The 72089-nt window shown below is 43.6% G+C and overlaps 1 protein-coding gene across 2 annotated transcripts; it reads left to right on the plus strand.

Annotated features, from left to right (window-relative positions):
- The first annotated feature begins 637 nt into the window (after positions 1–637).
- On the plus strand, positions 638–21049 carry SPARC (secreted protein acidic and cysteine rich). Of its 2 annotated transcripts, XM_075856138.1 has the most exons (11): positions 638–749; positions 10869–10938; positions 12129–12182; positions 12258–12357; positions 12636–12757; positions 13694–13814; positions 17935–18068; positions 19470–19618; positions 19839–19987; positions 20307–20373; positions 20483–21049. In XM_075856138.1, the coding sequence occupies exons 2-10, from the start codon at positions 10882–10884 to the stop codon at positions 20333–20335; spliced, it is 915 nt and encodes a 304-aa protein (XP_075712253.1). In that variant the 5' UTR covers positions 638–749; positions 10869–10881; the 3' UTR covers positions 20336–20373; positions 20483–21049. The 2 variants fall into 2 exon arrangements, with proteins under 2 accessions (XP_075712253.1, XP_075712252.1); XM_075856137.1 differs by having other exon boundaries at positions 640–749; positions 20307–21049.
- The last annotated feature ends 51040 nt before the right edge of the window (positions 21050–72089 follow it).

Raw genomic sequence — 72089 nt, forward strand, 5'->3', positions numbered from 1 at the left:
GGTTTCCTTTCATCGGTTCCGTTCAATCTTTCCGTCAGAGGAACCGATGACCGGAAAGCCGAACGGAAACTATATCTTCCGTCTGCATTACCATTGATTTCAATAGTAATGCTTCCCTTTCAGAATGTTTCCGTTACGTAAAGTTTCAGGTCTTTTTTCACGGAAAAAAAAGTGCTGTCGACTACTCTTCGTTTTCGTGAAAAAAACCGCAAACTTTATAGAACAGAAACAAACGGACAAATACTGAAACGGAAGCAATCCCCTTTGAAATCAATGGTAATGCAAACGGAGACAATAGTTTCCGTTCGGCTTTTCGTTCATCTGTTCCTCTGACGGAAAGGTTGAGCATAACAGATGCAACCAAACACTGATGTGAACAGGCCCTTATGTATTATTGATAGCAGCTCATATTTTGATGGTTGGGGTAACCATTACTATTGGTTTTTTTGCATTCTTTAGTCACATCAATGTCACTACTGACGATTTTGGAGCAGATTCTGTAATTAGCCTCCGTTTCCTGGCATTAAGTTTGGAAGTCTCAGTGGATTGCTCTGGTCTGAAGTTTTTTTTTTTGTTTTTTTTAATAGGACTGGAAGGGGGGCAGGATGGGGCTAGCACAGCCTCCCATGAAAGAATGAGACACAGCATAGTCCCTGCCCCCCCTCTCTGTTCTCTGCTAACTTATCCTGCACCCTTCAGATTTCTTCAGACTATCCCAGCGGCTGAAGCTCTCTCCTCTCTTGTCCAAGGTATGGAATCACTGCGCACAACTTCATTTTTAACCTGCATCCTCCAATTTTATACTACTGGACTATCTAATGGTCTATGAAATGGCAAGATTAACTTGTATCTCTTGTAACGTAAGGAAGAGAAGAGAAACTTCTCTATAAGTAATAGCTATAATATGCAATTTGGCACAAGTAGGTGTGACGCAGATGTAGCAGAGCTGAGTTTTTCATTTTCACAACTTTTTGTAACATCATTGCATATTAGCTGTAGTTTTACATAGGACTGCTGTTAAAACTACTGCGTTATTTTAAAATGCAAACTAGGCAACCCCCAAAGATTTAAATTCAGCTCTGCTACTTCTGTACCTATATACAAGGTAGTAAGGTTGTAATCTTCCGCTATTGTTTGCAGGATACTTATAGTTATATTATAACCTATTATTTATATAGCACCAGTATATTCTGCAGCGCTGTACATGCAATGAAATATAATGTATAGCAAATTTATGCTGCAATCAAAACAATTCAGAATCTTATTATAATGCCGTAATATAGTGATATATTTTGCTACAAGCACAGCTTAAAGGGTTAAAGATAGCAAATTTTTTTAGATCTCAGTTTGCCTCTTCAAATTCCATAGTGATAAGAAATGAAGTTTGCCGTGGAGATGAAGGAGGAATCTGAACAATCCACTCAAGGGAACATTTGATCTGTAAATCAAAGGGGCAGCAAAGGATGTGTTAGGAATGTAGATGTCTAGTAAGGCAAATAAATATAAATATATATATACATACATACATACATACATACATACATACAGATATACTTACAGATAGAGACAGACAGACATACATACATAAAGTCAGACATACACACAGATACATACAGACATACATACAGTCAGAAATACATGCAGACACGCAGACACACACACCGATACATACATACAGTCAGACATACATATATACATACATACAGTCAGACATACATACAGACACACACAGATACATACATACAGTCAGACATACAGACACACATACATACAGATAGATACATATATACATACAGGGTATCACAATGTGTTTGCATAGGACTGCAGGTGAACCTTCTCCATTATCTCAATGCAAAGAGTGCAAAACTAAAAGACAAATTTAACTATTCTACATGGCTACAGTGATGTCTAAATTATAGTACACATTATATCTATACTGAAAGGCTTCTTCTGTGTTTGATTGTAGTCAAGGTCAATATTTTATGTAAATATATTGTGAAAACTACAGACTAAAATAATATACGATAGATAGATAGATTTATATTCTGAATACTTAATCTGAGTATCTGGTGTCAGTCATTAATAAGTTAAATATTAAGACATACATTTTATTATTTTGTCATTTAAATGGAAAACAATAGAGATAAAATACATTGTATAAAAACATAATAAATAGATGCTGCAGAGTGGAGTTTGTCATTTGCCACAACTCAATCTGACATGGATGTGATATCTGGTAAAGCTACTCTATTGTCTATGTATGAACTATCACAGCACACACACACAATGCAGCCGTAAAAAAATCAGCTCTGCTACATTTAGTTTGCTGTAGTTGAGAAAACAACATCTGTAAAAGCAAAGAGTTTCAGCTGTTGACATAAATTGTGGTTGTCACTGCGTGGCAGGTTTCTCTATAGTGCAGGGTGGGAAATAAGGGTTAACACAAGCATTGTCTGCCACATAAGCAAAAAAGGGGGGATGGGAGAAAAGAAAGGAGGGGGGTGCTGTTATGTGGGAGAGAGAATCAACTTTACAAAGTTTCTGGAAGCCCAGCTCCACCCTGCCTGGCTCTCCTCTCACATTACTCAGGCTCTGAGGAATGCTTGGTGCTATAGTAACGTGGTCAGGTCCTCCTTTACCGGCTGAACATCATCATTATAGGCTGGATGTTGAGAGCAGTTGTCTCTTAAGGGTACGCCTATGACAAGTCATCATTTATGGCCCATTCCGACCTTATCAGACAGGATCCAATAAAGTGGAGAATCCTCTGTTGATTCCCAGAATTGTTTTATGTTTTATTTTATTTTTTCCTTTTCTTATTTATTAATTTTTTAGGGGGTTGTAATTTATTTATTTTTTTACGCTTTTATTTGATTGAGTTGACACTTATGTTTACAGATTGTTTCCATTACAAATACCCTTTTCAGTCATGTCTTATTGGGAGCCACCTCTGCTAGATAAAGGCGGGAGCCATGTTCACTGTCAGCACTGGAGGAATACAGGATAACACATAGTAAATAATGAATATATACTGATTACACAAGACTTCCAGGGAAGACCACCATAAACACCCCCCTCCCCACAAACATCTGACTATGGTGGCTCATAGTATTGAGACTAAAGAAGACTTTGAAACAGGAAGAGAAGTGTTATGATTTCCTAAATTTATGTCCTTCCTTCTGGTTTTTGGTTAAAAAAAAAGAGTGCACCAAAACTGCACCATGTGAACCTGGTCTAAAGGAAGGTCCAGACCAAGATCTTTGAGGACAACCAGAGATGTGACTTCAAACCTTCAGGCCCCAATGCCATATCTGTAACGGGGTCCCCCCAACTATCATGGGTCATTTATAACACAGTTCTTATAGATGCCAGAGGGACCGTTTGGACTCCTTTACTCTCCATGACCCAGGACTGTAACCTCTGCACGCCCCATAGTTATGTTCCCTGAGTGGAACTACATTTGGGTCACAAATACCACGTCATATATCCCCCTTAGGACCCATTACTGCTTTTTCTTGAAAAACCTCTAAGCTCTGCCATTAATATGGACGATTAGATAAATTATCAGTAAAAAAAATGTGTGAAGAAAAACATCCAAATTTTTGGAAAAAGGGCACTTGTTGCCTATTTTTTTCTAACTGTTGTAGAAGTGACAAATTCATACCACTATATCTTTTCAGTTTATACAGAATAGCTTAGGCCCTAGGGTGTAAGTAAAACACTATGTTATATTAAAAAAAGACCCAACTTTCCACAGTCCTTATTAAAATCTCTCCTAAGGCCTCTATTTTTTTTTAGCATTTTAAATTGGTTGTAAAAAAAAATCAGACATTTCAAACGTTTTTGTTAGAATTTTTTACTGTTAAACATTTTGAACATGCTTTTTTAAGTCCTTTAGGGGAGCATATGATAAAAACACTAAAAAAAAATCTCCATACCCAAAGCATTCTGACCCCAAAAACGGCATAAATTAAAATGCTTTATACGTAGCCTTTTTAAAAAATTTACTATAGACTTTAAAGTAACATCTGGCAGCAGCGTATTTAAACCTAAAAAAAAAAGTTGTGAAACACACCACAAAGAAAATGCATCAAAACACTGTTTGAAACCAGCCTTAAAGGGTTGTTTTATGAAGAAAAACCCTTTTCAAATTGAAGATGGCCTCGTGATCAGGGGACCCCACTCAATGACATTCATATGCCCCAATAGGGCATATAGAAAGGGGTTATCTTGATGGGACAACCCTTTTTCTTCCTAGTTACCAGGTGCCCACCATAGTGTAGAACAGAAGTGGTCCCTCTTCACACTTGGTGAACCCTTTCTGATCTACGCAAAGGAAGCTCCTGCTATTTAATCATCCGAGGATGAACTTATAAACACATCCCCCCAACAGAATTTGGAAATGTTTCACGTTATCTTCTATAATAAGGGCTCCAGATGATTTTTGATGAGAAAGATTTAATGGAAGGAAACTACCGGGGTCACACATTCCTCAATATCAGGCCAGCAACCATAATGTCTTCAGTTATTGGCGAGTCTCTTTAGGGGGTCAGTTTCGGTAGATAGTCTTGTAGACTTAGCTAACTGGCGTTTGTCATGATGATTTCATAGCAACATGTGATCGGCTTCTGGTTTTAAGTAGCGAGCAAACCCCATAGAAGATCGAATTAGCATCCTATGTTTTCTTAATATAGTAATAAGGCACAAGCATAAATACCTTTATTTCTGGTAGTGTGATGCCGCGACATTACATTTTACTTCTTTCGATGTGCTTAAAGGGGTTGTCTATTTTGGAAAAACATTTTAATATAGCCTATTATAGAATTCTGAGTAATAGAGAGGGATTTATTGCTCAGGTCCTTATCTCTTTGCCAGAGTTGAGAACGATTACAAAGAGCATCTCCAGCTATGGAGGACCTGTCCTGTCCTGCATTACAGAAAGCCCATTGATTTGAATGGGGACTGTGTAATGCTTAATTTGTCCTGTGATGGCGCTGTAGGAAAATATAACACTTACAAACTGATTTCCCTACAGATTACAGCTGATCACTGGGGATCCCAGCATGGCCCTCTGTGGGATCAGCTTATTGTCAAGGGACCCTTGTCCAAAGTGTTGATTGTCTAAAATGGAGAACTCATTTAAAGAGCTTGTTCCCCCAAAAAACTGCCATAAGTGTTAGTCCACTATAATAGTATATTTAAGTTTATGCCTGTCAACATTAACTCAGAGATTTAGGGATCTCTGGGTAGGCATCTTAATTCTAAGAATTAATCGGTGCCAGCTCATGGACTCCACCGATCCAAACTATCTGGCACAATAGATAAAATATAATGTCATTTAGTAATATGACATAGCTATAAAAATAATATAGAATTAGTATTAAAATCAGTACATGAGGTGAAGACACTTGCACATAAGGCGCTCCTGTGATAGTAGCCAGAGGATTACTATGTTATTTTGCTGGTGTTACTCCTCGAGCCTCAATTTACACAGATGCCACATGCTTCAGGTTCAGTGGCTGATGACGTTGGTGTGATGATCCATATGTACACAGTCCTATTTCACAGGTGGATTTTATTCGGGCTTTAGACCAAGATAAATTTCCTGCTTCTTCGTTCCCCAGCTGAAGAAGGCTACACCTGGAAGAACTTGAGTAATAATTCACTTTATGTCCATAAAATGTAGGTTTTTACATAAACAAACATTTTCCATTTGTACAATGTGCAAAACAGCCTCAAAGATCAGGTTGAGATGCAAAGATGTGGAGAACCTACATACTTTACTGTTTTCTTCTCTTAAAGGGTCATTGCCATCAAAGAAAGTGATGGCATATTGCTAGGATAAGCCATTACTTTCTGATCGGTGGGGTCCCATTCAAAGTTTTTCCCTGCACGGTTGGGAATAAGTTGGGAATACCCCTTTAAGGTACCGAATGAAATAACATAGGTGTTGGGCAACAGTTACGGTTCCAATCCTGATTTCGAATTCTTATAAAAGAAATCCCTCTATTAGCAACAAAATAAATCTGCAGACATAGTATCAAGACACAGAAATCTTCTGTGTTTCAGGCATTACAGTGCCCTTAACAGGGTTTTCCAGACACTAAAAATTGATGGCCTATCCTCAGGATAGGCCATCAATAGCTGATGGGTCGGGGTCCGACTCCCGGGACCCCACGCCGACCATCTGTTTTGAAGGGACCGCAGCACTCGTACGATCGCTGCTTCCCCTTCATTTCTTCTTGCCCCCTCAAAACAGCTGATCGGCAGGGGGTCCAGGAGTCGGACCCCAACCCATCAGCTATCCTGAAGATAGGCCATCATTTTTTATTGCCTGGAAAACCCCTTTAAGCTGGCCCAGCGTTCATGTTTATTTCACTGGGAAGAAGGGGAATAAAGCGCTGCCAGACACCTCTTTAAGTGGCTTATCTCCCATGGCAATAAAAGATTGGACATGTGGAAATCCAATGTTTCACAAACATTTGCCATTTAGGGACAGTTGACAGAACCCCACACATTAGATTTTGACTGATCCCAACTAGATCGATGGGTTTGGCCAACTTTGATCTAATGTGTGACCCACTTTAGTCATAGCATGGTTAGGCACATATACAGATGAGTTTACAAGAATCAAAACAACCAAACAATAAAGTACAAAAATGTAAGTACATATACAAATGTTATGCTAAAAACATGAACCTGAATAAGGAAAAATCCTGGATTTTAAAGTATCCCCACCTTACTATGAATGTTCAGCTTTATAATTATGGTGGAAGAAGGAAGAGGCTTTCAAGGGAGAAACAAAACGATCCATCACATCCAATTCATCACAGGAGTTGACATGTGTGGTGGTCTAGAGGCCCCCATACACATTAGATCTTCTATCCATCCTCTGATCTAATGTGCATGGGGCCTCCCGGGTCTCCCCCAATGGCAGAAGTCGAAAGGAAAGAGGTATCAGGCATATTGTATATTAATATATCCAATCCTTTGTTTCTAAGATAAGATGGTGCCATAGGGAGTTGGCAGTGACTTATACCCCTCTTCCCAATTAAAAAAAGGTGTAGGATTATAGCATTGGCCAAACTCAAACCACCCTTAAGTTCATAGTCCAGGTATGGAGCCATGGGTCCATAGCACCCAAAAAATTCTGGAAAAGTGGATTTTTCTTTTTCGCCTTCTAAAGTTGTGAAGATTCCTGGATGAAAGTATAAACTAGCTAAGATGTTCAATATTAGCTTACAAAATCATATCTAAGAAAAAAAGAAAACCTTCCTCTCCACTATTTCGGAGGGACAGATGCAAAACCGATTGACCAAATGGGTTAATGGCTACATTTGCTTCATCTTCCATGATGAATCCGGCCAATGTGTATTTCTCTGTCCATGAAGTGTACAAAGTGAAATATTTCCAGACATCAACGAGGCTCAAGAAGAAGTCTCTTTTCATAAACTTAGTTTACTCTTCTGAAATAAACTTGTTTTTTCCTTGCTCTGAGATCATGACGAGCTGAGGTTTGTTTGCTACAGGACACATTTCCCTCTTCGGGGCCTTCCAACCAAAATACATAATGTTCTGTACTTCTGTGTCAATGAGTTTAACATATGAAAACTATTTATTGACTAATTGGGGGCCAACCAAAATAAGTAGGGTTCACTACCCCCTGGTTCCTATTTCCATTATACATCAGCAAATTATTTGCCAAACGAACAAAAAGGCTAAACTGGTTGCATTCCCATCATTGCACACAGTTTATGAGATACGTATCTTTAGGAAGTTTGTTTTTTTTAATACATTTTTACAGGTGTGAAAAGTTATTTTTCTTTCTTTTTCACATATCCATGTTTTTGGTTAGCTTATATCCTGAAAAATCCAGACGATCTTGAAATGGTAGTGAAAAGGAAGAGTTTTGTCACTATAACTTGCCATTTACTGATTAGTCCTTGCCAATTTCCCCCTCGCCCCAGCTGTGTCCAATACAAAACTCTAAAAAGAGAATGAATTATGAGAAAAAGTTATAAACCAGGTCTTGGTGCTCCCAATACTGTTATGCAGCCAGTGGTGTATCTATAGGGGGTGCAGCAGTAACAGTTGCATTAGGGACCCTGTGCATTAGTCCTTGTTGCCACATAAAAAGACACCAGTAGAGTAAACGACACATTGTAAGTAGGGGACCCTGTTACAAATTTTGCATTCTGGCCCACTTGCTTTAATTTATGCCTCTGTGCACACCCGGCATGAATCAAGTCTACTGAAAATCCCAAAAATATTTAGGGTTTCAAAGCTTATTTTAAGTAAAACTATAAAATTATGAAAACGGAAAACTTTGGATATGCATGTTTGTGTTCTCCTAAACATTTTGCCATGACATGAACATGCCACATTTGTGCTTGGTGCCCCACTAGGGTAGAAGAAGCTCCCATACATCTATACAGCCGAAATTCCCGACATCTCATCTCGGGTGAGAACTTGAGAAACACTTGTCAACTAAATAAAAATGACAAAATTGTCAGCCATGTCTAGATCCCAAAGAATCTTTTTATAATGTGCAAAGTGTCATAGCGGCGGTGTTTCAGTGATTTACAGATGCTGCGATTTTGTTGAGTAAAGCAATATATCGTGTCTTGGTAAACCACTATGTTCCAGCTTGTGAATAGTGATCATTTCTACATATAGCTATATACAGAGCCAGATCAAGATCTGTGGAGGTTTCTGGGCAAAATATTGTATAGGCCCCTCACGAATCCTATGGAAGCTGTGCACTGTAATGTAAGATGTCCCTGTGGTTTAACCAAGACATGAGAACTTCTGAGGGTGGGTGAAGATGTGGGGACTCAATATTACGGACTTGGGAATAAGAGAATATAATTTACTGTTCCCACAAAGTGTCGTGTGGGGTCCTCCATGTTAAAGGCCATGGGGCAAGTGCCCCTTTTGCCTTTCTTATAACCCAACACTGTCTACACAAAAGAGTAATAGACCTTATATACACCAATCTATAATATTAGGATATAGAGTAGACCACCATGCTAACCAAATGTTAATATTCCCCTTAGAATTGAATAGATTATAGTATTAGTAAGGAGTCTTTCAGCAAACTACCTGAATATATAGGGGAACACCAGTCATCTTATCCCTGATGTGGCTTTCGGTTAGCAAAAGTGTTTTTGCTCTCTGATCTGAAATGTGATGAAATAATCCTGTTTATATTCGAGCTGTGGACATAAAGAATGTGCTCCCAGCGTGCATGTAACAAGTGCCAGGAAATGTCCAGATAAACAGGGTGCCCCGGCCAGTGCACAACCTAGCAGGGCATCGGGAGTTTAGAAACTGCCAAAACTGGCAGTAATTTTCCACCCAGACACTTATGAAAGCCAAAAAAGCTGAACCGACCCCAACCTGAAACAGTGCACAGAGGGGGGATCCATGGCCAGAGAAAATAGAATGAAAGGAAGTTTTTTGGCCGACTCCATCTGACCACTTTACAGAATGTACTGGGAATGAAAATGACATACATTTATAGGTTGATCTTGAAAGTTCTATGCTTAAAAACTCCTTATTTAAGCAGATGTGATGTAATATATAGTGTTCAATGAAATGCATTGTAAAAATAATAATAAAATCATATAATTATTTTGAATGTCCAGTGCTCAGGACTGGTAGCCTGATTCCACGACTTTGCACAGAGCAAAGTCGTATTGTGCCCAGATAGTGGGGAGTATATTAAGACATTAAAGCTAATCTACTACACTGTTATTTTAGCCATATTAAGCCTCTTTTCGGGTACTATTTTTACATCGACTGGTAGTGGTGTAGAAAAAAAAAAAACTATCATTACCATTACTACAAAAAAAATAAAAAAAGTCGTCAATAAACCTATACTATTTTGCTGTAATTGCAATTGTGGCTTTTTGAAGGAAACAGTTCTGTCCTAGAACTGCCTCTATGGAAGACCGCATTGTGGTACTGCATATAAAAACAATGATTTTTACATGGGTTTTTCGTATTACGTCAGTTTTCCATATAGAAATCAATGTGTTAATCTAGCATGCCCTGAAATGCATTGTGTGAATGGAATACTCAAACTACAATAGCACATCGAGCCGGGCTGCAAAATGTACCACAAATAGTAGTATGAAAGTATCCTAAGAGTGTCTACCATCTTACTACTACCAAAGCGAGAAGTTGAGTAGTTGTCTGGCGTTACAGCACCGCTTTGCTCACATCAACCTTTTATTGAACCTGCCTGAGATTTCTTACAGCTCCAGTCCAGCTCCAGTCCAGCTATGTTGTCCTCAACATGACCCTCTTCTTCCCTATCATTATTCTAGTGGTTATCACGCCATGATCCCGAATTCTCCTGCTTACTCTGTTGGGACTTGTTCCATGCCCTGAGCCACATGCCTGTCTTGATTTTTCAGGACATGTTCGGATTTTTCTGAGATATAGTCCTTAAAGCCTAACTCTGGTCAAAACCAGAAAATTCAGATATGACTTCAGTTCCCCCAGGATCCCAATCCCCTAATGTCACACTCACAGGGTCCAGGAAGCTGAGTTGTTCTGCAGGATCCAAATAACTTCTATGTCCTTTCATTTAAAGTGAGAAACAATGGGTTAGGTCCCATTCCAAGATTTGATATGGGGCCCCCTTAATACTAGATAGGCTACCACTGGTTGAATGTTGACAGTCAAACTTTATGACTTTTTAGATCAAGAGTGCTGCAACCACAAGTTATGCATGGATTTCAGTTTTCTGTAGGTTAATTATAATCCGTAATTATAACACACATTTCAATATTTGTTATAATCTTTGGTTAGGTCTTTACTTGCCACATTTGACTTGACTTTTGATTTATTTATTTTTCCAGGTTCGGTTGCACAATGAGAGTCTGGATCTTCTTCGTCTTGTGCCTGGCTGGCAAGGCACTAGCTGCACCTGTAAGTGGTCATTCACATACACATTCCTTCTCCTTAAGGGTCCTTTTACACGACCCAACATGGGTTGTGTAAACGATCGCCAATTAACGAGACAGCTTGCTGATCGGCACTCGTTTGCTCATTTCACAAGGAGATATGTATGGGGACGAGCGCTTATTACTACAACCATTCATCCCGATACATTTCCATCGTGATGGCAGCACATCTCCCGGTTTACACAGGGAAATGTGCTGCCGACAACGATAATATTTCTTGCTGCATAAACGACACAATCAATCGATGAACGAGTGCTTGCTCATTTATTGGCTGATTGTTGCCCTATCAACACAGGGCAATGATCGGGAACGAGCATTCATAACGCTTGTTTGCCCGATAATTGGCCCGTGTAAAAGGGCCTTAAAGCTGGGCAATTTTCACAGCTGTCGGCCGAACGACAGACTCGTCTGCCAGTAGCTTATCTTATAACCAACAAAAGAATCGGGCATGTTGAATTTCAACATGCCCGACCCTTCTCACATTTGCCGTCGGAGAAGAGTTGGAACGCCGCCATACACATTAGATGGTCGGTCAGTCCCGCCGAAACAGTTACAGTACATACAGTAGTTAGAAATGTTAGTATATGAGAAAGACATAAATCCACCTAGTTCTACCTCTCATTCTACGGTGTTGCTTGAGAGGTGGGTAGCTTGCCTTATCTTGGGGGGTGGGGGAATTCCTTCCCAACTCGAATAAATCTCGAGATCAAGCACTCATCTCCAGCAATCTAGAATGTTTAAGCCTGTTTTGTACCACAACACAATCCAAAGCGTGGGGGAAATAAAAAGTCTATATGTGTCCCTGGGGGCATCCTGTATGTTTTCCACTCCGTCTCACACATCTTAGGTCAGACCAATCCCTGGCTAGCTGTCAGGAACCATATTCCATTTCTCAACTTGTAATGGCAGACTTGGAATGATAAACCTGATCCATTAAGCAAAGCTCTCCACCTTCTCGGTTGGTCCTCCTCTGAACATGGAAAGGAAAATATCCTGTTTTTGGGAAAGGTTATCTTGCATTCCTATAGTGGGATACTATCCAATTTTCACTACTAAATATGTGGTATTCATTTGACCATTTTCTATTTAGTCCTTCATTTTAGTGTCCAATTGATGGTAATATTTGTGATACTAAGTTCTCCTCTCTTTAAATAGCAACAGGATGCTTTGCCAGAAGAGGAAGAGGTGATAGAAGATGTCGTGACTGAGGTAAGACGTCTCACATCTTACGTTCATTGACCAAGAACTTCTCTGGAACTTTATTTATTTTCTTTATGTTTCCAGGAGACAGTAGTTGGAACAAACCCCGTGCAGGTTGAGGTTGGAGAGTTTGATGAAGCAATAAATGAGGAAGAGGAGGAAGAGGAACCCACCGCACCTGAAAGTAAGGATTGCTCCCAGCTAATACTAAGACCACTATGGTATTATACTATAACTATAGAGTCCATTTTAAAGAATCAGGGACTGGTTGTTACCCAACTTTTCCAGAAACTCTGATTATACAATGTAACTATGACAAAGCCAAGTAGAACTTTTAACAATTTGACGAAGAGGACAACTGAACGACTTTGCTTAGGATTGTGCTTAGCATTGTTATCCTTGCCTTGAAGAACAAAACTTTATCTATTCTTTATAGATTTATATAAACATTATTTCCCATAGATCCTTGTCTGAACCACCACTGCAAGCATGGCAAGGTGTGTGAAGTAGATGAGAGCAATACTCCAATGTGCGTGTGCCAAGACCCATCAACCTGTCCTGCAAGTGTAGGCGAGTTTGAGAAGGTAAGTACTGAAATGGATCAAGTCGGTCCACTCCATAAACTGAACACCGGATTTAGGTCCAACCAACTTATTTACCAGTTTAGGTCTCATTCAGCAGGTACCAGGTCTGTACTAGTTTCGTATTTCGAAGGTCTTGAGTATGGGGCGAATGCTTGTCTATGCAACGCCTAACAAAGTTCTCCAGTTGTCACATACCAGTTTGGGCCTGAAGCGAAACGTTGAGAATATTTGCACATTCTAGAAGTAGTTTGAATGTGAATGAGCGGGACCTGCAGGGGAAAATATTGCGCATCTATACTAACTGGCAAGACTTAAAAATATGTAATATTTAACATATCGGTCAGAAGAACCAAATTATATAAAGATTCATATAAGGAAGAGGAAAATACTAATACGGAAAGGGGCCCTTTATATACATTTTCAAGTTAACATCACTATTTTTAAAACCTTTTGGACCTGTCACCTCTCCTGACATGTCTGTTTTAGTAAAAACTTGTATTCCCCATGAAATAATAATTCTGGAACATAATTTCTTAGGACTCTGCATTAGGTAATTCCTCTGTTATTCCTCCTAGAAATTTGGAAATAAATTGACAACTGGGTCTTACCATCCCCCTTGTCAAAGGGGCGTGCCCCTACATAGTCTCACTTTGTCAGCACTGATTTGACATTGTCAGTCTGTGAAGGGACACACCCCAAACTGGTAACACCCAGTTGCCAATTTATTCATACATTTCTAGGAGGAATAACTGAGGAACGGCACAACATAGGTTTTTTAAAATATGCTCCATAATGGATATTTCATGGGGAATACAAGCATTTACTAAAACAGACATGTCAGGAGAGGTGACAGGTCCTTTTTGAACTCTAGGAAATGAAAGATACCCACATATCCTTCTTATGACACCTATACATTTTTCCATTTTTTTCGCGTAGGTCTGTGGTACAGACAACAAGACCTATGACTCTTCTTGCCACTTCTTTGCCACCAAATGTACCCTGGAAGGGACAAAGAAAGGACACAAGCTGCACTTGGATTACATTGGACCATGCAAACGTGAGCAACAATGATTTATCTTCTTTACGTCAGTGATGTCATCGATTTCTAATGGAACAACTTTTTAAATAATTGACTAATACAAAAGGTTTTGACAGAAAATATAAGATGGATAATTTCCCCATTAATAGCCAATGGTGTATGTTAAAGGGGTTGTCTCAGTAAGGACATTGATGGCATATTGATCTGTGCTCAATGTCTGATTGGTGGGGGCCCGACAGCTGTGATCCCTGCCGATCATGAGAAAGAAGTCTCATGCCACTTGATCTCCTGCCAGCCAACTCGCCTTTTTTTTCCGAGACCAAATGGTGGGCCAGTTATAGTCAGTGGACGGCCATGAGGCCACGTGGAGCTGAAAGGAGATGAAGTGGCAAATGTCTATGACAACCTAAGCAATGACATGCCGGCAATGGTGCCACATTTTGTAATTCTACCAGAACGATGGGGAAACCTATCAATATTTTAGGTAACGTGAACACAATGGTCAGAATAATACTATGTTCCATCCGACAATGGGCTTTGACTTTGCAGACAGAGCCAGTATCGAAAATAACCACTGGTTTGTGCGAATGGCTGAGAATTATTGTAACTAATTTGACATGAATGATAAGAACTTTAGAATACTTCTTGACTATAAACTCAGGATTCCCATTTTCCACTGCTGAGCCTCTGGGTCATTTCATGTTGAGTTGCTGGTTAGAGCATGTGCAGTTCCCATGAGGAACAATGGCCTCACACCTGCGGGGAGTCAAATGTCTGTTTCCTGCTAAGTCAGCGCTCTGTGAAGCTCAGTGATTGCATTCATTTAGTCTCCCCTAGGGACTAATTCCTAAGGTGCACAGATGTGTTATAGCCTGCAATGCAATGCTATGTTCTGCCCATTCTGTAATAGTAAAACTATTGTTAGTCTCATACATGAACTTACCTCAATTCTAAGCATAATTCTCAGCATGTTTGCTTTATTAATATGCATCAGAGTTGTAGTCCGCTACATTGATACAAGTTAATTCATTAAAGCAGGGCCATCTAGTGGCATAGATCTCATGAAAATAAAGTATTATTGCATAGAATGGGATTTTATTTTCCACAATACCTACTTCATAGGAAACGGTAACCTCTAACTTTCGTTAATTACAAACCAAATGGTTTAAAAGGGTTGTCTGAGATTTAAAAGTGGTCTGCTTTTTTTGCCCTGAAACAGCGCCACTGGTATTGCAGCTCAGCCCCATTCACTTAAATATGATATTAAAAGGTTGCATTCCAAGTACAGAACAGTCATTAAGGGATTTATCCCATTTAGAAAACTACTACTGAGTTATAGAGGGGGTTCCTCATCTCTTGGCCAGATAGGGAGAGTGGTTACAAAAAAAGTCTCTTGCTCTGGAGGACCTGTCCTGTCCTGCATTACCCAGACAACCCATTGATTTGAATTGGCACTGTGTAATGCTTAAAGGGGTTTTCCACTTTCTGAAAAGTATGATCGTTATGTGTCCGACACCTTGACCCCACACCGATCCGGCACTCCGGCTGCCTCTGGGCGCCGGACGATGTTGCCGGAAGCAGATGGCTCCGGTAAAAGAATAGCGGCCGAGCTGCAGTATTGCAGCTCTGATCCTATTCAAGTGAATAGGAGCAGAGCTGCAGTTCCACCGAATAGCTGCTATGCAGTGGTCCAAGCCATCTGCTTCCGGCTCTAACTACTGCATCCCGTTCCAAACATCCGGTGCACTGAGGCAGCCGGAGTTACGGATCGGTGCGGGGTCCGGATGTCGGACACGCACCGATCATATACTGATGACCTATCCGGTGGATAGGTCATCAGTTTTCAGAAAGTGGACAACCCCTTTAATTTCCCCTGTGGTGACGCTGCAGGGAAATTAAACTGTTTTCCCCACAGATTACAGCTGATTGCTGGGGGTCCCAGCATGGAGACTTTTTGTCATCTGCTTATTATCAAAGGCTTCTTCCAACAAGTAGGGATTGTCGAAAGCAGAGAACCCCTTTAAGAGTTACTGTCCAGATACTATATACTATTTTCCAGGGTGTAACTAGGAAACACTGGGCCCCATAGCTAACTTTTGACTCGGCCCCCCTTGCCTGGGTGCCACACACAACCTGCCCTTGTAGATAGTGCCCTGTAGACAGTGCTATACAGCCCCCCTGTAGACAGTGCTATACAGCGCCTCCTGTAGACAGTGCTATACAGTCTCCCCATACAGTGCCATACAGCCCTCCCTGTAGACAGCGCTATACTTTTAAGTATCACAAAGGGGGACAACCGATGCAGCGTGCAGCGGCAACTTTTTCTTTTAAGCCACGCCCCTAATCCCACCCAATCCCTGCCATACACACCTGGTTCAGCCCACACAATATCATGCTCCCATAGTGGCTCCCACACAGAATAATACCAAATAGCTGCCACCATACAGTATAATGCCCCCATAGCTGCCACCACACAGTATAATGCCCCCATAGCTGCCACCATACAGTATAATGCCCCCATAGCTGCCACCATACAGTATACTGACCCATAGATGCCCCGATACAGTATAAAGCCAACACAGATGCCCCCCATACAGTATAATGCCCTAACAAATTCCCTCATGCAGCATAATGCCCCATAGCTGCCCCATGTAGTATAATGCAACCATAGCTGCCCCATAAGGTGTCATGCCCCATACAGCTTAATGCCCCCAAAGCTGCCCCCATACATTATAATGCTCCCATAGCTGCCCTCATACAGCATAATGCTCCCATAGCTGCCCTTATACAGTATAATGCCACCTTAGCTGCCCCTAGTGCCAGTGCCCCAGTAGATAGTGACACAGTGCCCATGTAAATAGTGCCCCTATATAGTAGCCACACCCCCTTGAAGATAGCGCCACCCCCCCTGTAGATAGCGCCATTGGGACTCCCTTTAGGAGTGGAATCCCCAGCCAGAGCATAGGTCAGGGATTCCGCCCCAAGAGCGAAGCCATGATGTCATTGTCCATATATGGACAGTGACGTCAGTGGCTACTCTTTGAGCGGAATCCACATTGTCGACTCTGGCCAGGGATTCCGATCCAGGAGGAGCCCCTGACGTCCATGTCCATATATGGACAGTTACCTCAGAGGTTTCCTCTCGGAGTGGAATCCCCGGCCAGATCATCGCAACGGAGATTCCACTCAAGGAATAGCGACTGATGTCACTGTCCAAATATGGACAGTAACATCAGGGCTTCCCTGAGCACAGCACTTAAAGTAGTGCTGTGCTCAGGGAGTCCTCGGCGAGCCGAGGAGCTCCCTCTGCTCTTCCGTTCTGACAGCTGGATATACCCCTGGCCGGCCGAGACAGCGGGACACCGCCCGGAATCCGGGACTGTCCCGCTAAATCCGTGGTGGTTGGGAGGTATGTGTAGTCTATGGCAGAGCAGGGAGATACCTCCCTGCTCTGTTATAGCGTTCAATAGTATCTGCGTCCTAAGGATGCAGATACTATTGAATGTGGCGTCTCTACCGCTGTAGCAGTCATAGCGGCTGCTAGTGGAACCTCCGGGCACAGGGAGGCGGCATGTGCCCCCTCTTCTCGTGGGCCCTGTAGCAGCCGCTATGGCTGCTACAGCGGTAGCTACGCCACTGCTATTTTCCTTGGGAGCAACATTTAATGTTTGGTCATTTATTTCAAACATAAAAAGGCTACTTCTCTGGAAAAAAACATTAACTTATGTTTTTCAAGAACTCTGTTAAGGACTCACTTTTGAAAAAGATACTTCCCCTATAAGTATGTCATTGACAACAGGAGGGATAATAGACATTCCTATTTGGACAAAGAAACCTCTGTTATGTGTGAGAACCTTGGGCAGCCGACTTTGCTGCAACAAAGACTGCCCTGTAAATTGGTCTTTCAGGCCGATTGTGAGCACATGAACAGTGCCAAAATTATTTGGGCAAAGTAAATGGTGTCACTCACCAAATTGATGCGTTTACTTCATACTGTTGCTCATAAAGTACCGAATTGGGATGAAAATCACCTATGAAGGGCGGAGACCTTTCATTGTCTTGTTGTACTAGAAGTACCCAATGAAGCCTTCTCTTAGTTGGTTCTTTATATCTTTAATTCCATATCCTTCTCTTACAGACATTCCTGCCTGTGTGGACGCCGAGTTGAACGAATTCCCTCTGCGCATGCGTGACTGGCTTAAGAACGTCCTGGTCAGTCTGTACGAGCGTGATGAGAACAACAATTTACTCAATGAGAAACAGAAGATCAGGGTAATGCTATGAACATATTCAATTCAATGACCATAACTTGTATCCCATCCTATCTCCTGCACTCAATGTATTTTTGATCTATAAACAGACTTCCCAACCCAACATTTAAAGTTGTATTCAACAGCACTCTCAATTCCAAGATGCTCCAAGGAAGATAACCTCAGAGGATAGAAGAGTTGGGCTGACCATTGACGTAATGAATATTGTTAATGATTATTATAGTCATCAACAATAATTGTTACATCAATAGTACTTGGTATCGATACAATCTGCTCCATTGGTGAGAACCCTTAGGGTTCAAGCTTCATAAATGTTTTCAGTCGTAAGTGGTAAACCCTACAACCATTGTTTAGTTTACTATCGTCTGACATACCTACAGTACATTTGGGGCAACACAAATGTACAATATTTACCATGATAGAAATAATTTTTCATGGACAAAAATTGTTCGTATAGTGGAAACACCTTTTTGTTTACCGCCGTCTTCCGAGAAGCATTTTCATGAAAAAGAAAATCAGAATGATCGTTGCATCGTGGTCAATTCTTTACGTCAATGACCAAAAGTGGTCAACAGAGGAAATAAGATTAAGACAACATCTTCATCTAACTACTAGCTCCAGGCGGTGGCTACTGGCCCAACCATTGAACTTTTTGGATCCAATTTCTATTTAATGAGTAAAGATGGTCGGTTGTGGTGCTCGGTTAGCTGGGATTTTCTCAGACATATTCCACAGCAATGCTCCAAATCTGTTTCATTCCAAATCCCACAAGATTAATGTCAAGTGCTCTCTTCTTAACCCAGAATATACAATGTATTTTTGACTTCCTGAGTTCCCGATTCGATATTATATACTTTAGTCTAACTTCTACATCTGGGCTCAGCTGCCAGTTTTCCTTTTGTAAGACAAATAGTGAATTAATATCTCAGCCCTCATTTTACTTTATTTAGAATAAGGACGTGTCTTTTTAGGCAGATACACGTATATAGAGACAGACCGCATTGTCATGATGGGGTCCATGGAAAGAATGGACCTGGTGCCAAACTCCTCCCAAAGCCATTACTGCCAAAAGTCAGACTTATGAAGTGTTGGACACTTTAGCTTTCTTCCGAATTTCCTTGTGTTCCAGAATAGGGTTACTGAAGGGGCTAAGAAACCATTTACAGACCTCTCAATGCTACCAGGCTCTGTATAGCAGAGCCCAGTGAAATAATCCAGCAGCAGGAAGGGTGTCGAATTTAAATCTAGGATCACCCACTTATTACTAGTAAAACTTTCTTATATAAAAGGTATCCCATAGCATGTTTGGCTCTGTGCATAGTTGATTGTTCCTAAATAAGAATAAATAATATCGTACAGTTGAACTTTTATGAATCTCACTTTAATATGATATAATATACAGGTGAAGAAGATCCATGAGAACGAGAAGCGTCTGGAAGCTGGCGACCACCCCATGGAGCTGCTGGCACGTGACTTTGAGAAGAACTACAACATGTACGTCTTCCCTGTGCACTGGCAGTTTGGACAGCTGGACCAGCACCCCATTGATGGGTATGTATTATTATTATTTTTTTTTTGTTTACGATTGCTATGAAAATTATTGAAATCGAAATACAATTAATTTTACCATAGCATAAAAAGTCATAATTGGTGTCATATGGAATATATACATTATATCCAACATTTTGTGCAGCTGGACCAACCCTATGCTACTATTTGAGAATCTTATTAAATCCATAAATAACCCATTGTTAATATATTCTTTCCCTAGATACCTTTCCCACACTGAGTTGTCACCTCTTCGCGCCCCTCTTATCCCCATGGAGCACTGCACCACTCGTTTCTTTGATGAATGTGATATCGACAATGATAAATACATTGCTTTGGATGAATGGGCCCAGTGCTTTGGACTCAAGGAGCGTAAGTACAATGATAAGATAATCATGGATATATACATTCACAGACTAGAAAACTACTTGGCACATAGCACTGATGGGCCTCATACACATGGCTGTAATATGGCCAAGATTTTCTCCCCTTAAAGCAAAAGATACAGAGTCTGATCGGGCATATCATGATTTTATTTCTGTTGTATTCGGACAGGTCTTATGTACCTCTAAAGTGGCTCTTTTACAGCTACGTAACAAAAAGAAGCCAAAGTACAGCCATGTGTATGAGCCCTAATAATAAAAAAAATTATAAAAAAAGTAACATGCCCCATTTTCTTTGTCTCTTGCAGAGGACGTGGATCAGAACATGATCGTCTAAGCGACATCAGTGGATGTTTCTCATCTGAAATTATTTGTGTAATATTTTATTTTTTATCTCCTCTTTCACATTCTAGTTTGTAATATTTGTCTCTCTGGGGTTGGGCGACAAAAAAAAATAAAAAATGGTGCTAACTTTTTTTTTTAGAAAAGATTCTATTAACGGTGCTGAGACCAACACAACAAGATGCTTTCGCGAATGGAGGTGATGACGGCATGTCACCACTATCTCGGAAATCCATTGTTTGACCAGATCAAATTTTGTATCTTTTACTCTTTTCTTATGTTTCCATCTGTCCAACTCCTGACTTTCAACTTTTTTCACTCTGCCTAAGAACAAAAATTAATAGAGCGGCTGTCAATGCTAGTTTCAAATCTCTTGTTGCCTATGTTCTCATTCTGTTCCATGACTACCCGAAATAAAAAGTAAGGGAGTGTTAAAGCAGGACTTTAACCCCTTCTTTGCTGGAGTAGTCCCCCAATTATTGCCGAGATACTCTAGCAATGAGGGGGTTAACCCCTGACTGGTACGCAGGGGGAGGGTGGGTGGTGGGATTTGATATGTGATGGGGCATACTTCCATACACTTTGCTGTGGGGAGTTTCCATTTGATTCAAGCACCAGATTGGTTCTCCTGGAATGTCAATGTTGATTTAGAGAGTTTGGCGTAACAATCGAAACTGAGGCTCCTTAAAGAATAAAATATTGAAAAGTATCTCCTTATATTTTGCATTCACTGAAACTGCTTCTTGTCACATGCTTTACTGTGTAGATTGAAATAAAACATCATCATTATGATAGATTCTTCTTACCCAAAACTCCTGTAGTGTGAGGATTCGAGTATATAAAAGACTCAAATGCAACTCATCCAAGTCTATTTCCCCTCAAGATTTCCTGTTTTCTCTGAACAGATTTTCGGGGTTATTTCTTATTTGGCTATACCTCATCATGGGAACTACTCTATCCATATGAACTTACATTTTTTTTAGAAACCGCAGTGTAGGGCCGGACTGAGAATCATTTGAGCCCCTGGGCAAAAATGGTAATGGAACTGCAGGACCGCAATATAACCGGAACGTTTAAAACATAAATAAAGTAACAACTTCACACAAACACAATGGTAAAAATAAATTAGTTTGGCAAATAACAAAGCATGACCATATCATTAATATCAAAGCAAATAAACATTTACTCCATACGGTCCAAGATATGCCAAACGGTAAAACCTTGTCTGCCCAGCATAAACCGGGTGACTAAACTTCTCCAGTAAAGATCCCCGACTAGGGAAGATGGGAAGGGACGCTTTGCTTCTTCTTGAATCCGATAACCGCCGAACCGCTCCTTTTATAAAGGACCTTTTTTCCACTTCAAGCTGCGTCCTCCAATCAGGAACGTCATCTGAACCTGCTGGATGGTTCCAGAAATATTCTGAATGATCTACAGTAAGACCACATGTAACAGAAAAAAGTGGGGGGAGAAGTCCTGGCGGTCCAGCCCAAAGTAACGGAAAAAGGAAGGGGTGCCACAATCCTGTGTGTGTGTACCCCCTCTAAAGGGGGGCCCCTTTCATGGGCCTCTTACTACTTACTAACTAATTCCTCACTCTATCCCATCACCAGTCCCAGGCCACAGTGACACTGCATCCATAGTGACATTATATCACATGGCAGCATCATACAATGACAGCAAAGCATTTTATCCCTATGGACAAAAAGTCATTGCGGTGAATGTCACTGCGGCTAGCAGTCATTGGATTATGCAGCCACATGACATGTCTGCACAGTGTATGCAACACCACTATGGCCTAGTTGTCCTACTTTGAGAACAAGTATTTTACCAGCTTTTTTCCCCCCAATGTTTGTAGGTTAACAAAGTTTGTGTTGTCCCAGAACCTACACACCATATCTCTTTATTGGCTTAGCTTCACACAAACATAGCCTTAGGGCCTGTTCACATCAGCGTTGCCCTTCCGTTGATGGGTTCCGTCTGAGGTTTCCGTCAGGTTAACCCCTCAAAATGCAAATGGAAACCTTAGCTTCCGTTTTCCTCACCATTGATCTCAATGGTGACGGAAACGTTGTTAATGGTTTCCGTTGGTCACCGTTGTGACAGGTTTCCGTTGTTTTGACGGAACCAATAGCGCAGTCGACTGCGCTATTGATTATGAGAATAAGCTATCATATGTGTGTACATGAGGAATAACACTATTTCTGGCCATTATATGACTTGTATGTGGCATTATTTAGCAGTTTCCCCTCTGCAGGCTCTATCATTAATTCTCAATTGTATCAAAGCTAGTGGGCGAAGCCTAACTATTATCATGTATACACTGCACACATAGAGCTAGGAGACCAGGATTCTCCTCTTCTATCACATATATATAGACATTAAACAGCAGTAATGAGCAGTGTAGCTGAGAATCCAGCACTGGGATGGCATAGAAATCTTACCATCGCGTCTGTGTTTTCTCTCTGCTCCTACTTTCTCCCCCTGCTCAGCCTCCTGACTCCACAGACTTACATGCAGCGTGTCTTGCTGAGTCACACTCTCTGCTCCCTCCTCCTGTTCCCCCTCTCCATAGACTTGTATAACAGGCAGTAAATTGCCAGACCCCCACCTTCTGCAGTCCATCTGTAACTAGGGATGGATTTTGCTTGACAGGGGGCGGACAGCAGATTACAGGAAGGGAGACTCCTAGTAGCAGTAACTTCAGACAGAATTTACATTTTAACAGTAAATTGTTTTATATCCGGTAAACGGATTAGATTATAAAATTAGATGAGAATAAATTGGTGGAAAAGTTAGTGTCCATTTAACTAAATGAAGTCTGGGTACCTGAAGCCACCACGATGGGAGCTCACTACATATGGATATATAGACATCAAATTGAACTCTACTAGTTGTAAACTAACTGTATAAATATGTACGCAGTGATCCCCTTCTAGTGGGGACTACAGGTAGCCAGAATTTTATATTTTCACTCTGCGGTCTAACCTCTGTGAAGCCTTTGGCTGTGGTCCCTGCCCTAGTGATATAAGAGCGGTCTTAGAACATGATAACTTTCGTATGGTCCCCACACACCACACCTACATTGCATACCTTTCAACATTATTTTCTATCAAAATACACAATATTGCTCCCCAAAAAATTTTCATGATTCAGCAACAAAAATGCAGATATATATATATATATATATATATATATATATATATATATATATATATATTTCTAGCTCTAAGACCATCAAAGTATTATTCGTTTTAGAGAAAATACAACTCTGGAAAAAAATCTTGCGTATGAAGATTTCTAATAGAAACAGATTACAATTTCTGTCAATTTGCATGGAACATATGGAGTGACTAATGGGTAAACTAAACAATTTGGCCGTCCTTAGATGCACAGCTACCTCCATACCTATTAAAGCAATAAGGATATATATCTCCCATGAATGTACAGGTATAAATGTGCAGGATGCATCCAAGGGATTCATGAGCATCAACATGACTGAAATGACCCCCCCCCCTTCACTGCTCTGCCCATACAATCTAAGCCCAGCCCCTTTAGCTAAGCCCTGCCCCCTCATTTGGTCTCTAGCGGAAGACAGAAGTGTTCTGGAGGAGATGGGTGTTCTTTTCTGTCAGATTTCTTTAGAATTTGTTTTTAGAAGTGTGCGGAAAGTTTTGTAGACTATCTAATAGATGTGCCTTCTTTCTGTTTGCTTTTATATCCATCCCTTTAAGGGAGCCTGTCAGTAAGTTTGGAACCACTAAACCACGAGCATCCTATTATGCATCTGGGGTGTAGTGTAACAAGCATGCCTATCTCTATAACTGACATTTAGGGAATAATTAGTATGGTAAGAAGGGTAAGGCCACACAGAGCGATCCTCACATGGTCACGACGTGGCCAACAACGCCAAATACCCTGTTAATGGCCGCGTGTTATTGCAGGTAAAACGGCCCTTTACCTGCAAAATCGTGTGGCCATAAAGGGTGTATTAATTAATTGCCACACGATTTTGCAGAAAAAGGGACCTTTTACCCGTATTAACACGCGGCCATTAACAGGGTGTTTGACAGCTGCGCCGAACATGGTGCCAGAGTGGTTGTTTGGCCGTGTTGCGACTGTGTCATGGCCGTTCCATGTGGCCTGACCCTTAGAACTAAAAAGGGGTCCAGGTAAGAAGTCTGGAGATATCAGGCACATGTGGACGCATATTGTTGCTGGCTTTATGTGCGCAACGCCCATGCGCCCGATGCCGCTCCCAGTATCGATAAAACTGTAACTTACTTTACTAATTATTCCCTAAACGGCTGTTTTTGACGTGGGCAGGTTTGGAACATTATACGCCAGCTGCATAATGACATGCTGGTGGTTAGGTGAACTCCAAACCGACTGACAGGCTTCCTCTAAGCCAGCTATATGTCAGTTATTTAATATCCAGTTAAGCCATAATATGTAGGAGGGTCTGGGGAAGCAATCCCAAATTAACTCCCATAGACCGCAACGGCGCATGGACTCCCCCTAGGTACCGGCCACCTTGAACCGACCTCTGTGTATATGCCATAAATGTCTAATGTGGTAAAATCCCTGTACAACCCATTGTGAAAGAAGTTCTCTTGAATATATAAATGGCATGACATCAGGACATGTAATTGCTAAGTAATTAAATAACTCTGCACATTCACATATGAGATACAGCAGCACATAAAATATAACCACATTAGATGTTATCGTAAGTATAGGACTATATTTCTACAGAGCGACACCATAAAAAAATGAAGATGTACTTTCCTATTTAACATGATCAGTTGTCCCATCCCCTTTGCTACTTGGGGGCTGAGAACTTGTGCAGAACTCTCTTCTATAGAACGTGCGGAATTGGCCCAGAGGTCATGAAAAGGGTGTAGAGGTAAATCAAACCCCAGGCCCTTCTATCCTGTGTGACAAAATCTGACACCATAATGGGGGGGCCCGTTATTTGCTCTGAGTCTCCCTAACTTCTGTGTAGCCCATTTAATAGGGCTGTGACAACCCCTTTCATTGACATCTTACGACAGGAACAATACATTTCCATACAGGCCTTAGCGTTAGGCTTCGTTCACATCTGCGTCAGGGCTCCGTTCATGGGTTCCGTCAGACCTTTCCGTCAGGGGAACCCATGAACGGAATCCGAACTGAAACAAAAAAACCATAGGTTTCCGTTTGCATCACGATTGATTTCAATGGTGACGGATCCGGTGCAAATCGTTTCCGTTTGTCACATTTGTGTAAGGATTCCATTGTTTTGACAGAATGAATAGCGCAGTCGACTACGGTATTGATTCCGTCAAAACAAACGGAACCCTTACACAACGGTGACAAATGGAAACCATTTGCACCGGATACGTCACCATTGAAATCAATGGTGATGCAAACGGAAACCTATGGTTTTTTGTTTCAGTTCGGATTCCGTTCATGTGTTCCCCGGACGGAAAGGAACTCATGAACGGAGCCCTGAGGCAGATGTGAACAAAGCCCTAATTGCTTTGTATAACAATATGGGACGTATTTCCATCTCATCCCGCCCTAGAGATTGAATACGCTACGTTAAGTCACCTACTAAACATTGCCTGAACAATGTTAACCACTTTTTCATAATAGAAAAGTGTAGGTGAATCCCACCAGGTAAATCCTAGTGTTGTCCAGTAGTGTTAGAAGGGTTGGGCGATATCAGAATTTTTTGTAATGATAATAATATTGAAATAGATATCACAATACCAAAATATCTTTGCGAGCCTCGCACGGACCTATGTTACACTATGGGGCCGTGCAGACTGTCAGTGATCTTCACGCAGCGCGTGTCCGCTGCGTAAAACTCACGACATGTCCGATATTTGTGCATTGTTCGCGCATCACGCACCCATTGAAGTCAATGGGTGTGTGATAATCACGCCCAGCACTTCCGCAGCAGTATAAACTATGAATGAAAACAGAAAAGCACCGCGTGCTACAAACATACAAACAGAGTGTCATAATGATGGCGGCTGCGCGAAAATCACACAGCCACGTATCATACGCTGCTGCCACACGGAGCTGTTATGGACCTTTTGCATGCGCAAAACGCCAAGTATTTTGCGCGCGCAAAAAGCCCACGCTTGTGTAAATCTCATCCACACGCTGCAAAAAAAATTGACCTGCAGTGTGGCTTTTTAAGCCGCAGCATGTCAATTTATTCTGTGGAATCGCCGCTCCTCTGTTGCGGAAATGCTGCGGTTCTGCCGCAAAAATCACAAATGAGAAAAAAAAAAAAGGCACTTTTTTAAAATTTATAAAAAAGTTTAGACTTGCCTCGGCCGTAGTCCTGGTGACGCATCTCTCTCTTCTGAACGTAGCCCCACCTCCTGGTATGACGCTGTAGACCATGTGACCGCTGCAGCAATCACATGGGATTGAAACGTCATGACAGGAGGCCGGGCTGCGCTAAGAATAGAGGATCGCGTCGCCAGGACTATGGCCGGGGCAAGTCTAAACTTTTTAATAAATTTTAAAAAAGTGGCTTTTGTTTTTCTCGCGTACGCTCGCGAGTGCGCACGCGTGGGAGTTTGCGGGTGCGCGCGATCGGTCGCGCGCACGGGCGGGCGGTGTTTGACAGCCCCCATGGCGAGAGGGGGGGCCCGCAGCTCACGACATTCTTTTGGTGAAAAAAACGGGCCCCATTGCAGGGGCCTGTTTTTTTCTACCAAAGGCAAGTCGCGGCAGTTGCCGGGCCCCCCTTTCAATTAGGTTTGGCCAGGCCCCTCACATCAGTACCCCTAATACCCCCCTGATGGCGGCCCTGGTCACACTCATTAGATGGTTGTCTGTGACACGTAATGCTTATGTCCACCTGTTGTGGTTCGTGTGTGCGGTAATATCTGCGAGAACTTCCTTCCTGGTGCCACCATCTCGGGCAGACAATTACTTAAAGAAGTTGTCCAGGATTAGAAAAACATGGCTGCTTTCTTCTAGAAATAGCTCCACACCTGTCCATGGGCTGTGTCTGGTATTGCAGCTCAGCTACATTTAAGTGGATGGGGCTGAGCTGCAATACCACACACAACACATGGACAGGTGTCATACTGTTTTTGGAAGAAAGTAGCCATGTTTTTCTAATCCTGAACAACTCCTTTAAAGAGGCTCTGTCCCCACATTGTAAGTGCCCTATCTCCTACATAATGTGATCGGCGCTGTAATGTAGGTGACAGCAGTGTTTTTTTATTTAGAAAAACTATCTATTTTCACCAAGTTATGACCTATTTTAGATTTATGCTAATGACTTTCTTAATGCCCAACTGGGCGTGTTTTTACTTTTGACCAAGTGGGCGTTGTCACTTACACCCACATTAACGTTACTGAAGTGTCTTGAGAGTTAATAGACATCACTTCCAGCCAGGACGCGATGTCTATTAAACACTCCCGACACTTCGGTAACGTTTGTGTGCGATTTAATGACAGCAAGCGTGATCTCGAGTAAGTCCCACACAAATGTTACCGAAGTGTCGGGAGTGTTTAACCAGTTCAGGACCAGGCTATTTTGAGACTTCCTGCTATGGAGACTGTATCCAGAGGGCGCGCGCGCCCGTGCGTGCACGGTCTTAAAGGGCCAGTGCGCGCATAATTGCAGGAAGTCTGCAATCAAGCCCAGAATGCCACTGGACTATAAAAAGGGCTCTGCCCTCCTGTTATTTGCCTGAGTGTTGTTCGTTACCCAAAGTTTGTCTTGCTAATGGTCCTCTAGTGTCTTCCAGTTTCCAAGTGTATCCTGTGTCCTGTATCCTGTATCCCGTGCTGTCCTGGTCTAGTGCCATGCCGTAGCTGTTGTCGTGTTCTGCTGCTCCACGCCTGACGTCTACCTGCTGCCTGGTTCCAGCCGAGCCTGCCTTGCTACTGTCCGAGTTGCCACAGGTACCCTTTTTGGACTATAGACTCTGTACTTTACCTGTTTGGCCTGCTGCCATCCCGCATGGGTCCACATCCCGCATCTTGACAGTACGCTCAGGCCATGGACACCGCTGGTCAATTCAAGGGCATGTCACCCTCCCAAGCAATGCAGGCGGACCTGCAGAATCTCCGAGCAAGACAGGATCAACTTCTTGTGGCAGTGGACTCTATTGCACAACAGCTAGGAATGCTGGCTGCTTCCCTTCCGGCTCCTACGCAAGCTTCCTCGTTTGACCCTCATGCTACACCTCCTGGCAGCTCCGGTTTGGATCCTCGGTTCTCGCTGCCATTACCTTCTCGGTTCCATAGAGATGCAAGTACGTGCAGAGGGTTTCTGAACCAATGCCATATCCATTTTACCCTGCACGCTCAAGCATTTCCGTCGGACAGAGCCAAGAACGCCTTCATCGTGGCTCTGCTTGCCGGCAAGGCCCTGGCATGGGCGAACCCAATGTGGGAATGTCAAGGACCCGAGACCCAAGACTTCCAGGGGTTCATGCGGTTGTTCCATACTGTTTTTGAGGAGCCAGAATGAGTCTCGTTGACAGCCACTGCTATCTTTAACCTTCGCCAGGGGGACACCTCCATGGGCGAATACACCATCGAGTTCCGGACCCTGGCAGGAGAACTGTCCTGGAACAATGAGGCCTTGGTAGCGTCCTTCTGGCATGGCCTATCGTCTGAGACCAAGGACGAACTTGCCGCTCGAGATATACCACCTGCCTTGGACGACCTGATTCTACTTGCCACTCAAGTGGACATAAGGCTCAAAGAAAGATCGCAAGAGGTTCGTCAAGAGAGACGGCTTCCTAGACTGGCGCCCAACTTCCAGCAACCCCTCTTGCCGTCTCCTACTGCTTTGCCCAAGGTTCTGATGCAGGTGGATCGGCTAAAATTGTCCGTTCAAGAGAGACAGCACAGGCGCACCTCTGGACTCTGTTTATATTGCGGCCTCGCTGGCTATGTCGTGCGTCTGTGTCCTCAGAAGCCAAAAAACCCCAACGCCTAGGTTTGGTTGGAGAGACAACCCAGGGTGCATTTAATCGAGAACTCTCCTCCAAACTGTTCATTTCGATGACCATCATTGCTGGCGAGAGGCCCCATCCCATCTCTGCTTATCTGGACTCTGGTTCTGCAGCCAATTTCATCTGCCAAGACCTTGTGGATCTTCTTCAGTTGCCCACTGTCCTGCTGGAAAGGCCGTTGATCGTTGCCTCGGTAGATGGACTGCCTTTGCCTGACCCAGTTTTGTCTGTGACCAAGCCATTGAGACTTCAAGTGGGAGCTCTGCACTCTGAGCTCATCTCCCTGTTTGTCCTGCCCAAGGCCGTCAACCCCATGCTGCTGGGTTTGCCTTGGCTTCGTTTGCACACCCCAGTCCTGGATTGGAACTCCGGAGAGGTTCTCCAGTGGGGTCCCAAGTCTCTCGACCGCTGTCTGGGTCATATCCATCCACCACAGTCTTCTCCGCATCAGTCATTGGCAGGGTTGCCTTCTTGTTACTCTATGTTCTCTGATGTCTTTGATAAGAAGGAAGCAGAGACTTTGCCGCCTCATCAAGCATATGATTGTCCCATCGACTTGGTCTCTGATTCATCTCCTCCTCGCGGTAGAGTGTACCCTCTCTCCTTGCCTGAGACCCAGTCCATGTCTGCCTACATTAAGGAGAATATGGAGAGGGGCTACTTTCGTAAATCCTCGTCCCCGGCCAGAGCTGGGTCTTTCTTTGTCAAGAAGAAGGATGGATCCCTCCGACCATGCATTAACTACCGAGGCCTCAACCAGATCACGGTGAAGAACAGGTATCCATTGCCTTTGATTTCGGAACTGTTTGATCGCATACGGGGGGCAATTTTTTTCTAAACTGGACCTGCGGGGGTCCTACAATCTGATCCGGATTCGTCAAGGTGACGAGTGGAAGACTGCATTTAATACACGTGATGGGCACTATGAATACCTAGTTATGCCCTTCGACCTATGTAACGCTCCCGCGGTGTTTCAGCAATTTGTCAATGACATTTTTCGTGATCTCCTCTTTGTTTGTGTTATGGTGTATCTTGATGACATTTAGATTTTTTCCCCAGATCCAGTAACTCATTAGAATCATTGCCGCCAGGTGTTGCTTCGTCTAAGGGAGAATGATCTTTATGCCAAGCTGGAGAAGTGTGTGTGAAAAAAAGTCTCTTCCCTTCCTGGGCTATATCATCTCCGATCAGGGTCTCAAGATGGACCCTTAGAAGGTAAAGGCTGTCCTGGAATGGCCACGTCCCCAAGGCTTAAGGGCCATACAAAGCTTCCTGGGATTCGCCAACTTCTACTGGCTGTTCATTCCCAACTTCTCGTCTTTGACAGCTCCCAACTCCACCCTCACTAAAAAGGGCATGAATGCCAAGGTGTGGACTCCGGAGGCAGAAGCCGCATTTGAATCCTTAAAAAAAAGCCTTCACGTCAGCCTCTATTCTTCACCACCCTGATGTGTCCCTACAGTTTTCTTTAGAGGTGGACGCTTCCTCTGTTGGTGCTGGTGCACTGTTGTTCCAGAAAGGTTCAAAAGGCAAGACTGTGGTATGTGGCTACTATTCCAAGCTGTTTTCTTCCGCAGAACGCAACTACTCGATTGGGGATCGGGAGTTACTGGCCATCAAGCTAGCTCTGCAGAAGTGGAGACACCTACTGGAAGGCGCAGTCCATCCTATCCTGGTCTTCACGGACCACAAGAACCTGACCTATCTACAGACGTCTCAGCGGTTGAATCCTCGTCAAGCCAGGTGGTTGTTGTTCTTTGCTCGGTTCCGGTTAGAACTCCACTACTGACCTGCCGACAAGAATGTGAGGGCCGATGCCTTGTCTAGGTCATTTGAAACAGAGGACACTGGTGAGTCCCCACAGAATATTATTGATCCTTCCTGCATCTTCTCTGTGTACCCTCTGCAAGTGAGAGACATTCCTCCGGGAAGGACTTTTGTACGTCTGGCAGAGAGAGGAAGAATCCTCCGCTGGGGTCACAGTTCCAAGCTGGCAGGTCTAATCGTCCGTCAGTTCTGGTGGCCCACGCTGCCCAAAGACGTCATGGACTTTGTCTCCTCATGTACGGTATGCGCAGCAAATAAAGTTGCCCGCTCCAGACCGGCTGGTCTGCTCCAGCCACTTCCTGTGCCCATTGCTCCCTGGCAGCATGTCGCAATGGACTTTGTCACGGATCTCCCTCTCTCTGCAGGTTGGAGTGTGATCTGGGTGGTGGTGGATCGATTTTCTAAAATGGCTCATTGCCGACCTCTTCATTCAACACGTCTTCCGACTGCATGGCTTGCCTCTGCATATTGTCTCAGATCGAGGGGTCCAGTTCACCTTGAAGTTTTGGAGAGCACTCTGCGGTCTCCTCGGTGTAAAGTTGGACTTCTCTTCGGCCTATCATCCCCAATCCAATGGGCAAGTCGAGAGGGTTAACCAGATTATGGAGAACTATCTACGTCACTTTGTTTCCAGACGGCATGATGACTGGGTGCAGCTGCTCCCATGGGCAGAGTTCTCCTATAATAACCAGATTAGTGAGTCCACCACCTCCAGTCCATTCTTCATCGTCTACGGCCAACACCTTTGAATACCTCTTCCTGTCTCTACTATGTCCCAGGTGCCTGCTGCTGACTCTACCTTCATGGACTTTCTGCAGATATGGCAACAGAACCGATCTTCTATCCTACTGGCGGTGGACCACATGAAGAGAAAGGCAGATACTGGAAGACGGGATCCTCCTCAGTTTCTTCCAGGTACTAAGGTCTGGTTGTCATCAAAGAATATCCGGCTGAGGGTGCCGTCCTGCAATTTTGCTCCTAGGTTCCTCGGACCCTTTGAGATCCTGCTACAGATTAACCCTGTGTCTTACAAGCTGCGGCTGCCTCCAACTCTCAAGATCCCTAACTCCTTCCATGTCTCCTTGGTCTGGAACCGCTACTCCAGGACTCCTAGTTCCGCAGTGGTCCTTGGCGGATCGTCTGGGACTTTCGAAGTAAGGGAGATTCTGGCCACCAAAAAGGGTGGAGTAAGGACGTTTTATTTGGTGGTTTGGAAGGGATTCGTTCCAGAAGAGAGGTCTTGGGAGCCAGAGGAGAACATTGATGCCCCCGTCCTCATGAGGAAGTTTCTCTCCCGCTCTGGTCCCAAGAAGAGTGGGCGTAAGAGGGGGATACTGTAACGTCTATGGCCGCGGCCCATCGTTCTGACTTACCCCTCGACGACCGCGGCCATGGACATGTGAGTTCCCTGCAGCGTCGTCCTCCTGTGAGGCACCGGCACTCACTTCCTGGTATCGAGAGTGTCTCCAGAGGGCATGCGCGCATAAATGCAGGAAGTCTGCAATCAAGCCCAGAATGCCACTGGTCTATAAAAAGGGCTCTGCCCTCTTGTTCTTTAACTGAGCATTGTTCGTTACCCAATGTTTGTCTTGCTAATGGTCCCCTCGTGTCTTCCAGTTCCAAAGTGTATCCTTTATCCTGTGTCCTGTATCCTGTACCCCGTGCTGTCCTGGTCTAGTGCCATGCCGAAGCTGTTGTCCTGTTCTGCTGCTCCACGCCTGACGTCTACATGCTGCCTGGTCCCAGCCGAGCCTGCCTTGCTACTGTCCGAGTTGCCACAGGTACTCTTTCTGGACCATAGACTCTGTACATTACCTGTTTGGCCAGCTGCCATCCCGCTACGCTCTACGGCCCAGTGGGTCCACATCCCGCATCGTGACACTCGGTATTCATAGTCTCCGTCACGGGAGTTAAATGTCGTCTTCCCGTCTTCCATTCGTCCCGGCGAATCGCACGTCTAGCTTTGAAAAAAATCTTGGCTCCACGTATGCGATCAAACAGTTCATAAATCAAACGAAATGGATACCTATTTTTTACCGTGATCTGGTTGAGACCCTGGTAGACGATGCAAGGACGCAGAGAACCATCCTTTTTCTTGACGAAGAAGAACCCGGCTCCTGCCGGGGAGGAAGACTTCCTTATGAAGCCCCTCTCCAAGTTCTCCTTAACATAGGCAGACATGGTCGGAGTCTCTGGCACGGAGAGAGGATATACCCTACCACGGGGAAGGGATGCACCAGGAACTAGGTCAATAGGACAGTCATGCGCCCGATGTGTGGGCAGCGATTCCACCTCTTTCTTGCTGAAGACATCCGAAAATGCAGAATAATGACCAGGCAATCCTGCCAAGGACTGAGGCAGAGGAGGCTGAGCCGAACTAATCTGTACCAGGCAGCGGTTGAGACACTCGGGACCCCACTGGAGAACCTCTCCAGAATTCCAGTCCAGGACTGGGGCATGTAGTCCGAGCCAGGGCAGACCCAGCAGCACAGGATTGACAGCTTTAGCCAGGACAAAGAACGAAAGGAGCTCGGAATAGAGGGCTCCCACTTGGAGCCTCAGCGGCTTGGTCACAGCTACAATTGGGTCTGGCAGAGGTAGTCCATTCACAGATGCAACCATCAACGGCCTCTCCAGAGGGGTTGTGGGCAATTGGAGAAGAGACACCAGGTCTCTACGAATGAAATTAGCAGCGGATCCAGAGTCCAGATACGCAGAGACCCGATGCATTTTCTTGCCGGACACTATGGTCACGGGGATGGACAATTTAGACGAAAGTCCTTCTTTACCCAGGGTTGTCTCTCCCACCAACCCTAGGCCCTGGGGCTTTTGGGGACACAGACGCACAAGATGGCATCCGAGGCCGCAATATAGACAGAGTCCCGAGGTGCGTCTGCGTTGTCTCTCCTGGGTAGACAGCTTAAACTGGTCCATCCTCACAGACTCCATAGGAGGATCAGCATCTGAGCACAGCAGGGGTTGCTGCAAAGTAGGAACCGGACTAAGGAGTTCTCCCTCCCGACGAGTTTCTTGGAACCGTTTTCGGATCCTTATATCAATCCGGGCGGCCAGAAGGATGAGGGCATCCAGGGTAGATGGTAGATCTCTGGCGGCCAGCTCGTCCTTAATCCTAAAAGACAGTCCCTGCCAGAATGTAGCCACCAGGGCCTCATTGTTCCACAACAGTTCTCCCGTCAGGGTGCGGAAGTGGATGGCGTGCTCGCCTACGGAGGTGTCTCCCTGGCGTAGGTTCAGCAAGGAGGTGGCTGCAGACGGGACTCGTCCAGATTCCTCAAACACCGTGCGAAATGTCCGTAGGAACCCCTGGAAGTCATGGGTCTCTGGTCCTTGTCTCTCCCAGATAGGGTTCGCCCATGCAATGGCCCTGCCAGTGAGGAGAGAGACGATGAACGTGACCCTTGCACCTTTAGGCGAAGATGCCCCTGCATACAGGCTAAAGTGGATCTGGCACTGGTTCAAAAATCCACGGCAGGTCTTCGCGTTTCCATCATAGCGGTCAGGGAGCGGCAAAGAAAATCGTGGTCATCACTGCCCGGAGGTGTAGTCGGAGGATCAGTAGTGCCAGGAGGTGTAGTAGGAGGAACGGCAGCTTGCACCTCCAGCCGACGTGCAATAATGTTCAATGCCTGGAGGAGTTGGTCCTGTCGAGACCGGAGGTCTAGCATAACCGCCCGCATCTCCTTTGACGTCGTCATGGTCTTAAATTGACATTTGTTCACAGTCAGCGACATGAATGGAGAGAAGTGTATGACGCTGATTGGTCAGCATCATACACTTCTCTTTACAACGCCCAATTGGTCAAAAGTAAAAACGCCCAGTTGGGCATTAAGAAAGCCATTAGCATAAAGCTAAAATAGGTCATAACTTTTCTAAATAAAAACCCCTGCTGTTACCTACATTACAGCGCCGATCACATTATATAGGAGATAGGGCACTTATAATATGGGGACAGAGCCTCTTTAAGTAATTTTCTGCCTGAGATGTTGGCAACTGGTTTAAAAAACACAAAAAAAAAGCCGCTGCCCACTAAATTCTGCTGCCTTGTGGCATGTACGGCCCCCAATAAAAGTCAGTTTAATACATAGCAAGTTCAATTTTTCACATCCATTCTTTTGCTTATTATGGTGGCGCTATTATTATGAACACTGAAAAGCAGTCAGATCTGAATAATAATGTGTCTTTGCAGACTGAAAGACATTGTAAATTCTTGCTGCACAACGTAAAACCAAAGAAACTCTGATCTGACTCTGGAACTTTTGTTCTGTGCCAAATAACTACACATCAACAGTGTAATGTGATCCCGTCCGGTCTTCATCGAGATGCCTCCCGCTAGGCACAAAAGGTGCAAATACATCAACCACTGAGAATGCAGAGTGTAGGCTGGAAACTCCTGGCATGGGTAGAACTGGCTGGCATCCACCTTCTATCTGAGAATGACCTGTAGACTTGCCCAGACCACACAGAGAAGCGTTCTATTGTGTGACACAAAAGGGTTTCCTAAGCTCACCCTGAGCTAATGTCTATTACTTAAAAACTCAAGACACTTCTTATTAAAGTAGAAGCATTCACTATGGGCTGCAGACTCCATCCTAGTACTACTGTGGATCTTCAGCTGAAGGACATATTATATAAGGAATGTCGAGCCCTAGACGGTTATTTAGCATTAATGGGGTTGTCCTGTCTAGACAACCCCCTTATTAAAAAAGAAGACCTACTGCTAATCGCTGATCGTTGCCGTTCAGCTAGCTAAAATCAACTTCTGGGCCCCAATGCAGGATCGGTAACAGGGCTCCTACCATGTACCATTTATAATACTGCTGTCTTTTTATGTAGGAGAGAAGCTTTCGGGCCCCTCATAGGCATTAGTGTCTAAATAGGACTGCTACTTCTGCACCACCTCTAGCTACACGTATAACGAAACCCCTAGCGGTCAGATATTATCGCCGGGGGCAGCTGCACGGGTCCACACATTGCTCCTACCATGTAGTACTACATAGCTCCCATTGAAGTGAATGAGTCCTCCAGAGAGGGAGCCATTCCTTGCAGTGGTTCTCTGATCTAGCGAATTGGGGGCCTAATAGAACATATGAGCAGAGATTTTCCTAATTTTGTAGATCCTTTTATAATTAGGAGTAATGCAACTTTACCCATACATCTATTTTGCCTATACAAGTGCCTAAAACTCAACACCACAGTTTCCATAGTAGTTGTGTGGTCTCTGTGGTAGGTACGTCGCTGCCCAGAAGCCACGCACTAGTCATATACTGTAGATCTTTTTCTGTGTTAAGTTCCAGTGATAAGGGTCTAGGCTATGCAGTGTTGTACCTAACGTATGAGAAGGCCCTGTCTCTGGAAGCTGCCCTGATTCATGTTGTTCACCATGATAATTTTGTCTTCCGAGTATATACACCAAGCTGGACCAAGGTCCATGTCATTGATAATAGAGATCGAATAGCATTGAAATCTGCTAACAGGGTGGTTTCCTCCAGACGAGGGGCATACGTTGCAGGCAGGGAACACACCGCTGTCCTGACTACTGTCAGTTTCCTGATTTATCGGGACATTCCTGCATTCTTGCAAGTGCCCTAATGTCCCATGCCAAAGCAATCCCTATTCGATTACTTCTGTAGTTGAAAATCTCTGCCTGGGCCAAGTAATATGGGAGCTATAGACTTGAGCGAATTTCCTGAAACTCCGTCTGTCCGATTTGATGTGGCTCGAAAAAATTTGTTGCAAATTGAAAGTGCCCGATTGCTCTGAAAATTCGTGTCTGACTCTCTGATGTCTTCTAAGACTGTATCCAATTTAAATTCAACCGCTTTCAATTTCTTTAACGCCAAGCCAGTAATGTAATGTCACAGTGACAGCAACATACATGGGTGGAGGGAGGGATAACCACAATACATTTTGAGAAAGCTGCCTGCTACACATTATCGGGAAGCCTCCCTTAGTTCATGAGATCTTGTGTAAAATTGCTGCCGATTCTTGCCGATGGTAACATTTTTCTGTGATCCGTACACCAAGGACCCCAAAATATTTGGAATTCACTGAATACAAATTTTTCAGGAAATTCAGGCCGAATTTGATTTCTGTAGAATGGATTTGCTAATCTCTAGTGAGCAATGTGATGGTCTGCTCACATGCTGGTTGAGCATTGCACTTTAAATGCTATTATTATGGGGGCAACATGGCAGACATGTTACTACAAAAACGTACAGATAGGTTTTGTATGAAATTACCCTAGTTTGTATGTGTGTATGTAAATTAGGTAGTGAGCCCCACTGGGTACAGGGACTAATGTGAATGGTGACAATCTCTGTACAGTACAACTGAATATGTTGGAACTATATGAGCAACTGGAAATACATAAATAATGGGCAATCGGCAAGGCTGTGTTATGGGAACAATCTCGCATGCTTTGTTTGGGGCACTGTGTGCCTTGGAAGGCGGTTTTATGGGGGGTACTGTGATTGGCTCTTGTAAAGTCACTGTGAACGCTACTGTTATTGGGACACTGTGGCTTTGCCTTCTCATATGGGCGCTGTTTAGCTGTATGTGACTGTGAACAACCCTTGACAAACTTGCCAAAATGGCAGCCTTGCTGAGAAGCCAACACCTCTACATTAGACTTCTGTATGTCATGTTTCCCACCTATTTTCTAGACTATAGCAGTTTACCATCATTATTTTCTTTTCTATGGCAGAATATCCCAAAACTAGACATATAAAACAACATAAATAACTTTTTGCACAAAAATGATGTGGCCTATTGACATCTGGAAGGCCCATTACCAGCAGTCCACTGCCTTATCCTGTCTGTACCGACCTACTTGTAAGTGAGAACATGAAGTAACAGCTCCATTACTTTATTTTGCAAGCTTTACAACTCCTTACACACCCGAATGATGTTTACAAAGGAGTGACAGCTGCTATTTTATAACAGAGAATATGTAGTAAAATTCCCTACAAGCTTGGGTCATGTGGGCAATCACCAGCTGGTATCTCCAACCTAAAACCCATAATACTCTCTCAACCTGCTATCCGTCAGTTCCTTCACAGCCTGAGACTCCAGCTGTAACTGTTCTTCCTCCGGCAGAGAACATTCCTTCCCACTGAGTTCTCCCAAGTCCCTGCCAGCAACCAACCACAGCCAGGCAGATGTGCTCATATAATAAAAGACTTTGCTTCTGTAACCCCTGCCTGTCTGAAAAAAAAAAATCTTATTATTTCCATTGCAGTATTGTCATGCTTTGCAATGCAAACACTTATGCAAAAAGAGCACTTAAAGGGGTTGTCCAGGCACGGACAACTGATCACCCATCCACAGGAAAGGCCATCAGTATATGTTTGGTAGGGGTCCGACACCCGATCAGCTACTCCGGCTACCGCCGGACGCCGGATGTTATGCAGGGTATGCAGTATTCGGTGCCGGAAGCAGATGGCCGTACACTGCATAGTGGCCGTGCTACAGAACAGCCAATCTGCTCCTGAGCTGAAGAACTGCAGCTCGGCCGCTATTCCGTGACCGGAGCCATTTGCTTCCGGCATGGAAATCCGGTGCCCCGAAGCAGCTGATCGGTGCAGGATCCGGGTGTTGGACCCGCACAGATCATATACTGATGACCTATCCTGTGGATAGGTCATCAGTTGTCCATGCCTGGACAACGCCTAAGCCAATAATATTGTGAGGGGTGCAAAATAACAAAATCCAAAAAGCATGCAGCAATAAAAAAACACAAAAGAAAAAAGTGAGCATTATAAAAAAAAAAGACATTCAACCTCTATGATATCATGTAAGAAACCACTTTATTCATGACAAAGACCAAACACTTTAGAAATATTAAAATACATAAGTCTGGGTCTATCGCGATGAGAAGAACCCTCCCTATGGGTGATCCAATATTATGTGTGGAAAAATATAACCCACTGTATACTCTTCCCCAAATAAAAATTGTACAATCAAGTTAGATATCGGAATAAAAAATCTAAGCATGAGGTAACGCAAAATATTAAAGTGGCAAGTGCTAGAGTGCATAAATCGGTTGTAACCTCACAAAAAAGCAAAACATGCTCAAAAACAGCATTAAATTACACACAATAAATAAGTGAATTCATAAAAAATACAAGAAAAATACCCACATTGTATCAAAGAAAGAGATGAGGAGGAATAATAATCATCAGCACATAGGGATAAAAGGCCCCACGCGTATCGTAGCTCCAAATGGCAGCTTCATCCGGGATGATACAAGGTAACACGAACTGGTCTTAAGGGTCAAGGTTGTAATGTTTTCACTATTCTCTATGGATATTATGTTCGGCTTTCTACAGAACTGCCCTGTAGACATTCTAAGATCATTTTTTATAAAGGCTTCCAGGATTTATACATTTCCCATTATCCAAATATCCAGAAAATAATATTTCATATAAAGTAACGCACAGCTTAAAGGAGAATTCTGATACATCATAGAAATATGTGAGACGATAAAGGCCTAATGCACAAGACTGTAGTGGTTTTGCGGGCCACCAAACCAAGGAGCTGTTGCAGTACATTTGTTTCGCAAAAAAACTTTCATTGTGCATCTGTGTGTCAACAGGATTCATGGATCCACAACAAAAAAAATTTATGTCACTAGTTTGTTAACTCACAAATCCGGACCATAAAATTAGTTTTTGCGGCCCGGATTTGCAGCCCATACATGGATCCCTGAACATCACGGTAGAGTGCACGGGGCCATAGAAATTGATGGGCCTGTGCGCTATCCACAAAATTGTAGATATCACACGGTCGTGGGCATGAGTCCAAAGTCTTTGATATCGGACCACCACTGATCTGCAGGACAAAGGGAAAAAGACAAAGCCCTTTGGTACTGCTCAGAGATTTCTGTCACTACAAATGACACATTATTGATGACACAACTACACTGTTATTGACTTGAATAGCAATTTTTGTAGAATATTGTGTCGGATTTCCAATGACAGAAATCTGTGAGCAGTATCAAAAGGGGTCTTAGCACTCTATAGAGGCTTTTCATTCTGAAAACCAGTGGTGGTCCGAGATCATGGACTTCATCAATGTGATTTTCACTTTGACTGGATTTCTCGTTTAAAGTGAAGTTCCCCTTTAAATTAATATTAACCCTGTCTGGAAATTAGCTCTCCTTCAGGAAAATCCGTTTTCTTCCTTCTGGAAGAGAGCTAATTTGCATAATTTTCCCAGAGAGCATTGCCTGTAAGACTCCCTTCACTAGCTGGATCTCCACAAGGACAACCAGTACCTTCCCTCTGTAGTCATATAGTAATATACTGTATGTTTAAAAGGGAAAGAACTGAATATGGTGAGATATATCATTTTCTAGTGGGCGAAGCACAGAATTTCCATAAATAGCACTGTGTATATTTCCCTTGTGACAACTTAATTCTATTTCCATGTAATAGGGAACGTATTTGTCCATGGGAAACAGTTCAATTATTAGTGCACAACCATGGCCTAGGCTCATGAAGACCTCTTGGGTGTTGATTCTCACTGTTCCCTCAATCCTACAGTATTCCTCACAGTTTGGCAGTCGAATTACTCGGTCGAGTTTAGTTCATTGATCTTGGGCCAAGTCCCAGTAGAAACAGTTACACCAAAAGGATTCATTATCATCGCTCACTTCTGCCCCCTGAATTCTCAGATAAGAAAAACTCTTATAAAAGTTTTCTCACAGCTGGTTACATTTAGGGCACAAGGGACAACGTCTCAGTCTATTTCCTCGAAAAGACAGTGGAGATCACACATAAAGGGGTGTCCAAATTGGACAACCCCAGCTAATTTTGCAGACCCCTCTCAGAGATACTGATCATAGATGGTCTTACAATCGGATTTTAGCTGTGGGTGAACTAAAATGTAAATGTACCTTGAGTTCTGGCGTGGAAAATAAGGCATGACAGGGCACCCATACCAATCAATCACCTTCAAATAACGAAAAGGTGTTTCCCGATTCAGGTATTTACAGCATATGCCATAAATCTCTGATAGGTGGGAATCCCACCTCTGTGCCCCTTACCATATGAGAAAACATGAGCTCCCTTACTCCCGTTCTGCAAACTGAGGCTGTCAGTGGCAGCTGCATTATGGAAAAGGCTAAATAGAGAGGTGGCTCATACTACGGGATAAGACTATGGAATATCTGGACTTTCTCTTTCAACTTATATTTTAGAAATATGATTCTAATATAGGCTTCAAAAAAATAGAGCCTGTGTGAGTGAGGCCTTGAAGGGATTGTCTCAAAAAGACAACAATGGTCCATCTGCCTTTTTAGGGCATATGGAAGTCATGAAGGTTGGTCCTTCACTTAAGGCGTGTGTCTATGAGCGGGAACAGAGAGCCGCTGACAAACCGCATCTCTCGCTTTGACAAGCTCTATGTATCTATGTATTACATGGACAGCCATTCACGTGTCTGCCCGCTATGTAATGTATGGCGAAAACTCTTCAAAAGAAAGCCCCTTTAACCCCTTAACGCTCCAGGACATACTATTACGTCATGGTAACAGCATCGTTCGCGCTCCATGACATAATAGTATGTCATGGATGAAACACGGCGCCATTCGCGCAGGGCGCGTTCATGAGCTGTGATAGCTGCTGTTTCCGACAGCAGGCTATCACAGCTCAGTGTGCAGGGAGCGATCGCGGTGGTCGCCGCCGATTAACCCCTTAGAAGCCACGTTCAATAGCGATCGCGCCTTCTTAGGGATTAAACCGCCATCGACGGCCCGCTACATGATAGCGGGCAGCGATGGCTACTATGGCAACCAGAGACCTCACAAAGGACTCCAGCTACGCCATCTACTGAAGCCTAGTGGGTCCTGACAGAGTCAGGACCTACTATGCTTGCTGTCAGCGAGTAGCTGACAGCTCTAATACACTGCACTACGCACTGCGATACGCCCCACAGAATAAAGTGAATGTGTCATTTATACCGCACGGTGAACGCTGTACAGAAAATAGAATACAAAACAATAGTAGAATCGCTGTTTTTTCATCACTATGCCTCTTAAAAAATAGAATAAAAACCGATCAAAAAGTCGCATATACCCCATGAAAAGTATAATGAATTCCTCAAGGGGTCTTGTTCCCAAAAGGGGGTCACTTTTAAGGGATTTCTCCTGTACTGGTACCACAGAAGCTCTGCAAATGCGACATGGCGCCCAGAAACCAAGCCAGCAAAATCTACACGTCAAATAGCGCTCCTGCCTTTCTGAGCTCTGCTATTTGTCCAACCAGCCGTTTATGACCACATATGGGGTATTGCCGTAATCAGGAGAAATTGCTTTACAAATGTTGGGGTGCTTTTTCTCTTTCATTCCTTGTCAAAATTAAAAATTTGTACCTTTTATCGGAAAAATTTGATTTTCAGTTGCACAGCCTAATTCCACAAATTGCAGCAAAAAACCTGTGGGATCTAATTGCCCACTATACCCCTCACTAAGTTCCTTGAGGGGTGTAGTTTGCCAAATAGGGTAAATTTTGGGCAGTTTCCACTGTTTTGGCACCACACGACCTCTTCAAACCGGACATGGTGCATAATAAAAAGGAGGCCTCAAAATCCTCTAGATGCTCCTTTGCTTCGGAGGCCGGTGCTTTAGTCCATTACCGCACTAGGGCCACATGTGGGATATTTCTCAAAACTGCAGAATCTGGGCAATAAATATTGAGTGGCGTTTTTCTGGTAATAACTTTTGTTTTACAGAAAAAAATGGAATAAAATGGATTTTCTGCCAAAAAATGAAATTTGTAAATTTCACCTCTACTTTGCTTTAAATTCCTGTGAAACACCTAAAGCGTTAATAAACTTTATAAATGCTGTTTTGAATACTTTGAGGGGTTTCGTTTTTAAAATGGGGTATTTTATGGGGGTTTCTAATACATAGGCCCCTCAAAGCCACTTCAGAACTGAACTGGAACCTAAAAAAGGGGCTTTTGAATTTTTATTCAAAATATGAGAAATTGCTGTTTATGTTCTAAGCCGTGTAACGTCCTAGAAAAATAAAAGAATGTTCAAAAAATGCTGCCAACATAAAGTAGACATATGGGAAATATGAACTAGTAACTAGTAACTATTTTGGGTGGTATAACCGTCTGTTTTACAAGCAGATGCATTTGAATTCAGAAAAATTCAATTTTTTTCAAACTAGGCTTTGTCCTTAAAGAGGCTCTGTCACCACATTATAAGTGCCCAGTCTCCTACATAATCTGATCCGCGCTGTAATGTAGATAATAGCAGTGGCTTTTATTTTGAAAAACGATCATTTTTGAGCAAGTTATGAGCAATTTTAGATTTATGCTAATTTGTTTCTTAATAGACAACTGGGCGTGTTTTTACTTTTGACCAACTGGGCGTTGTATGATGCTGACCAATCAGTGACCAATCAGTTTCATACACTTCTCATTGTTCCAGCCCAGTGTGATTGTGCAGTGAAAGAAGCTGGGCTGGAACAATGAGAAGTGTATGACACTGGTGACTGATTGGTCACTGATTGGTCAGCGTCATACACTCCTCTGTACAACGCCCAGTTGGTAAAAAGTAAAAACACGCCCAGTTGTCTATTAAGCATCTAATTAGCATAAAACTAAAATTGCTCATAACTTGCTCAAAAATGATCGTTCTTCAAAATAAAAACCACTGTTGTTATCTACATTACAGCGCCGATCACATTATGTAGGAGATAGGGCACTTATAATCTGGTGACAGAGCCTCTTTAAGGGGTTAAGGTAAATTGTAATTGTGTGGCTAATATATATATATATATTTCCAAATGTACTAAAAAAATCAAGAAATGAAAGGAATACGACATGGAACCACAAACATAAAAACTATTTGTCTTCTACCAGACAATGCCACCAACAGCACACTTAGAACCAAAGGGACCTGTAATACATATTGTACTGCTGATGCATAAACGCCAAGTATAAATATACACTGGGGGGCATTTATCTCATAATTCCGCCTCATCTGCAATCCAAAAACTGCAGGAAATTCCTCCATATCTGCTCAGAATTGATAAAGTACATCTGGTTCTCACTGCTCCATAATAATCATACTGAGTCTAGGAAAGAATTCACCGAGCGCAGGGACAGAGACTCATTCCAGTCAATAAAATGAACGTAATTCTTGTACTGATACACTCCACAAGACGCTCAAACTTGTTAAGTGACCTGAATGTTTCAACTACTACTATTTCTTAAAGGTACAATGTCATCAGAAAGTTACATATATGTGTTTTTTTTAAATTTTATTTCTATTCCTGTAAAAATAGATAATAAATGTTGCATTTTTTAAAATGTGATGTCATCTATTGGCCAAGGAAACACACCAGACTAATAACAAAAAGCACGTAAATTCACAGGTGTAAAAATGTATATCTCATCATCCCTAGTAGTTGGAAGATTAAATACAGAACAACAGATTTATTGTACTGCCTGACCAAGATAAGCAACTTTCACACTGATAATAACAAACTGTGTAGACAGCTGACATGACTAGGTAAGCATTATCTGGGGAGGGCTGGCAATGTTACTGCCCATCTCAAGTTCCAAGCTATCATCAGAAAGTTACATTTTATTTGGTGATGTTTTTGTATATTTTAAGTCATTCATATTTGTGTACATGATAATTAATGCAGTTTTCATGTGATGAGATCTAGTGTCCAAACAATCTATTCTCTAGACTGGTTGAAAACTAGTATCTCATTATATGGCCTAAAAACGAAATGTTGTCACCTTATTATCACTATTAGGTAAAAGGTTAAATAAAGAACAGATTTATTGTACTGCCTGACCAAGATAAGCAGCTTTCCCACTGAACATAAACAGTAGTGTATAGACAGCTGACATGAATAGGTAGGCGTTATCTGGGAAGGACTGGTAATGTTACCAGGCATCTCCCATTCCAAGCTATCATTAAAAATGTACATTTTAGTTGGTCGTGGTGTTCATTTGTTATTTTGTCATTCCGGTTCGTGTAAAAATACATCATAAATATTACAGTTGTCACTTGTGATGAGATCTAGTAGAGAAAATGACTAAACTACAAGCTGGTAAAAAAAAAAAAATAGCATCTCATTTTACAGCCTGAAAACTGTATGGTGTCAACTTAGTATCTCTAATAGCTGGGGGGTAATGAAAGAATTGCAGATCTATTAGGCTGCCTGGCCAAGATAAGCAGCTTTCACAATAAAAATAGCGAACAGAAGTGTGTGGACAGAAAAAAAATTAAGCTGAAAAATGACAACAGTGCCCTTCAAATGGCCAAATTATGAGGACGCTTATTTTGATATATTTAATACAAGGTCCGTATGGACTGCATGAAGCTGTATGGTGCAGGCACTGTTGCTCAGCTGTTTGCAATGTTTCCTTGCATCACTGGGTCCTGGATTTTCATCTCAACAGGGTCATGTTTATATGTTCTCCCTGTGTTTGCATGGATTTTCTATGGTACTCTGTTTTTCTCTCACACTTCAGACGCATACTGATGGGTTAAATAGCTTCCTATGAGATCGCTCCTAGAGTGTGGATGTGTCTGCTGACACAGAGAAATTAGATTGTCAGTCCCATTGGGGACAGAGACTGACATGAGTGATTTCAATCTGTATATATTTGTGCTTGTTTGTCTACATCACCCCCAGTACATTTTAGCAGTACTTTAGTGAGGGGAACTAATGCTCCTGGTCATAGTCTGCTACAAGGGTTCCCCCTGCTGGTGCATTTCAATCATGACATCTCACCATAGTGACAGCAAAAGAGTTTGCAAATATTTAACTGACCTTTACTTTTGCAAAGTAGAACAAGTGATCCCGTTGAATACTGATGTACACCTTTGAAGACTTTTTAAAAAAAAACTAAAATGATGTATTTAGGTATGTTCACACAGGGCAGATAGACTGCATAAAAGCAGTGTATCCACCCTGTGCACCGCTGGAAATTCCGGAGGAAAACTGCACAGAAAAGAAAATGGATCCTTACCAAGACGACGTGTTCCTCCAACGTCCTGACGTTCAGCAGCCCTAGGATTACTAACGAGAAACGCGCCTCGAGGCGGCCGATCACACCATTGTAGATTGTTGTTGTATAGAAAGATTTCCACAGCACTCATTATAACAGGACCTCCCCACTCAGAGACAAAGGGATGCCAATTCCATGTCCAGAAATCCCATATGGGCAATCTTTAAATGGTGAAAAAACTTGCGGACAGCATCCGTGTGGCAAAGAAGTTGTAGTGTTTATTAACACATCCCAAATATACAAAAAGCAAAAGCTACTGTCATGTTGGGTACATGGACCCACTGGACGGTACCGCCTTAACGGTATGGCAGCTGGCCAACAGGACACAGGTCAAAGTCTATAGTACGTATAGGTGTACCTGAGGTAGCTTCGGACAGTAGCAAGGCAGGATCGGAAGGGACTTTGGCAGCAGGCGGACACCAGGCGTGGTGTAACAGGACAGGCATGGTATACTGCACAGCACAACTCCAACTCGATATGGCACTTGACCAGGATAGCACGGGATACAGGATACAGTATACAGGTAGCAGGAACGGGAAACAGTGGGAACTGGAAGACACTAGGAGATAGATTTGCAGAGACAAACTAGGGTAACGACAACAAAGCTCAGGCAAGGCAGGAAGGGGCTGGGCCCTTCTTATTGTCCAGGGTGCTCATGGGCTAATTTGGCACTTAACTCACACATGTGTATGCTCTGGCTCCTTAAAGAGGCTCTGTCACCAGATTTTGCAACCCCTATCTGCTATCAGATCGGCGCTGCAATGTAGATTATAGTAACGTTTTTATTTTTAAAAAACGATCATTTTTGGCCAAGTTATGACCATTTTCGTATTTATGCAAATGAGGCTTGCAAAAGTACAACTGGGCGTGTTGAAAAGTAAAAGTACAACTGGGCGTGTATTATGTGTGTACATCGGGGCATGTTTACTACTTTTACTAGCTGGGCGTTGTGTATAGAAGTATCATCCACTTCTCTTCACAACGCCCAGCTTCTGGCAGTGCAGACACAGCCGTGTTCTCCACAGATCACGCTGTGTCGTCACTCACAGGTCCTGCATCGTGTCAGACGAGCGAGGACACATCGGCACCAGAGGCTACAGATGATTCTGCAGCAGCATCGGCGTTTGCAGGTAAGTCGATGTAGCTACTTACCTGCAAATGCTGATGCTGCTGCAGAATCAACTGTAGCCTCTGGTGCCGACACGATGCAGGACCTGTGAGTGACGTCACAGATCTGCACTGCCAGAAGCTGGGCGTTCTAAAGAGAAGTGGATGATACTTCTATACACAACGCCCAGCTAGTAAAAGTAGTAAACACGCCCCGATGTACGCACATAATACACGCCCAGTTGTACTTTTACTTTTCAACACACCCACTTGGACTTTTGCAAGCCTCATTTGCATAAATACGAAAATGGTCATAACTTGGCCAAAAATGCTCGTTTTTAAAAAAATAAAAACGTTACTGTAATCTACATTGCAGCGCCTATCTGCTGCAATAGCAGATAGGGGTTGCAAAATCTGGTGACAGAGCCTCTTTAAGGCTGGACTGAGCTTGCGAGCGCAGCCTAGTGGTCACTGTGGAGCAGGACAGCCGCATGTGCAGACATCTCTGGAGAGAAGGGCGTCAACCGGATGGAAGGAGTTCGTGGTCAGCGACCACGGACGTTACAGTATCCCCCCTCTTACGCCCTCTCCTGTTGGGACCAGAACGAGAGAGAAACTTCTTAATCAGGGTAGGAGCATTGAGATTCTCTTCTGGCTCCCAGGACCTCTCTTCTGGACCAAACCCCCTCCAATCTACTAAATAAAAGGTTCTTCCTCTTACTTTCTTGGTGTCAAGGATTTCATTAACCTCAAATATATCAGATGAACCGCTGGGAGCCACTGCAGGAATGGAGGTCTTGGAGTAGCGGTTCAAGATCACAGGCTTCAGCAGAGAAACATGGAAGGAGGTGCGGATCTTGAGGGTAGGAGGCAGTCGAAGCTTGTAGGAGACAGGGTTGATTTGTTGCAAAATCTCGAAGGGTCCGAGCAACCTGGGAGCAAACTTATACGATGGCACCCTCAGCCGGATATTCCTGGAGGACAGCCAGACCTTGGTGCCTGGAAGAAACTGGGGAAGCTCTCGTCTTCTTGTGTCTGCCTTTTTTTTCAAGCGGTCGACCGCCAGCAGATCGGTTCTGCTGCCAGATTTGTAGAAAGTCCCTGAATGTAAAGTCGGCTGCAGGCACCTGGGACGTAGTGGAAACAGGAAGAGGTATTCGTGGGTGTTGGCCATAGACAATGAAGAATGGGCTGGAGGTGGTGGACTCATTAGTGTGGTTGTTGTAGGAGAACTTAGCCCAAGGAAGCAGCTGCACCCAGTCATCATGCTGCCTGGAGATAAAGTGTCATAGATAGTTCTCCATAATCTGATAAATTCTCTCCACTTGACCATTGGACTGGGGATGGTAGGCTAAGGAAAAGTCCAACTTCACACCGAGGAGTCTGCAGAGGGCTCTCCAGAACTTTGAGGTGAACTGCACCCCCCGATCCGAGACAATATGCAAAGGCAAGCCATGCAGACGGAAGATGTGTTGGACGAAGAGATTGGCCAGTCGAGAAACAGAAGGTAGCCTGGTCAGCGGAACAAAATGAGCCATCTTGGAGAATCGTTCCACCACCACCCAAACCGTACTGCATCCAGCAGAGGGAGGTAGATCCGTGACAAAGTCCATAGCAATATGTTGCCAGGGAGCATCGGGCACAGGCAGTGGCTGGAGCAGGCCAGCCGGTTTGGAATGGGCAACTTTATTTGCTGCGCACATCGTGCAGGAGGAGACAAAGTCCGTGATGTCCTTGGGCAGAGTTGGCCACCAGAACTGACGAGCAATCAGGTCTCGGGTCTTACGGGCACCCATGTGACCTCCCGGTTTGGAACTGTGTTCCCAGCGGAGGAGTCTTCTGTCAGCCAGACGCACAAAACCCTTCCCCTCTGGGAATGTCTCTAAGTTGCAGAGGGTTGACAGGGATGATGCAGGATGGATCAATGATATTCTGTGGATGCTCCATAGTGTCCTCTGTCTCGAACGACCTGGACAAGGCATCGGCCCTCACATTCTTGTTGGCCGGACGGTAGTGGAGCTCAAACTGGACCCGGGCAAAGAACAGCGACCACCTGGCCTTACGGGGATTCAGTCGTTGGGCCGTTTGGAGATAGGTGAGGTTCTTGTGGTTCATGAATATCAGAATGGTATGAACTGCGCCCTCTAATAGATGTCTCCACTCCTCCAGAGCCAATTTGATGGCCAGTAACTCCCGATCCCCAATCGAGTAGTTGCGTTCTGCGGAAGAGAAGAGTTTAGAGTAATAGCCACATACCATTGTCCTGCCCTTGGAACCTCTCTGGAACAGGAGTGCACCAGCACCGACAGAGGAGGCATCCACCCCCAACGAGAACTGTCGAAATACATCTGGATGATGGAGGATAGAGGCTGACGTGAAGACACTCTTCAGGATATTAAATGCGGATTCCGCCTCAGGAGTCCACACCTTGGCTTTCATGCCTCTCTTGGTGATGGTAGAGATAGGAGATGTCAGTGAGGGGAAGTTTGGAATGAACTGTCTGTAGAAATTAGCGAATCCCAGGAAGCGCTGAATGGACCTTAAGCCTTGAGGGCGTGGCCATTCCAGGACGGCCTTTACCTTCTCAGAATCTATCTTGAGGCCTTGATCCGAGATGATGTAGCCCAAGAAGGGTAGAGGGTGGAGCATCTTTCTCAAACACGCACCTCTCCAACTTGGCGTGCAGGCGATTCTCCCTTAACCGCAGCAAAACTTGACGGACATTTCTCCGATGAGTCATTGGATCTGGAGAAAAAAATCAAGATATCATCAAGACAGACCACAACACAAACATAGAGGAGGTCACGGAAGATGTAATTAATAAACTCTTGGAAGACCACGGGAGCATTACACAGGCCAATGGGCATTACTAGATATTCATAGTGTCCGTCACGGGTGTTAAATGCCGTCTTCCATTCGTCACCCCGGCGAATCCGGATTAGGTTGTAAGCCCCCCGTAGGTCTAGCTTCAAAAAAATCTTGGCTCCTCGTATACAATCAAACAGTTCAGAGATCAATGGCAATGGATATCTATTTTTTACCGTGATCCGGTTGAGACACCGGTAGTGGATGCAAGGACGCAGAGAACCATCCTTTTTCTTGACGAAGACGAACCCGACTCCAGCCGGGGAGGAAGACTTCCGTATGAAACCCCTCTCCAAGTTCTCCTTAACATAGGCAGACATGGACAGAGTCTCTGGCAAGAAGAGAGGATATACCCTATAATGGGGAAGGGATGCACCAGGAACCAGCTTGATAGGACAGTCATATGCCCGGTGTGGGGGCAGCGTTTCCGCCTCTTTCCTGCTGAAGACAACCGAGAATGCAGAATAATGACAAGGTAATCCTGCCAAGGACTAAGGCTGAGCCGAACGAATCTGTACCAGGCAGCAGTTGAGACATTCGGAAACCCCACTGGAGAACCTCTCCAGAACTCCAGTCGAGGACTGGGGCATGTAGTCGGAGCCAGGGCAGGCCCAGCAACACAGGGCCGCCGGCTTTAGCCAGGACAAAGAACGAGAGGAGCTCGGAATGGAGGGCTCCCACTTGGAGCCTTAGCAGCTTGGTCACAGCTACAACTGGGTCTGGCAGAGGTAGTCCAGATGTGTTAATAAACACTACAACTTCTTTGCCACACGGATGCTGTTTTTTCACCATTGTAGATTTTAAGATATAAATCTCATCATTTATGTCTTACATTCCACATCCAGTGGAAAGTGTGTATTTTGGCTTAACGTTGTTTCATGTCTTTATATATATATCATAGCATATATATGAGAAAGAAAGAGTCATAAGCTATATATAAAGTACAAAATACAATTTTATTAGATATAATTGACATAAATGATTTTAATAAAAAACATGGCGAGGTTTCTAAAAAGAAGAGATATGCCTGTGGGTCACATTTGGAGAGTATATACGACCATGGGTACATTTGTATAATAAACAATGAATGACACGAGAGCATGCAGGTATATATTGCTCAAATGCACCGTTAACAATTTAACCAGCACTGCTGATATTAAAGGGAAAAAGGACAACATAAAGTCTATGTCAAAGATAAGTGTGCCGTATGAGGAAATCCCTGTTACTGGAACAAAGTGCCATTCAATCTAAAAAAGTCCAAGGACTTATAGTAATAGCTGCACTCAATGTGCAAAGTATACACCATATGCATGGCTACTACTCCGGAATCACCGGATAGAGCTAGGAAGTATACACTCACCCATGGTTGAAGGAAAGTAAGATCGTGATCCACAGACAGTGAAAGGCCACCCCAACGCGCGTTTCGCTGTACCAGCTTCCTCAGGGGGTCTGAACTAAACTATATCCTGTCCACCCTTTTATATTGTCCCACGGCCCGGATCGCAGAAGAAAGAAGAGAAGTTCCGGGTGTCAGTCCACATCAGAGGTCCACGGCGCATGCGCGGGATTATTGCATGGACCACGAGAACTCGGTCACCAGTCGTCACGCCCCAACTGCGCGTGCGCGTCTCCAAAGACGCGTCTCCATGGAGATCGCGCAAACGCAGAGGGGCGTATAGAGGAGAGGGGACCGAGTCGCGCGTCCAGCAACCCTGCTCATGCGCAACCCCAAAGATGTGGTCAGTGTTTGAGTAGACAGATCTATCTTTAGATGGATGGCACCCGTCCCCAGAAAAGACCCCCGAGATGGACCTGAAGCGGCACAATCAAGGGATTGACTATAGACATCAAGGTAATCATTGGATGATATACATATACTTTAAAAAGAAGAGAGTACTAACAAAGACTCAATAAATGTATGCTATTGCATAAAAGAAGAACAAATGATATAAATGGTGAAGAATATATATAAATAATAAATATTTATAATATACTATTACAAAATAAGACCGAGACTAATGCTCGGATATAAAAATATCAATATCAGAATATCAAAAGTGGGTAAAGAAACAAGGGGGGAGGGGAAAGAAGGGAAAAGAGGAAAGAAAGAAAGAAAAGGTAAAGAAGGGGGGGGGAAAGGGGGGGGGGGAAAGGGGGGGGGAAAGGGGGGGAGAAGGGAAATAAAAGGTGGTGAACAAAGATGCACAAAAAAGATGAAATCAATCCATAGGAAATCTATTAATAACTTGTGATGATAAAATATATATAGAACAGTACACAAATTATACTGGTAAGTGCAGTGAGAAAGTGCTGAACCGTGTAAAATATATAATCATAAAAATATTTGTAGATAAAATTATATATACACCAAAATTTACCAAGGGTCTCAGAAAGGGGGGAATTTCAAAAAATAGATAACATCCCAACCATCCTACTTTACAATATAGTAGAAATATAATGTTGGGACATATTATTCATTTCATATTCAGGTAACTGTTGTTCATCAGTTGAATAGTCATGTTTCAAATTGTTCCAGTATGGATCGTGGTCATCAAACACGAGAAGGTCCTCATAATAGAACTACGACCGGATCTAAATCTAGAGGTGGGAACAAAAGGTTAGTAACATTTTCCAGGTGGATCAGGTATATACTAACGCATAAAATCGCCTAAAAAACGCAAAAGATTACAGTGAATGGGAATATTCTATAAAAAGGGAGAAAAGCTCAAATATTCATTTAGACCAGATGGGGTCATAGTACCGAGGGTAATAATCCATCTGCACTCTTTTTGTGCAAGGATTTTAATCGCATTACCCCCTCTGACACCACAATGTACCGTGTCAATACCTCGCACCAGAAACGTTTTAGGATCGCATCTATGATGTAGTTTAAAGTGTTTAGGTATCGTCTTTAATAATGACACGTCACTGATTTGTTCTGCAGCCTGGATATCCCTCACATGCTCACGAACACGAATCCTGAGTTGTCTGGAAGTAAGGCCAATGTATACTTTAGAGCAGCCACATGTTGCGTAATACACAACATGGGTCGTGCTGCATGATATATAATGCAGGATATTGAATTGGCGTCCGTTTTTGACAGAAGTAAAGGAATTTGTCCTTATTATGTTGGCGCATGCCACACACTTACCACAAGGGTAGCAGCCTTGAATCGGGCCTCGTGAGGAAAAGGGGTTGAGTTGTAAGGGTACGTAGTGACTTTTAACAAGTATGTCTCTCAGGTTTCTATTTCTTCTGGCCGTCATCTGGGGATTACTTTGTAGAGCCCTAGAGATAGCAGGTTCTGTATGCAAAATCGGCCAATGTTTTTCTAAAATTGATCTCATTGTTTGCCACTGGTTGTTAAAAGTGGAGATAAATCTAATTTTGTTATCCGTCTGATCTTTCTTTTTTATACCGATCGGATGTAAGAGAGTCTTCCGTTCTGTTTTTTTGGCTCGATTATACCCCTGTTTGATACTCCTTTGACTGTATCCCCTAGCTTGGAATCTTTCTTTCAGGTCTTGTGCTTGTTTTTCGAATTTTTCCTCAGAGGAGCAGATCCGCTTCATTCTCAGGAACTGACCAACTGGGACAGCCATTGTAGTGGAATGTGGGTGCGCTGAAGTGGCATGTAGGAAGGAGTTAACTGATGTCTCCTTCCTATACACATCTGTCTGTAGAAGTCCCCCTCTAGCTGTCTCAATAGTCACATCTAAGAAATCTATCTTGTGTTTATCAGAAATATATGTTAGTTTGATGTTCGAAGTATTCTCATTCAACCCTTGCATAAAGTCAGTCAGGGCTTTTTCAGAACCTTGCCAAATGAGAAATACATCATCTATGTACCGTAGCCAGCACTGCACATGGTCAGCGGCATGGGCGCCGCCACCCTGCAGAACCTGTCTCTCCCAGAAGCCGAGGAACAGGTTCGCATATGACGGAGCGCATGCCGCGCCCATCGCAGTGCCTTGCCTCTGCACATAGAAGGTATCTTTAAACACAAATAGATTGTGAGTAAGAATATACTCTAATAGTTCAATGATCAGATTTTGTGTCTGGCTGTCCCAGTTGCTCATCCCCAAGAAAAAGCGGGCCGCATTCACCCCATCGTGATGTCTGATATTTGTGTATAGCGACTCAACGTCAGCCGTTACTAACAACATGTCCTGCTCCAGAGCAATCCCATCGATTCTCGTGAGCATATCAGTCGTATCTTTTATATACGAAGGTAATATTTCAACCAAAGGCTTTAAATAAAAATCAATGAATTTGCAAGTTTATTCAAAATATCGCATTGTGTGTCAGAGAGGGTATATTTAGATAGATTTATTACCTCCAAATTTTTGGGCTTTTTTCCCCGTTCATAAGGAGATGGGGTCTTGCGTTTAGCAGCCTGTCTCTCTCTGTTCCTTCTCAGGAATATGGGATTTGGAGGTAATAAATCTATCTAAATATACCCTCTCTGACACACAATGCGATATTTGAATTTATTTTGAATAAAGGATTATCTTTTTCACCAAGCAACTCATTTGATTATTTCACAGCTCTGAAAGACCTTCATTTATTTTCACGGAAGCTGGTTCTCAGAAAACTACACAGTAGGGGAGATATGGACTTGGGTTTGAACACCACTCTGGAGAAGGAAACCTTATTGGCCCTTGAGGAATTATTACAAGAGCAAACCTCTCCGCAACAAGGTGGGTTCCCAACATCCATACTTCCTAGGTCAACAAGGTTCCCCCCCATGTCTCTTTGTCCGCAAGTGGAAATCTTCACTAAATTAGTGATGGAAGATTTCCAACAAATATCTATCAACAAACGATATGATAACCTTACAGCAAATCAAAGGTCGGCATTAAAAGAACTACAGTCTTACAAGGACGTGGTATATAAACCAGCAGACAAGGGGGGGAACATTGTTATTTGGCCGATGAACCTATATGAAAGAGAGGCTTTCCGCCAATTAAAAGATCGACAGACATACGAGAAACTTGCTTATAATCCTATTGACACTTTCTCTGGTGTACTGAAAAAAATTTTGGATAGAGCCTTGGAAAAGGGGATTATCCCAAAAAAAGTAGCTGATGGTCTTATGGTCCAGTACCCCAAAATCCCTACCCTCTACCTGTTACCAAAGGTGCACAAAAACCCATTGGAACCACCGGGGAGGCCCATCATCTCAGGGATTGGGGGCCTATGTGACCCAACTTGCAAATTCATTGATTTTTATTTAAAGCCTTTGGTTGAAATATTACCTTCGTATATAAAAGATACGACTGATATGCTCACGAGAATCGATGGGATTGCTCTGGAGCAGGACATGTTGCTAGTAACGGCTGACGTTGAGTCGCTATACACAAATATCAGACATCACGATGGGGTGAATGCGGCCCGCTTTTTCTTGGGGATGAGCAACTGGGACAGCCAGACACAAAATCTGATCATTGAACTATTAGAGTATATTCTTACTCACAATCTATTTGTGTTTAAAGATACCTTCTATGTGCAGAGGCAAGGCACTGCGATGGGCGCGGCATGCGCTCCGTCATATGCGAACCTGTTCCTCGGCTTCTGGGAGAGACAGGTTCTGCAGGGTGGCGGCGCCCATGCCGCTGACCATGTGCAGTGCTGGCTACGGTACATAGATGATGTATTTCTCATTTGGCAAGGTTCTGAAAAAGCCCTGACTGACTTTATGCAAGGGTTGAATGAGAATACTTTGAACATCAAACTAACATATATTTCTGATAAACACAAGATAGATTTCTTAGATGTGACTATTGAGACAGCTAGAGGGGGACTTCTACAGACAGATGTGTATAGGAAGGAGACATCAGTTAACTCCTTCCTACATGCCACTTCAGCGCACCCACATTCCACTACAATGGCTGTCCCAGTTGGTCAGTTCCTGAGAATGAAGCGGATCTGCTCCTCTGAGGAAAAATTCGAAAAACAAGCACAAGACCTGAAAGAAAGATTCCAAGCTAGGGGATACAGTCAAAGGAGTATCAAACAGGGGTATAATCGAGCCAAAAAAACAGAACGGAAGACTCTCTTACATCCGATCGGTATAAAAAAGAAAGATCAGACGGATAACAAAATTAGATTTATCTCCACTTTTAACAACCAGTGGCAAACAATGAGATCAATTTTAGAAAAACATTGGCAGATTTTGCATACAGAACCTGCTATCTCTAGGGCTCTACAAAGTAATCCCCAGATGACGGCCAGAAGAAATAGAAACCTGAGAGACATACTTGTTAAAAGTCACTACGTACCCTTACAACTCAACCCCTTTTCCTCACGAGGCCCGATTCAAGGCTGCTACCCTTGTAGTAAGTGTGTGGCATGCGCCAACATAATAAGGACAAATTCCTTTACTTCTGTCAAAAACGGACGCCAATTCAATATCCTGCATTATATATCATGCAGCACGACCCATGTTGTGTATTACGCAACATGTGGCTGCTCTAAAGTATACATTGGCCTTACTTCCAGACAACTCAGGATTCGTGTTCGTGAGCATGTGAGGGATATCCAGGCTGCAGAACAAATCAGTGACGTGTCATTATTAAAGACGATACCTAAACACTTTAAACTACATCATAGATGCGATCCTAAAACGTTTCTGGTGCGAGGTATTGACACGGTACATTGTGGTGTCAGAGGGGGTAATGCGATTAAAATCCTTGCACAAAAAGAGTGCAGATGGATTATTACCCTCGGTACTATGACCCCATCTGGTCTAAATGAATATTTGAGCTTTTCTCCCTTTTTATAGAATATTCCCATTCACTGTAATCTTTTGCGTTTTTTAGGCGATTTTATGCGTTAGTATATACCTGATCCACCTGGAAAATGTTACTAACCTTTTGTTCCCACCTCTAGATTTAGATCCGGTCGTAGTTCTATTATGAGGTCCTTCTCGTGTTTGATGACCACGATCCATACTGGAACAATTTGAAACATGACTATTCAACTGATGAACAACAGTTACCTGAATATGAAATGAATAATATGTCCCAACATTATATTTCTACTATATTGTAAAGTAGGATGGTTGGGATGTTATCTATTTTTTGAAATTCCCCCCTTTCTGAGACCCTTGGTAAATTTTGGTGTATATATAATTTTATCTACAAATATTTTTATGATTATATATTTTACACGGTTCAGCACTTTCTCACTGCACTTACCAGTATAATTTGTGTACTGTTCTATATATATTTTATCATCACAAGTTATTAATAGATTTCCTATGGATTGATTTCATCTTTTTTGTGCATCTTTGTTCACCACCTTTTATTTCCCTTCTCCCCCCCTTTCCCCCCCCCCTTTCCCCCCCCTTCTTTACCTTTTCTTTCTTTCTTTCCTCTTTTCCCTTCTTCCCCCTCCCCCCTTGTTTCTTTACCCACTTTTGATATTCTGATATTGATATTTTTATATCCGAGCATTAGTCTCGGTCTTATTTTGTAATAGTATATTATAAATATTTATTATTTATATATATTCTTCACCATTTATATCATTTGTTCTTCTTTTATGCAATAGCATACATTTATTGAGTCTTTGTTAGTACTCTCTTCTTTTTAAAGTATATGTATATCATCCAATGATTACCTTGATGTCTATAGTCAATCCCTTGATTGTGCCGCTTCAGGTCCATCTCGGGGGTCTTTTCTGGGGACGGGTGCCATCCATCTAAAGATAGATCTGTCTACTCAAACACTGACCACATCTTTGGGGTTGCGCATGAGCAGGGTTGCTGGACGCGCGACTCGGTCCCCTCTCCTCTATACGCCCCTCTGCGTTTGCGCGATCTCCATGGAGACGCGTCTTTGGAGACGCGCACGCGCAGTTGGGGCGTGACGACTGGTGACCGAGTTCTCGTGGTCCATGCAATAATCCCGCGCATGCGCCGTGGACCTCTGATGTGGACTGACACCCGGAACTTCTCTTCTTTCTTCTGCGATCCGGGCCGTGGGACAATATAAAAGGGTGGACAGGATATAGTTTAGTTCAGACCCCCTGAGGAAGCTGGTACAGCGAAACGCGCGTTGGGGTGGCCTTTCACTGTCTGTGGATCACGATCTTACTTTCCTTCAACCATGGGTGAGTGTATACTTCCTAGCTCTATCCGGTGATTCCGGAGTAGTAGCCATGCATATGGTGTATACTTTGCACATTGAGTGCAGCTATTACTATAAGTCCTTGGACTTTTTTAGATTGAATGGCACTTTGTTCCAGTAACAGGGATTTCCTCATACGGCACACTTATCTTTGACATAGACTTTATGTTGTCCTTTTTCCCTTTAATATCAGCAGTGCTGGTTAAATTGTTAACGGTGCATTTGAGCAATATATACCTGCATGCTCTCGTGTCATTCATTGTTTATTATACAAATGTACCCATGGTCGTATATACTCTCCAAATGTGACCCACAGGCATATCTCTTCTTTTTAGAAACCTCGCCATGTTTTTTATTAAAATCATTTATGTCAATTATATCTAATAAAATTGTATTTTGTACTTTATATATAGCTTATGACTCTTTCTTTCTCATATATATGCTATGCTATCAGTGAGTTTGCTATTTTATGACACTGTGGGGGTACTGCATACCAATGTGGTTTGTACCCAACCAGCTACCTGTCCCTGTGAGACATCTGTTTATAACTTTATATATATATCATTACTATTGCTCATTTTAATATATATTTAATAAAATGTATTTTTAGATTCATACTTTGTGCATTCTGGTTTGCGGACCTTTCCTGGTGCTGCCACTTCTTCAGGACCTTCTTCCAGAGGAGCGGCTCACTGACCAAATGGAGCAGGTTAGCTGTTTATTGAAGGCTATCATCGTTTCTTTGCTTTCTGCAAGTTCCGGCATGAGTGATCTATATGCGCTGGGGCCAATTCATCACTGCATTGTTTCCATAGAAAGAAACAACCCTCAAAATTGGGTGTTGCCGGCCATCTGGAGTACCCTGTTGGTGAGCATACAAGCGATGCAGGAAGCAGAGTTTCTCAGTGAGGGTTTTAGGGTTACTTTTTATATCCCACATGTTCTGTCTGCAGTTTGAATTTTTTCTGATGAACTGAAGTCAGTCAAGGAAGACATAGAAGTCACTACGGAAAAACTTCAGAAAGAGTTTAGTCTTGAGCGTATGACCGTTTCCTTTTTTGATCCGCCTTTGCCTAACCTTAGATTGTCTCATCTTGGCTTGGTTCCCAAAAAAGACACCGGGAAGTTTCAGATGATTCATAATCTGTCATTTCCTACAGGAGAGTCGGTCAGCGATAGGACATCTAGGGAGGAGGCAGCGGTTTCATATAGTTAATTTTTTGAGGCTGTGCGTTTGGCTCGGTTAGCGGGCAGGGAGGGGCACATCATTAGCCAAGTCTGACATAGAGTCCGATTTTCTTTCATTGCCTGTCCATGCTAGTGGTTTTCATCTTGACTGTCGTTTGGAAGATTTGTTTTATGTTGATGTGTTTACCAATGGGCTGCTCTATTTCTTGCAGCTAGTTTGAAATATTTAGCAGTTTTCTTGAGTAGAAAATTTGTTTTAGAACTGGAGTTAGTTCCATTTTGCACTATTTAGATTACTTTTTGTTCGCGGGTGCTAGGGATTCTAATGCTTGTGGTGTTTTGCTGTTCAAGTTCATGTCGGCAGTTGGTGTGCTATTTCCGAGGAAAAAACGGACGTACCTTTAACTCGGCTTTCTTTCCTTGAAATTAAAATTGATACAGAAGAGATGGATTTTTGTTTACATTCCTCCTCCTTGGCGGTGGATTGTGCCCTAAAAATGGCAGTGGATTTTGCCCTATGAATCCGCAGGTCACCTGCTTGCTGCCTATGCAGTGGGGAGGAGTTTTTTTTGCCGCGGTTTCTGACGCAGAAACCGCATCGGAAACCACAGCAAAAAAAGGCTGAAAACGGAGGCATTTTTTTTTTCTGCTCATAGGAAAAAGAAGCGACATGCCCTTTATTCGAGCGTTTTCGTCTGTGACCTCCCATTGACATCAATGGGAGGCAGAGAATGCGTTTTTCGCAGTGTTTTTTGCACGCGGCGCTCAATGGCTGTGGCCGAAAGGCACGGCAAACACTGTGCAGGCAGGTCAAAATCTGCCTTAGTATTCCAGACGGAATCTTGAGGCAGATTTTTCTGAGTGCAAAAAAAAAACTCAGTGTGAACAGGGCCTAAGGTTTATTGATAACCTTGATGTTAATATATATATATATATACATATATATATATATATATCTATATATATATATATATATACACATATTTATATATTTGTATTGTATTTGTATCTATGTCATATAGCTCATTATATTCTAGTTTACATCCATAAATCAACATGGGTTTCCTCCGATACCCCAAAAATATAAGAATAAGGAATTTGGATTGTGAGCCCCACTGAGGTCAGTGAGTGGGAACAACTTTTGTACAGTGCTGTGGAATCTGTGGGCGCTATATAAGTAGCATAAATAAATAAATCTGTACAGACCTAATGAAGAGTAATACAATTGTATCCAGTCCTGGCAATCACCTACACGTCATCTAAACTAGCTTAAACCAGCTTAGACTCAGGCTAAAACATAACTAATGTATGAGCGCCATCTCCTGTTTGTTTATGAATACATTTTAAAGTACACCTATTAGGCTCTGTGCACATCAGGTCAGAGCAATATGTTGGGAGTATTCCCCTACATAAAGCTCCGACGTATGCCACTATATAGCGATACAGTGGCATATGTCACCCATTGACCACAATGTTAAAAAAAAGTACATCGCATGTACAAGCATGTGTTTTTTGCAGTGGCCCACTGTAAAGGAAAGCGCTTCCCTATACAGTAAAAAAAAAAAAGTATGAAGACGCATACCACCCCGATGGAGGCGAAAGGTACACAAGCATGAGTGAGCAGAGCAACATACATGATGTCGGCCTTGGTTATCGTACAGGCACAGATCAGAAAAACCTCAAGACTGAAGAAAAACAAAGGGGGGAAGGATACTTTGGCAGTGTCCCTGGGATAACATCATGCAATCACCGGCCGTCGTATATATAGGCAGGCAGAGGGCCATTTAAACACATTTGTGGGCGCAGTGCAATGATGTCATGAGTGGGTCCCCATCTTCTGGCAAGGGGTAAAATAATGCCTCTATAGTGCCCCAAACACAGCATAATGCCCCATACTGCACCCATACAATATAATGCCCCCCACACAATATCATGCCCCCATAGTGCCTACCCACACAGTATAATGCTACCATAGAGCCCTAAAGCAGTATGATGCCCCATAATGCCTCCCCATACAGTATAATGCCCCCATAGTGTCATCCAGTGGCGTAACTACCGCCGTAGCAGCAGTAGCGGCTGCTACGGGGCCCGCGGCATGAGGTGGCCGTGTCGCGCCACTGAACACTACGGCAGAGCAGGGAGGTATCTCCCCGTTCTGCCATTAACTGGTTCCCGACCGCTGGCTGTATTTTTACGGCCAGCGGTCAGGGTCCTTAAAACCCGAGCCATAGACTTTCTACGGCTCGGGTTTTAACTTGCTGCCCGCGCTTTCGCTGCTTCTGTCTTCTCTGATCACTTGTATGCGCCCTGTGTACAGGAATAGAGAGCAGCAGCGGCGCTGTCTCTATTCCTCCCGGTGATCATGTGACTGGTCACATGATCGCCGGGTGCCGTTAGTGGCAGACTGTTGCTGGGTCTTACTAGACCGAGCACAGCCCTATTAGTGACAATCGTCACTATGAGAGGGCTGATTTCCCCTGTAACTGGGGCTGCCGTGCAGCTCCAGTTACAGTGGAAAAACATGGTGTAAAAGAAAGAAAAAATATATATAAAGTTCCCCAAAGGTCTTCTTTGACCTTTGGGGGACAGACCATAGTAATAAAAAAATAATAAAATAAAGTGCAAAAAAAATGTAAATAATAAATACACATAAAATACCCACCCCAAAAAAAACGTTCCCCCCCCGCCAATCATTGTTGTAACGCTAGCGCTGACCCAATTACCCTAATGTAGACATGTAATATATAAAGATTTACGGTAGACAATGGCGATCACAATTAAAAGGTCTATTTTAGGGTAAAACTATGTTATTACCAAAAAAAAAAATACCTGAAACGTAAAAAAGCTTATTTTTTTACTATTATTTTCAAACTTTATGAATAAAAATTCTAAAATAGCAAAAAAGGTGTGTATAAAAATGATAAAAAAAGAAACCTGCATTGTCTACGGAAGAAAACATCGCAAAAATCACGTCGTTAGCCCAACAAATAAAAAAGTTATAGCCATTTAACTAACACGTGCTAAAAATGGCTAAACGGTGTCTGGTCCTGAAGGCGCAAAATAAAGCAAAAGACATGTATCCCCCTCTCCACAGGACATGTATCCCCTCTCCACAGGACATGTATCCCCTCTCCACAGGACATGTATCCCCTCTCCACAGGATCTCCACAGGACATGTATCCCCTCTCCACAGGATCTCCACAGGACAGGGGATACATGTGTGATCGCTGGCATTGATAGGGAGAACGGGGGACTGAAAGTCCCCTGAAGTTCTCCATCACAAACCTCGTACTTCCGGGGTCTGTGTCGGCTGCTCCGTAGAAATGAATGCAGCGCCGGTCGTGCTTGTGCGCATGCGTGACCAGCGCTCCTTTCATTTTTATTGAGCTGCGCAGACGCCGGAAGTCAGAGGTTTGTCATGGAGAAGTTCAGGACACTTTCAGTCCCCTGTTCTCCCTATCAATGCCAGCGATCACTCATGTATCCCCTATCCTGTGGAGATCCTGTGGAGAGGGGATACATGTATTTTGTAGGACACACTGTAGGTCGCATTTTTTTGGGAGGGGGGACGCTGTATGGCGTTGCCTACAGGGGGGGTGGCTGTATGGCGTTCCCTACAGGGGGGGTGGCTGTATGGCGTTCCCTACAGGGGGGGAGCTGTATGGCGTTCCCTACAGGGGGGGAACTGTATGGCGTTCCCTACAGGGGGGGGCTGTATGGCGTTCTCTACAGGGGGGGGCTGTATGGCGTTCCCTACAGGGGGGGCTGTATGCCGTTCTCTACAGGGGGGGGCTGTATGGCGTTCTCTGCAGGGGGGCTGTATGGCGTTATCTACAGGGGGGCTGTGTGGCGTTCTCTACAGGGGGGCTGTATGGCGTTCTCTACAGGGGGATGTATGGCGCTATCTACAGAGGGGGGGCTGTATGGCGTTATCTACAGGGGGGCTGTAAAAAAGGCACTATCTACAAGGGGGGGGGGTTGTGTGACACCCAGGGGAGGGGGGGCCCCAGTCAAAAGTTTTCTATGGGGCCCAGTCTTTCCTAGTTACGCCCCTGGTGTCATCCCTCACAGTTTCATGCCCCCATAGTGCCCACCCAGAGAGTATTATGCCCCATAGTGCCCCCACACAGTTTAATGCTCCTACTGTGCCATCCACACAGTATCATGCCTCCATAGTGCCATGAATGAACCTCAACGAATGGCAGAACAATTTTTCTTGAGCAGGAGGCCGCGGGCCACGGCAGGAAATGGAAGGCAGAGCAGGAGGAGAAGCATTCGGTTGCCTAGCAATCGAACGCGCCTTCGGCAGAAGCTGCAGCTCTCCAGGATGTGGCACTAGACATGGCAAGGTAATATTTAGTCATATACAAGGTAATATACTGACATATAAATATGTGCACTGGCACATTATAATGGAAAAATAGAGACCAAAAATTTAAATTCTTGAATCGGATTAAAAAAGGAAAACAGTAAATAAGAAGTCTAAATTAACAAAAGTAAAAAAAAAATTGTCAGTGTCACTGCCTTAAATAGAGCTAGCCTGCTGCCTCCCCATATACCATGGCTGCTGCTGCCCCATTATTGTGCCTTCTACAACCCCCGATCCTGTCATGCTGCTGCTACAATAATACTTGTTCATTTTTAAATACTATTCCCATAGTGTGACCAAAAATAATAGTGCCACATATAGAGCCTGCTAAAATAGTTCCATGCGTAGTGCTCTTAATAATAGTGCTACACACAGTACCCCCTAAAATAGTGCCACACATATAGGTGGTACCAAAAATAGTGCTGTTCCTAAAGTGTCCCCAAAAATAACCCATATTTATTAAGTGCACCTGAAGCTCATCTGTCCCTGTTCCCATGAGGCATAACGATGTCATGACACTGGCTTGTATAAAAAAAAGGCTATTGCCGCGGAATGACGGGTCAGGAAACCTGGGACTTCATTGTAACTTCTGCTGCAACTTTGTTTATCCAACTACATCCGCATCTAGAGGGCACAGATAGAATTGAACCCAATTGAGTTGGGGTAGTGCTTCTCACCAGCTGTGCGATCCGGCTGCTATTTTAACAATCTGGCAAAACCGGAGAGTATTAGGTGAAACCCACCCCTGCCAACAGAAACGTAATCAGAAAGTGCTTGTGCCACTCACACTATCAGCCACATATCTACCTCAAACCAGACATCTAAAAAAAAATTAAGAACCCAGACCAGACCACCTACATAAGTCAGACCACACCCATAATTAAATCTGACCCACAGACCACACCTCTAAATCATCAGACCCCTAAATTAATCAGACACCAGACCACAAAATTAGTTCAGAGCTTAGACCAAACCCCTAATTTAAACCAGATCACAGACCAGACCCCTAAATTCATTCAGACCCCAAAACCACTAAATTATTTCGAACTCCTTACACTAATCTAATTCAGACTCCAAACTAAAACCCACTAAATAAGTTTAGACCTCAGACCAATAAATTAATTCATATCCCAGACCAGATCCATTTAATTAATCAGACCCCAGACCAGACCCCTAAATTAAATCAGACACCAGACTAGACCTCTAAATAAATTTATACCCTAGACCCCAAAATAAATCAGACCCCTGATCAGACCCCTAAATTACTCCAACCCCAAACCATAACCTTAAATAATATCAGACTCCAAACCAATAAATTAATTTATACCCTAGACCAGATCCACTTAATTAATCAGACCCCAGGCCAGATTCTTAGATTAATCAGACACCAGACCCCTAAACTAATTCTGACCAGAGACTAAACAAAGAAATAGAATTGAGAACCTAGACCAGACCCTATATTTACCACTCACTCACACACAAACACTACACCATACACTGCAGTTAGGGAAGATGGCTGCCTGAGGCGAGGTGCTCACCCCACGTCATGGACGGTGCAGACATGCGTGTGTCTGTATGTGTCGAATTCCCCCTCATTACAGTAGTCCTTCATCTGTTATGCATAGCCATAATGACAAAGATATAATAACACACATAATAACACAGACATAATAACACACATAATAAGACACGTAATAACACACATAATAACATACACAATAACACACACATAATAACACACATATAATAACACGCACATAACACACATAACAACACACACATAATGACACTAACATAACACACATAATAACACACACAGCACACATAACGACACACACATAATAACACACATAATAACACAGACATAATAACACAGACATAACACACATAATAACACAGATATAATAACAAACAATAACACACACATAATAACACACACATAACAGAAACATAATACCACACATAATAACACGCACATAACAACACAGACATAATAACATACATAATAACACAGCTATAATAACACATAATAACACAGGTATCTGCTCTTTGGTACATGTGGGTGGCCCTTAAAAGGGTCTTTGGGTCAATAAGAGGGGCTGTTAGAGGCCTGGAGGGCGTTGTTGTATCTGGACGTACCAGTAGGGCTCGACCTGGATCTTAGGCACGATGCCCCCCTGCGCTACGATTAAATTTTTAAGCAGCTCGTCCAGCTCCACATCTCCATGCATTGCCAGCTGTAGGTGTAAGCATCAGCAACGCTCTGGCCATGGATTCCGCTCCTGGAGAAGCCCCTGATGTCACTATCCATATATGGACAGTGACATCAGGGGCTCCTCCTGTAGCGGAATCCCTGGCCGGAGCATTGCAACGCTCTGGCTGGGGATTCCACTCCTAGTGGTAGCCCCAATGGTGCTACTTACAGGGAGGGGGGCTGTGTGGTACTATGAGGGAGGGGGGCCATGTGGCGCTATGAGGGAGGGGGCTGTGTGGCACTATGACGGAGGGGTCTGTGTGGCACTATCTGGGAGGGCTGTGTGGCACTATCTGGGAAGGGGGCTGTGTTGCACTATCTTGGAGGGGGGCAGTGTGACACTACCTACGAGGGTGCCTGTGTGGCATTAACTAAGGGGGGGGGGCTGTGTGGCACTACCTACAAAGGACTAACTTCTATATGGAGGCACAAACTACCATTTTACAGCCGCCGTAAGATCCCCCGCGAAGGACTCAAGGGCCCACATAAACCTGGAGCTGGCCCTGGGCCTAGTGATGCTGATGTGCTGTGCCACCAGGCAGTCAGGTGGTACAGTAATAGCCAATATAAGGAGAATGTTTGGTGCCATTAAAGCAGACTGGAGTGCTGGAAGTCTAAACAGTAAAAGACTAGGACCTGATCACCAGTGAGAGCAGACTTGTCCCATTACGTTGAGGCGGGGATTCTGTAGCTGAGGAGGTGGAGGACCGGAGGTCAGGAGACGTTACGTAAGGCCTATGTGGGGCTGAGGAGTAGGTGTACGGTCTCTGAGCGGAGTGCAGTATGGCTGTTTTTCCAAGCTAACCAAGTGTCGTCTATCTAGGGGTCTGTAGTCTGCAATTTCATCATATATAAAACACCAAATTTATCATACAAGAATTCATCATATATAAAACACTAAATTTATCATACAAGAATTCATCATATTAAAAAACAATTAATCAAAGTTCATCATGAACTTAGATGTGATCAATAATAGCTGGATCTTGTGTGTCAGAGACACGCTGGACCAGTGTTCACCGAAGCCGTCAGTCCCGCTGACCTGACGGAATTAGCTTTGACCGCAAGATACAGCTTCTATGTATTCTGGATGCATAGGAGCTGTATCTAAAAAGGTAAAAAAAATAATTTTTAATAAAAAAACAATTACAACATTTTTCAAAATAAAATAAAATATTTGACAAAAAAGTGCACATAGCAGAGGCTCTGTCACCATATTATAAGTGGCCCATCTTCTACATCATGTGATCGGCGCTGTAATGTAGATCACAGCAGTGTTTTTTATTTAGAAAAACGATCAATTTTGTTATGACCTATTTTAGATTTATGCTAATGACATTCTTAATGCCCAACTGGGCGTTTTTTAGCTTTTGACCAAGTGGGCGTTGTGAAGAGAAGTGTATGACGCTGACCAATCAGTGACAATCTGTGTCATACACTTCTCTCCATTCATGTACTCAGCACAAAGTGATCTTGCGAGATCATGATGTGCTGTCACTTACTCACACATTAACTTAACTGAAGTGTCCTGACAGTGAATAGACATCGCCTCCAGCCAGGACGCGATGTCTATTAAACACTCCCGACACTTCGGTAACGTTTGTTAATGACAGCAAGCGTGATCTCACGAGATCACGCTGTAAATGACAGCACAGCGTGATCTCGATGTGCTGTGCAGTAAGTTCAACACAAACGTTACCGAAGTGTCGGGATTGTGAATAGACATCGCGTTCTGGCTGGAAGCAATGTCTATTCACTCTCAAGACACTTCAGTAACGTTAATGTCTGAGTAAATGAAAGAGGAGAAGTGTGTGACGCTGATTGGTCACTGATTGGTCAGCGTCATACACTTCTCTCCACAACGCCCACTTGGTCAAAAGCTAAAAAACGCCCAGTTCGGCATTAAGAAACTAATTAGCATAGATCTAAAATAGGTCATAACTCAGTCAAAATTTATAGTTTTTCTAAATACAAACACTGCTGTAATCTACATTAAAGCGCCGATAACATTATGTGGGAGATAGGGCACTTATAATGTGGTGACAGAGCCTCTTTAAATATTCCTCTCCCTGCAGAGAATTCACCTGAAAATCCTGTAGAGGGCAGTGTTACTACATTAGAAGATTTGAAGCTGTTCTGAGAAATCCGGTTTATTGGAGAATCATGAAACCTCCATCAGATATAAATAGAGCTTTCCACTGCACCCCCCTTAAATCACAGTCCATATACTATATACTAGTCCATCTCAATGAATTAGAATATCATCAAAAGTTAATTTATTTCAGTAATTCAATTCAAAAAGTGAAATTCACATATTATATAAATTCATTACACACAGAGTGATCTATTTCTAGCATTTTTTTTTTTTTTTTAATGTTGATGATTATGGTAACAGTTAATGAAAGCCCCAAATTTTGTGTCTTAAAAAATTAGAATATTAAATAAAGCCAATATATAAAATGATTTTTAAAACCGAAATGTTGTCCTACTGAAAATAATGTACAGTATATGGACTCAATACTTGGTCGGGGCTCCTTTTGCATGAATTACTACATCAATGTGGCGTGGCATGGTGGCGATCAGCCTGTGGCACTGCTGAGGTGTTATGGAAGCCCAGGTTGCTTTGATAGCGGCCTTCAGCTCATCTGCATTATTGGGTTTGGTGTCTCATCTTACTCTTGACAATACTCTATAGATTCTCTATGGGGTTTAGGTCAGGCGTCCACTGTGTTATATCAAGTCCAGAGCCAACGCAGCCAGGACATTTTAGAGCACTGCATGCTTCCCTCTGCTGACAAGCTTTATGGAGATGCTGATTTCATTTTCCAGCAGAACTTGGCACCTGCCCACACTGCCAAAAGTACTAATACCTGGTTTAATAACCACAGTATCACTGCGCTTGATTGGCCAGAAAACTCGCCTGACCTAAACACATAGCTCCCAACCGTCCCGGATCCGGCGGGACAGTCCCGGTTTCTTACTGCTGTCCCGGCGTTCCGGGCGGTCTGCAAAATATCACGCTGGGCGCTGCAGCTGTATCAAAACAGCTGATCGCTGCTGACAGGCGCCCTGCATGCCGGACGACTTCAGCAGCGATCAGCATCAGAAGAAGGCAGGAGTCTTGCGGCGGTGTTCTGACTGGGATTGATGCCGGCCTGGGAGTGGACCAGTCCAGTCACCTGACCTGTCATTTGACCTCACCGGTCAGGTGACAGCTCGGGTGACTGGACTGGTCTACTCCCGAGCCGGCATCGACACCAGTGAAAACACCGCTGCAAGACTCCTGCCTTCTGCTGACGGTGAGTGACATCAAAGCAGAGCAGAGAGTGGCAGCAGTAAGCCAACTCTACCGCTCTCCGCTCTGGTGGAATTGTGGCACAAAGAATAAGTGTGGCGCTATGTACAAGGGGGAAGGGTGGTTGTGTGCCACTATGTACAAGGGGGAAGGGTGGTTGTGTGTCACTATGCACAAGGGGGAAGGCAGGTTGTGTGCGACTATGTACAAGGGGGAAAGGTGGTTGTGTGGCACTATGTATAAGGGGGAAGGGTGGTTGTGTGGCCCTATCTACAAGGTGGAAGGGTGGTTGTGTGGCACTTTCTACAAGGGGGAAGGGTGGTTGTGTGGAACTATGTACAAGGGGGAGGGGGTTGTGTGGTGCTATGTACAAAAGGGGGTTGTGTGTGGCGCTATCTATAGAGGGGCTGTGTGTGGAGCTATCTATAGAGGGGTTGTGTGTGGAGCTAACTACATGGGGGCTGTGTGGGATATTATCTACAGGGGGGCTGTGTGTGGAGCTATCTACAGGGGGGCTGTGTGTGGAGCTATCTACAGGGGGGCTATGTGTGGAGCTATCTACAGGGGGGCTGTGTGTGGAGCTATCTACAGGCGGGCTGCGTGTGGCGCTATCTACAGGTGGCTGCGTGTGGAGCTATCTACAGGCGGGTGCGTGTGGAGCTATCTACAGGGGGCTGTGTGTGGAGCTATCTACAGGGGGCTGCGTGTGGAGCTATCTACAGGGGGCTGCGTGTGGAGCTATCTACAGGGGGCTGCATGTGGAGCTATCTACAGGGGGGATGCGAGTGGAGCTATCTACAGGGGGGCTGCGTGTGGAGCTATCTACAGGCGGCTGTGTGTGGAGCTATCTACAGGCGGCTGTGTGTGGAGCTATGTACAGGGGGCTGTGTGTGGAGCGGTCTACAAGGGGGCTCTGGTGTATGATTTTTCCATTGACCGGTAGTTACAACTGGAAAAAAAAATCCCCATCATGTAACTGTGCTACCTGTCAATTGAAAAGTCATCAACCACAGGGTCTCCCTCTTGACTTTCATTGTTCTCAGCAAATGTTATACCCAAGTTAGGAAAAGTAACATAAAGACGATATAACCGTATCCATGCAAAAGGAGCCCCGACCAAGCATTGACTGCATATACTGGATATACTTGTCAGATGGACAACATTTCGGTATCAAAAATCATTTTTGAAATTGTGCTTATTTAATATTCTAATTTTCTGAGACACTAAATTTTGGGGTTTCATTAACTGTTACCATAATCATCAACATTAAAAGAAAAAAAATGCTGGAAATAGATCACTGTGTGTAATGAATCTATAGAATATGTGAGTTTCAGTTTTTGAATTGAATTATCTAAATAAATTAACTTTTTGATGATATTCTAATTCATTGAGAAGCACTAGTATATAGTATATGAGATCAATATATATATTCACTCAAGAGTACACAGTCAAGTAAAGGTCAGGGTCTCCTTCTCCTCGAGGTGCCACTATAAGAGGTGCAGAGGTTGCAGATGTACCTTAGACAAATTGTCCGAAGATAAAAATTGCAGAATAAATGAAATGTTACTATTTGGGGGTTACAGATTTTGCTTCAAGGCCCAGATGCTTCAGGTTCTGCACATATCTATATCAAAGCTGCTAACAATTAAGAAGCGCATGGCTATATATACACATATATTAATATATATATAAAGGTTTGGGACAAGGGGTTGACAGGGTAGGCAACCACCTGGGTCGCCACCTATTAGCAAGCAGGGGGGGGGGGCATAATTCAATTAAAAAATAAATAAATGTATATATGCCATGAATGGTTACATCGCCAGGTTCACCCTCCCTCCTCTTAACATCTTCCAGTACTGAGCATAGACTGGTGATGTCACTGCAGCGCTAAGTATCTGCAGGGGCCGGCATGGTCGAAGAGGAGCAGGAGAGAAAGCTGAAGCATGGCGGCTGGCTAGACTGCGGAGTGTTAAGGGCCTTTTACACCGGCCAACAATATGCAGGTGCAACGAGCGCCGATCAACGAGACACCAGCCTGTGGCCATCCCAGGGGCCACCCATCACATTAGATGGGCCGCTCCTGATATTCCTTGGCTCTTCCCAGTACACCTGGTGCGTTGGGTACTGGGGTAATAGATTGGAGGGGTTGGTGTCTGCCAAAAGTGGACATAGCACACCTCTGGCTGACGCCAAGCCCTAGCAATTGTAATGGAGAGGTGTCAGTCAGACACCTCGATTACTAGCTCTGAAATACAGTGGAAAAATGTATAAAAAACACTTTATTGAAATAAACTACCCCCCCCCCCCTACAGCCTGCTTTGACCATTTTGTTGGTAAAAATGCAATCCTACGACGATCTGACGTAGTCCAAGATACTGAAACCTGTAAAAAAAAAAAACATAGACAATAAAAGACAGGCATACAATGATATACTTACATACAGAAGATGATTCATGCCAACCCTGGCGCTGTCTTCCTCCGTCCTCCACTGACGCGCTGTCAGTGAGGATGTTGCTGCAGCCAAAACCCCTGTCAAGGACTCCGCAGAAGTGTCAGAAGAGATGGACACAGCGCTGACATCATCGGTGCTTGTCCTTCTGAGAGCAGTGAAGGAGGTGGGGGCATGTCTCAGACTGGCAGGCAACGCTCTCCACATGCAAGTCTGAGGC

This window comes from Rhinoderma darwinii, chromosome 3 (assembly GCF_050947455.1).
Source record: "Rhinoderma darwinii isolate aRhiDar2 chromosome 3, aRhiDar2.hap1, whole genome shotgun sequence".
In the NCBI taxonomy this organism is placed as follows: Eukaryota; Metazoa; Chordata; class Amphibia; order Anura; family Rhinodermatidae; genus Rhinoderma; species Rhinoderma darwinii.

Bases quoted from the DNA above. Each gene is read 5' to 3' on its own strand.
- SPARC (XM_075856138.1), top strand. From the start codon at position 10,882: ATGAGAGTCTGGATCTTCTTCGTCTTGTGCCTGGCTGGCAAGGCACTA. The intron at 12,758-13,693 runs GTAAGTACTGAA...TTTTTCGCGTAG, and splicing joins GTGTAGGCGAGTTTGAGAAG to GTCTGTGGTACAGACAACAA. The intron at 19,988-20,306 runs GTAAGTACAATG...TGTCTCTTGCAG, and splicing joins GTGCTTTGGACTCAAGGAGC to AGGACGTGGATCAGAACATG.